The following is a 72,089-nucleotide window of genomic DNA, read 5'->3' on the forward strand; positions in this document are numbered from 1 at the left end:
TTGAAAAACGAAGCGATGCACATCCAAATGCATATAACTATTCAGGCAAATTAGGACTGTTTTTGATAAAGCTAAATTTGTCGTGTTTGGAGAACGAAGGCTTCAACAACTCCAATAATAAACCTTAAATAGAGGCAAAGGTGTTAGCATGTATTTTTTTTTAAAGATATTGAAATTGTCAGTTACAGGGACCTTTGTAACATATTTGCTTGGGAAAATCTTGATTTAAGCTTGATTCACTCAAGTTGTCCTGAAGAACTGGTGTTTACATTGCTTTTATTTTTTAAAGTGATACACTGCCATACTTTAATTTTACTTTACACGTCAATTTAAATGAAGTTATAACATTATAAAGCAAATATTGAGGTTTTACTTTAATGCTGATTACAATTTAAAAATCCAATGTTAAGAAAGCTTTCTGATCCTTATAATTAAGGAATAAGGACAAAGTGTGCACCAGAATCAAAAGGGATTTTCTGCTAAATGTACTTTAATTATACATTACAGTTGACCAAAATATAAAAAATGAGCATACTGATGTGTAAGTAAAATGCAGTCACTTGTTTGGAACTAACAGTTTAGTTTTACCCAAACAAGTGCACATCACTCAAAAAAGCTCAGTTCATGCAACATCTACTCATGCTGACATTTGCCAGTTTATACTAAATTCAACTGCTGCCATTCCCCCTATAGAAAATACACTACCAATATTTTCAGTTACTGACATTTGCTCAATTTTAAATTAGCCTTTCAAATTTAGGATTGGGGTTATTTGTGTCTTAATGTCTAGCTACCTCTTATACATTAAGATTAGAAAAGCAATTTCCCAGATTTGGTTGGCTCAGTGGGTAGCACTGTCGCCTCACAGCAAGAAGGAACTGGGTTTGAGTCCCAAATTAAGCAGTCGGGGTCTTTCGTGTGTGTTTGTATGTTCTCCCTGTGCCTGTGTGGGTTTTCTCTGGGTGCTCCAGTTTCCTCCCACAGTTCAAGGTCCTAACATGCAGTCAGGTTAATTAGATCTACTAAAATTGCTCAGGTTGTGTGTGTGTGTTTGCCTTGTTGTGACCTGTCTGGGGTGTGTCCCACCTTTACCCAGTGAATTGTACCCACTGTGATCTTAAGTTGGATAATAAATTATGAAAAGTTGAAATCTAAACAAAGAATCAATGTCTTGGTTTTCTACCAGACTTTGATCATATAGCATCCACTGAAGATTTTAATTGAACCTGACAATTGTTTTATGTATGACATTAGTGTTTTTTGTAACACTTCTGAAGATGCCCTATGTTTGGAGCATTCACTGCATTGGATCAATTTCAGTGCTGTAGGGTGTTTCAGCCCATTAAGAAATTTTAAATCTAATCTTATATTAATCTGCCTTTTTAGTCTGCAATGGGAAAGAAACAGGCCACTAAGTCCAAAAAGGAGGTGGAGGAACCAGAGGAGTTTGTGGTAGAGAAGGTGATGGACCAGCGGGTGGTGAATGGCAAAGTCGAGTTTTTTCTTAAGTGGAAAGGCTTCTCTGAGTGAGTACTCTTGTATGAAGACTAACTATTGTAGCATAAATCGTTCCGTTGCATCAAAAATGGACCTTTAAGCACTGATGCATTGTTACATAGCCTTTAAACTGCCTGATTTGCTGTATAATGTTTGCTGATAATTCAAATTTTATTACAGTATACTTTATTAAATCTACTCTCACATATTACAAAGTGAATACTAGCAGTGGGTTTTCTTAGAGGCCCTGCTATGGACCGTTACTTCTACAACATTGTAAGTTAGCTGAAGGGACAGTGAAGAATTGCCATTCTTGATATCCTGAGAGGGTGACCATTTCTGCTGTCTCTTTCTGCAGACTATGGCTTTTGTGATGTGAGCTACATTTTCCTTAACAATATCAAAAATATCTGTCATCACTCAGTATTTAAAAACTCTCTAGTCATTTAAACAGTATCAGGTAACGGCAGTTTTATCGAACACTAATATTAAAAACCAAACCTAATTAGATTAAAATTGCAAAGTAATTAAGGGGGAATGCAGCTTTAACACATTTAATGTACATTTGTTCTGTATAAACCTTTTGCTGCTTTGTTTACAATGAGAGTAATAAGTCAGTGACTCTTAGAAAATAGAGTATTCCCACAAAGGTGTACATCTGTAAAGGTTAGGCAGTATGGCTTAGACATTTTAAACCCATGTCTGTTTGAAATGATTTTTTGATTGAAGGATATTTCACAGTACAACCCAAAAAGACATCCACAGTTAATCTAGGTGCCAGAATGTGATAAACATTGGTATATTTTACTTGTGGTCTACAGTTCAACCAGTCTGATAATGTTGTGGGTGGGGTATACAGACTACCTACTTACATAATTTATTTTGTAATTAATTCACTGGGATTGTGACTGATTCTTCTGTTTATTTGTGTGTGCAACTGATTCATAATGGCTTTTATATGTTGTCTTTAGTTCTGATAACACGTGGGAGCCAGAAGAAAATCTTGATTGTCCGGAGTTAATCTCTGCCTTTCTGGAGTCACAGAAAGGTGTGGTTGAAAAGCCAGACTGCAACAAGAGAAAGTCCTCCACAGATGAACCAGAGACAGAGGAAAGTGCAGCTAAGAGGAAAAAGGAAATGGTAAGTGAATGTCCAAAACGAGTTAATCTCCTTTAACTTTGTTCACTATTTCAGTTGATCTTGACATATGGTCTGTTTTGCAGAGTGACAAACCAAGAGGGTTTGCCCGGAACCTGGAGCCAGAACGAATTATTGGTGCCACAGACAGCAGTGGGGAACTAATGTTTCTAATGAAGTGGTAAGTATTCAGAGTTTGAGTGAATAAATTCAGAAAAAAAACTTTTTCTTTTATAGGAAGTAAAAGTGTCTGAGCCTGAAAAATAAACTGCTGTCAGATTCAAACAGTCCACTAGTGAATAAGTGACAGTGCCATGTAAAACACTAAACATGTAAAAATATAAACAGGCTTTCTGACATTCCGTCAAAGAGCATTTAATTACACAGTCAGAACATTTGAGTAAACATGACCCACTTAATGTAGATACTTTATCAGATATCTTTTATTGCTTTGCATTAGTAAAATTGCCATTAGCCAGCTATCAAAAAAAATCACACTACACAAAGTACCCAGTAATGTTATTTTATACAGTAAAGCAGTCCAGCTTAGATATTCGCTGCATCACTTCATTTTTTTTAAATTCACACACAGGCTGTATTTCATTTATCCATATGCTGTGTGTTTTAAATTAGGAATTTAAAAAAATTAATAAATTAAGAATATGAACTATATATTAAATAGTTTCAAATTTAGGTTTCTGGCAGCTTTGTTGCAGTGACTCTCGTTCAGTTTCTTTAAAGCACTCTCTGGTTGCCTAATGAAGAAACCTTGCACATAACTTGAATATGCATGCACATCTGTTTGTTTCAGAAAGAGAATACCCACAATACTACAAGTTCAATAGACATGCTGTAAATGTTCTACATGTTCAGCAGGGGGCAGCCAGCATTCAGCAGCTTACAGTTTGTGATTCACTTAGAACACTGGTTGTTGCATGTACTGGTGGAAGCTTGTTCACCTGCACTTGCGCAACAGTGGGATAAATCCTGATGTATAATCCCAAATTAAAAAGAAATGTTTCATATTGTTTGCCAATCCTAAATACAGTGAATATAAAAAGTCTACGCACCCATGTTTAAATGTCAGGTTTTTTTATGTAAAAAAATCAGACAATTCCTTCTTTAATGTGAGCTATAATCCTGTGCAATTTAATTGAAAAGCAAACTTAAATCATTTGGAAGGGCAAAATTAAAAAAAATTTAATATTGTACTTGCATATGTGTGCACACCCTCTTAGAACTGGAGGATGTGGCTGTGTTTACTTAAAAGGGCTGATGTAAGAATAAAGTACCCTTCCTGCCTTAAAACAGATAAATAAGTAAATGTGGCTGTGTTTAGAATGAACCAGTAACATTAAAACTCATACATAGAAGTCAGTTCCTGCCATTAACTAAAGTGACTGATTACTTTTAAATTCAACTGTTCTAGTAGAATCTTCCTACTAGTAGGACATTTAGTTGCATCTTTTAGCAAAAACCATGGTCTGCAAATAGCTTACAAAATATCAACGAGATCTCATAGTTGAAAGGTATCAACAGTGGTACAAAATGGTATACCATGGAACACAGCAAAAGTCATCAACAATTGGATAAAATATGGACATTACAGTAACATTACCAAGGACTGGACATCCCTTTAAATTGATAAAAGAAGAATGAAAACGGGTCTCGGAGGCTGCCAAGAGGCCTACAGCAACATTAAAGAATTTGCAGGAATTTCTGGCAGTTACTGGTGGTGTACTACATGTGACAATCTCCTGTATTCTTTGTTTGTCTGTGCTGTGGGGTAGGGTGGCAAGATGGAAGCGTTTTTCTACAAAGACAAGAATCTAAACTCGGCTACATTTTGCAAAAATTTAATACGTTTGTGGGAAAGTGTATTATGGTCTATTAAGACCATGGTTGAACTTTTTGGTTATAATTCCAAAAGGTATGTTTGACACAAAACAACATTGCAAATCAACAAAAGAACACCATACCCACAGTGAAGCGTAGTGTTGGCAGCATTATGCTTTGGGTCTGTTTTTCCCGTCACGGTGGAGTGAATTATGAACAGTTTTAGTCAGTTTTGGCACAAAACCTTCAGACCTTGGCTAAAAAGCTAAAGATGATGAGGAATTTCAACTTTCAGCATGACAACCCAAATCATACCTCCCTATCAACAAGATAATGACTCCACCAGTAGAACATTAAAGTTTTGGAATCCAGAGCTCAGACCTGAATCCAATTTAAAATTCTGTGGAGTGACCTAAAGAGGGCTGTGCACAGATTCCACTCTCACAACCTGACATTTGGAGCACTTGTGTACCATGCTGATAGACTCCTACTTAGAAAGACTTAATGCTGTCAAAATTAAAAGGTGCTACAACAAAGTAGTAGTTTGTGTGTGCATATTTAAGTAACCAGGTTTATTTTATTCCAACCAATTGGTTTCATTTTTTTTACATTACAAAAAATTGGCATTTTACCATGGGTGTATAGACTTTATATTTACTTTTAATTCACAGGAAAATGTGCTTAATTTTCAAAATTCGCACAAAAATCCAAACTCAGTTACTTTTGTAGTGTTTTTAGCTGCTTTTGACTTCAACATCTTGTCTAACCGATTGCTAATGTAACTGAGCACAGCACAGAGAGATGATCACATGTTTAGAGAAGCACACTTTTCCATGGATTATGGAATCCCCTAAAGCATTCAAAATGCACTTAATATGTAAACACTTACATCAAACATTGTCAGCACACTACACCACAGAAAAGTTTGTTACACTACACCTAAATGTTAAAATGCTAAACACTAACCTTTAATTTTAAACTTCACTGCAAAGTCCACATTTCACAGGAAATGACTTATTTCATGGTCTAATAAGCTTTCCTGTGGGCATTTTTGGGTGGGTGGTAGTCCTAATGTTTTGGCTCATCAGTGTAAGAAAATTGAATGTTTACATAGCTTACTTCTTGCCAGAGTTTTACCTTGACTTATCTTGGTTTAAACACAAATCAGAGTTTTTCTTTTATCTTGTAGGAAAGATTCAGATGAGGCAGACCTGGTGCCAGCACGTGAGGCCAACACTCGATGCCCACAAGTGGTAATTGCTTTTTATGAGGAAAGACTCACTTGGCACTCATGCCCAGAGGATGAGCAGCAATAGTGTTCAACAACACAGCATCCCACTGTTCTGACCCTTAAGCTCTTTCCCATGCCAAGCTACCCTGTTCATCTCAGGGCCTGAATGCTTCCCTACTTTTGTCTTGCCTTATGTACAACCTGATCTATGTATTAGTGGCTGAATTGGGTTGAAAGGCCAGTGAAAAGAGTTTTTGGTTTTTAAAATGAAAATGTAAACCTTTGTCGTGCTTTTTCACTGCATTTGTGTCTTTAGTCTTTTACCAACCCCTATCCTTTGTCCAGCGTCCTGGTTTTAGTCCATTGTTTGGTTCACACTAGGTGTTGAACAGCTTTGCTGTATTTTTTTTTTTTTTTTTTTTTGTAAATATTTTTTCAAAAAATGAAAAACAAAAGGTTCAATAAAAGTTATGTGCCTTTCTCTTATTTTGCTGTTACTGGTGATTGATCTTATGTGAGATGACTCAATGTGACTCAACTTTTCTCTGACTGCTGATTAAATAAATGCTGGTTTTTAGGTTTTTGTGTTTAATCAGAGTTGTAGCCGTAGCATTAAAACCCATTGCATAGTCATCACAATATAGTCTTATACTGTTGATGCAAAATTTGATATTCTACACTAAGTTAATTATTAGAATCTGTGCTCTTAATCTTTTGGCCTTGTAATTGCATCTGATCAAATCACATTGTTTTCCATTAATTTCAAGCCTAATAGGCATTTTCTCCAATATTGTTAGTGTTGACAGTTGACTGCATGGGTAACAACGTGTCTTCTTTCATGTTTTATTCTCAGATTTTATTTTCTAATTCCTCTCTTCAAGGGTGTAAGAAAGGGTATGAGGAAAGAAAATGAGGGCAGGAAATACGACCAAGGCTTGTCCTTTCTACAGCATCACTTTTGTAATTTCACTTATTGACATGGCTGTCGCTGGTAATTTTGGTGTTGTATAACATAAAGAGTTTCGTAAAACATTGCATTGAAATTGCAAAAATTGCCTAAAAGCACTTGATTTGGTTCTGCTATTGATTGCAACTTGCTCTAGATTGTGGGGTGAGGAGGTTTTACTACCTCCGTGAAGCTGGCCCCCCATGTGGTCAAAAATGAAATATAAATATTATTATTCGTTTGTGCTGGTTTGTGCCGTAGGAATCATCGTTTGTGCTGGCACCGTTTTAGAGAAATTAAGCATTATATTTTATTACCTGTGACGTCACTCAGCCCCCCATCAGAGCTCAAATTGCACCAAAAGCATCTCGTTCGTTTGTGCTGGTTTGTGCTGCTAAAAGAAATATTTGTGCTTTTTTAATTTTAAAGTTAGAAAGCTATAAATATTACACCCGTGACGTCACCAGCCCCCCATTAACGTCCAAATTGCACCAAAAGCATCTCGTTCGTTTGTGCTGGTTTGTGCTGCTAAAAGAAACATTTGTGCTTTTTTAATTCTAAAGTTATTACGCTATAAATATTACACCTGTGACGTCACCAGCCCCCCATTAACACCCAAATTGCACCAAAAGCATCTCATTCGTTTGTGCTGGTTTGTGCTGCTAAAAGAAATATTTGTGCTGTTTTAATTCTTAAGTTATAGGCTAAATAATTTTTTTTTTTTATAAATTGAGGACATGTAGCCCATTAAAGTGTTCAAATTGCATCAAAACCCTCTCATTTGTTTGACATCATTTTGTTTGACGTCATCTCATCTGGGTGGCATCATTGGATGTGGATTCCACTTTGCACAGATATGTCAAAGCACTCAGCCATACTGCGTATCCTCTTCAATATCCTCTTGAAACTGAACACGCAGTTTTAATTGGTTTTCATGTTTTAATTGATATTCCTGCAATATACACAACTTCTGGTGATCAGCAAATGGTTCGCTAGACTGGGAATTTATCAGGTTTTCATGGTTGGGGCAATGGATTCCATTATGTGTATCACTGTAATCACACTGTAAAGAAGTAACCCCAAAGCATCCTCGCTCATAAACATTGTTTGCAAGAATCTACTGCAGCATCCACTTACAAAACACAAAAATTTGTAACCCTCACCATATAACGTCTTATTAGTCATTAAGGTTATACTTGTTTATCCATCTCCCTGTGCAACTTGTTGTCAGTTCTGTTAGGTCTTCACACATCTGCATACTTTACACATTTATACTTTCCATCATGCTGCCCTGCATATTTATTGTATTAAGATGCACTGTCTTGTCTAATTACACTGCACTCATTCATTTTGTTTGTATTTTCCCTTTCACTATAGCATGCTGCACCAAAACCTTAGCAGAATGTCATTCTGCTCCACTATACACCACATTACCACGTTATTATGAAGACCTACCTTTTAATTACGCTCACTGGCCAGTAAATTGGGCTACAACAACCCAAGGCATGAAGGCATGGCATGATAAAACATTATTTTTATGCAAGCTTTATTTAAAAAAAACACACATGAGAAAGACCATTGTCCTAGCAACAAAAAGTTGATAGTCACGTTTGACTAAGGTCTGAGCATACTTTTCTTTTGTCCTCTCATCAGGCGACTGTTGGAAGAGACATTCCAGGAAATACTTTTTATAGTGCATAAACACATAATTCTCATTTTAAGGTAATTTATTGCTTCTAATAAAACCCTGTGATAGTCCTCTGAGAATTTCAATCATATCAATGACATTTAAAACAAGATTGGACAGTTCTGTGAAAAATCTAAAACAAACATATGCTGTACATACACAATAAAAGACAAATCAACTGAAATTGAAAATGATTGCATCAAAAATATAGATGAAGGTAAAGGCAGATGAAGACAGTGACAGCTCTGATTCTGGCACATGGTCTCATATCCTAAATGAAGAGATCTGGAACATGACCAGATTAGCCTGCACACTTAGTTTCAAGAGAGCAAAAGTGTACCCACACAGTGCATCTAAGTGCATTGACATCACTGGCCACTGTACTGAGTGCAACGCAAAATTGTGCATTTCCAGTGAGAGTCTACCAGAGGTGAACACACCAGCAGTGCTAAAATGCAGAATTGATTACATTGATGACAGTCTTCATACTGGAAAGGCAAAGCACATGCTATCTGGAGAGAAAAGACTGCCGGTCTCTGAAAAACTCTGGCAGGGTAAAAAACTGTGGCAAGCCACAGAGGCTTACAAGATAATGCCACTCGGTAACCCAGATCCTACCCACCTACCAAGCCTGAGTACATTAAGAAAAGCCAAACAAGAGAGAGGGGATAGGGAGGTAGGACACAAACACCCCATCCTTTCCCCCTCATCTAATAAAATACAGTGTTCTTCATAGGGGCAGTATTCATGACATCGGCCTTGACCATTTTTTTATGCCAACATTGGACCCCCTCTCAACTACTAGTCTACAAAATACTAGTAAAGACTCAAGTGTAAGTTTTGATGCTACAGGTACAGTAGTCAAAAGGCTCACTAGACCAACATAAACATCAGGACATATATTTCCATATCAAGGAGTTCTGTCCTCTTCTATTCACATCCCAGTGGTGCAAATGCTGTCTGAGTGGCATGACATGAACGCCATATCAAGCTGGGTCTCAGAATGGCTTAGAGGAGGAGCATCTGTACCAAAAGAAGTTGTTTCTGATTTCTCTCTTGCCTCTGGGTGGTCTTGTTAAGGCCTTTACTCCTTACTCTGGTTTGAAGACCTATATAAATAGAATAACAAAGACATTAGAACTATAAAACAAAGCATGAAATTTTGCTGTGACAAAACTTTTTTAAGCTATGTTACATTTTGATTATTCACACTACACACTCCTGTGGTGAGTCTGTAGGTAGAATATACTTGTTGAAGGCCCACAAGCATTTAAAACCTTTGAAATAACATTAACATTTGGAATTCACAAATCAATTTAGCTGTGTAACATGTGTATGGATAATGTTATGGATAACATTTTAACATTTAAAAGGTTAAAGGTTTTTAAAGGTAATTTGATTATAATAAATTTTACTCTGTGATGCAATTTTAACATTGTTAGGGGCTAAGTGTCCTCACTTAATAAAAAAATAAAGAGAGAATTTAGCCTATAACTTTAGAATTAAAAAAGCACAAATGTTTCTTTTAGCAGCACAAACCAGCACAAACGGAGCACAAACGAACGAGATGCTTTTGATGCAATTTGGACGTTAATGGGGGGCTGGTGACGTCACAGGTGTAATATTTATAGCGTAATAACTTTAAAATTAAAAAAGCACAAATGTTTCTTTTAGCAGCACAAACCAGCACAAACGGAGCACAAACGAACGAGATGCTTTTGGTGCAATTTGGACGTCACGGGTGTAATATTCATAGCTTTATAACTTTAAAATAAAAAAAGCACAAATATTTCTTTTAGCAGCACAAACCAGCACAAACCAGCACAAACGAACGAGATGCTTTTGGTGCAATTTGGGCTCTGATGGGGGGCTGAGTGACGTCACAGGCAATAAAATATAATGCTTAATGGCTCTAATAATGGCTCTAAACGGTGCCAGCACAAACGATGATTCCTACGGCACAAACCAGCACAAACGCAGCACAAACGAATAATAATATTTATATTCCATTTTTGACCACATGGGGGGCCAGCTGCACGGAGGTGGTTTACCTACATCATAGGCTATGCAATGTACCACAATGAAAAATACTTCAACGTGTGATGCATTAATGTTTTGCACCAGTGTGACTGATGCCCCTATTCTGAGGGCTATACCAAAAGCAACTGGATTTAGTTTAGCTTTAACTTTATCATAAGGATGGTGTTTCATCATTAAATCAGCTTGATCTCTTTGATCTTACCAGCTAGGCATCTTCACAGACATAATTGGCTGTCGGCAGGGGATGGCCCAAACCCTGCAATGAATTGGTGCCTTGTACAGGGTATTCCTGCCTTGTGCTTGGTGTTTTGCAGTGTAACAAGACCTGCTGCAATGCTGACTAGGACAAGGTTGTTAATGGTAGTTAGATTAAAAAATAACATAACATTTAGTCTTATGTCTGAAGGGCAGTGGTGGCTTCTGCCAGATCTCTCAGGGGAAGCTCTCCCCATGTTCGTGTGGGTTTTCTCTGGGTGCTCCGGTTTCCTCCCACAGTCCAAAGACATGCAAGTGAGGTGAATTGAAGACACTAAATTGTCCATGACTGTGTTTGATATAAACTTGTGAACTGATGAATCTTATGTAATGGGTAACTACTGTTCCTGTCATGTTACATTCATTTCACAAAGTGTAAAACATGACGTTAAAATCCTAACAAACAAACAAACTCAGGGGAAGCAGTGGTTGTGATGATGGGCAAGGTGACCTATTCAAAAGGTAAATTAACAACTAGTTAATTAGACAATAGTTAATTTGCATTGTGCTAATTAATCAACTAGCTAACCTGACATTGTCTCCTTGCATTGAACAAATAGTATTTTTCTGGTCACCTCATGTAGCATTACCTCCAGTAACCACTAGACCGCAATATTTCTCTTTTAGCTACTTACTGTACAGTACAATGAACAGTCAGCTCTGGTCATCAACAGAAATGGTCATCTATCGGTTTGCCTACGGTGGCCCGCTGAGTCAAAACACGATAACATTTACAAAACAAACAAAAGCTGACAACACAACAACATTAAGGAAAAACGCAAATACAAAAAGCACAACACAACAACATTAAGGAAAAACACGAATACAAAAAGGACAACACAACGAAATTAAGGAAACACGAATTCAAAAGGACAACACAACGAAATTAAGGAAACACGAATACAAAAGGACAACACAACGAAATTAAGGAAACACGAATACAAAAGGACAACACAACGAAATTAAGGAAACACGAATACAAAAGGACAACACAACGAAATTAAGGAAACACGAATACAAAAGGACAACACAACGAAATTAAGGAAACACGAATACAAAATGACAACACAACGAAATTAAGGAAACACGAATACAAAAGGACAACACAACGAAATTAAGGAAACGAATACAAAAGGACAACACAACGAAATTAAGGAAACACGAATACAAAATGACAACACAACGAAATTAAGGAAACACAAATTCAAATCCTACAACGGAAATGCTTCCGGTCACTAGAGGGCACCTCTATCATTTTTTATCTGTATGAACATTGCAGCAAAGAAAGCAAGAAGCAGAGCAGCGTAGTGCAGAGAATCTGGATTCGGTTTAACTTTAATGTTCAGTGATATAATTCTTAATAAAATTGAGCTTTTTAGTGTCGGTGGTTTGATTGTATAGCACCTTTTTGTTTTTTAAACATCAGGCAGCAATTAGCTTGCCAAATGTTTTAATATAATTGCAAAATCAACTAACTTGAGCTTTAACCAGACTGTGCCACGCTTTTACAGTTTAACATGTTTTAATGTCATAAACCTTTTAACAGTATATTTACAATGTATTAGTTAGTTATCAGTAAGCATTTTAAGCGTATGTATTCATGCCCATTAGTTTAATATTTAACATTCTTTTGACATTCGGCATTCTGGTTTAAATAAGTGCTTGAAAAAACACTTAAGACTTATTTTATGAATTCTTACACATGAAAATAGGTAACATACTTAAAAAGTTATTTCATTTTAATTTTAAGATTACGTCTATTTACTTAAAAAAAAACTAATGGAAAAACTGAGTCGTGTTCATAACATTTTGTGCATTTTTTTCAGAAAAAGGAATCCATTAAAGTGTCATATAATTTGATGTATTAATGTCAAACAAATTTTTATATACACATCGGTTTCTTTCACCTATTACAAACCTTGTACAAAGCATTACAAAAATTTATTTCTTTTATAAAAAAAATAAATAAATACATCTAAATCTTGTATTATTTAATTAGATTAATGTCAAACCATTTTTAGACACAAATGGACACACCTGTAAAATATAATTATCATACAATTATTGATCTTAACTAGAAATTAAAATAAATGATTTAATAATGTAAAGAAGTTTGTAGGTGAGGGGTATGTACTGTATGTGTATATATAAAATAGTTTACATTAATAAATGTAATCATGTCAAATAATTCTATAATTTACAATTATCCTATATGAAATAAGGTAATATATCCGTTATTTGTCATGTATACATATACAGATGTACAGTACAATGAGCATAAATTTTTTTATCTTAACTATAAATTTAAAAGAAAATATAACTAAAAATGTAACTAAAAAAAGTTTGTAGTAAATGGGAAACACTGAGGTTTATACTAATAAATAAAATTACGAGACCTGCATAGATTAATTCATCTCCAAAATAAAATGATCAGATTTATTGATCTTTATTTAAAATTAATATAAAATAGTTTGTAGTAGGTGAGAAACATTAATGTGTTTGTATGAAAATGGTTTGAAATAAATTGATCAAAAGCTCAATTTTATTAAGAATTATATCACTGAACATTAAAGTTAAACCGAATCCAGATTCTCTGCACTACGCTGCTCTGCTTCTTGCTTTCTTTGCTGCAATGTTCATACAGATAAAAAATGATAGAGGTGCCCTCTAGTGACCGGGAGCATTTCCGTTGTAGGATTTGAATTTGTGTTTCCTTAATTTCGTTGTGTTGTCATTTTGTATTCGTGTTTCCTTAATTTCGTTGTGTTGTCATTTTGTACTCGTGTTTCCTTAATTTCGTTGTGTTGTCCTTTTGTATTCGTGTTTCCTTAATTTCGTTGTGTTGTCCTTTTGTATTCGTGTTTCCTTAATTTCGTTGTGTTGTCATTTTGTATTCGTGTTTCCTTAATTTCGTTGTGTTGTCCTTTTGTATTCGTGTTTCCTTAATTTCGTTGTGTTGTCCTTTTGAATTCGTGTTTCCTTAATTTCGTTGTGTTGTCCTTTTTGTATTCGTGTTTTTCCTTAATGTTGTTGTGTTGTGCTTTTTGTATTTGCGTTTTTCCTTAATGTTGTTGTGTTGTCAGCTTTTGTTTGTTTTGTAAATGTTATCGTGTTTTGACTCAGCGGGCCACCGTACTACGCGCTCACAAATAAGTTTGAACATGGAGAGAGACCAGCTTTACCATAAATCAAATAAAATTAAGTACAGCCTTCACACTCACAATAATTTAATTCAGTCTTCATCAGATAACATTTTATTTTTGAGGCAGCAGATCCAGATTAAAGAGTGGCATTGGCGATGTGCAATGAGTAAAAGACTTACTGAATGGCACTTCTCTTAAAGACACAATTGAGTTGGTCTGAGTTGATGGAGTCCGACCCAAATAATTAGACTCCGATATTCAGAGGCAAGACAAATTGTCTAGAACAGTCACAGCTAGTTAAACACTGGTAGAATGTGACAGAAAAAAATCTTTGCCTTCGGCCTTTTGGTGATGCATCGCCGATCGCCATAAGGAACGAGCCGTCACTGCTGAACGGTACTAAAAGGTGCTATAAAGTATTTCATCTAGCCTCAGGATTACTGCAAGGCACCCTGATAACAATTCTTTAAACCTATTTTTAATGTTTATGTTACTAAAAAAGAAAACATCAACTATTATTCTATGAACATACATAAGCTGTATATTCCACATGATGACTTTGGTCCGCTACCAGTTTTTCTGTGTATGTCTTGTACTGGACTAATTACTAAACAGCAGTGCCTTAAGTAATGTCATTATATTTTTGACCTCTGGGAAGGCTGGGTCTGTCTCAGGCTGACCCTCAATAATCCCAATCACTCTTGTGGTTTAGCAAGGAATTGATATACTTCATGTTTCCCATTTGAATTTTAACCAAAACTAAAAAAGGCAACGTTTGTGAATAAACTTTATGTTGACCTGACAAAGCAGCTAAAATGCATATTAAAAAGCAGACATTTTGGCTGCTTTAACATTGATAAACCAATAAATAATGTGGAATTATGTAAAGTACAATAATATTCTTAAATACTGTTGAAATCCTAAAAACTGTACAATTATAGGTGATTGTGTGTACAAGCATGTATTTGGTGGGGGTGTGAATACATTTGCTTAGACAGGTGATTGACTGGGTGCATGCACACAAGCATTGTTGGCATGCTAGTTTGGTTGCTGACAAGTTACCAAGGTGTATTCATTGGTTATTAAGGTTTTGCTAAGATATAGCTAGGCAGTTGCTATGGTAACAGGTTGTTAAAAAGTTGCTGGGCAGTTATGAAGATGCTGCCAAGTGGTTGCCAAGGTGTTGCTAGGCGGTTGCTACGGTAGCGAGATAATTGCTAACGTGTTATGTTTTGCTGGATGGTTGCTCAGGTATATAGAAGTTGCTAAGCTGTTGCGAGGTGGTTATAAATGTGTTGCTAGGCGGTTGCCAAGGTGCATCAAGTGGTTATAAAGCTGTTACCAGGTGGTTGCTAAGGTGTTGCTAGGTGCTAGGTAGAATACAGGGGGTGGTTATGGTAATGGGTTGATTCTTAAGGTGTAGTTTTGTGGTTGCTAAGGTTATGCTAGGTGTACTGGGTTTTACAGCTGTTGATAGCTGGTTGCTAAGATGTTTGATGTGGTGGCTAGGGTGCTGGTGGGTGGTTGCTATGGTGTTCTAGGTGGTTACTAGGGTGTATGCAAGTATGCATGTGTGGGAGAGGTGTGAATACTATTGCTCAGGTATGTGATGTGTGTGCAAGCAGTTATTTGGTGTAGGTGCTATTAGGCTACTGAGATAATTGTTGTTGAGAAGTTATATATCTGTGGAGGTAGTTGTCTAGGGCAATTTGGCTGATGGGGTAGTTATGGTTGAGGGGTATTTGAGGCTGAAGGGGTATTTAGCTGTTGGGGTAGTTTTGGTTGAAGGCTATTAGGCCAGTGGGGTAGCTGTTGTGGTCAATGTAACTGATGGGCTAGTTGTTGAGAGGCTGTGGGGGTTATTTTTGTTGATGCATAATACACTCTGGGGTAGTTGAGGCTGAGGGATTATTTAGCTGTTGGGGTGATTATGATTGAGGGATAATTGGCTGTGGGGTAGTTATGTAGTTGTGGTTGGGGGGATGAGGGAGAGAAGATGGTCTGTGCATGTGTTCTGTGAAAGTGACAATATTGCATTTACAAACATTCTGCCATTCAGTTCCTGTTGGAAAATGTCGAATTTGCCAGGCTGTCACTCAAAAACCTGAAGGTCTTACTTAGAACGTGTAGCTATATTTAAAGCATGATTGCCAGTAGTCATTTAAGCAATAGAACACGAGAGGGAGTGTGTTATCGCGAATTATACAACAGGTAGTTCCGACCTTACAATCTGATTGGTTGAGAAGCGTTCTAACTGCTGATATTCGTGATAACAGCACGGTCTTTTCACACCACAACTGTATTACTCCGCTGAAGCTTTGCCAGTAACGACAAGCTTCATGCACACAAACGCGCATGCAGGCGACACAGCCTTTTTTCCCGATCGCGTTTTAAATCCGTTATCTGATATACAATCTAGCGCACTGTGTAGGGAACATAAATCAATTGTGTAATATATTGTCTAGTGCACTATGTAGTGAACATTAATGCGTTATACGATACACAATCTAGTGCACTATGTAGGGAACATTAATGTGTTCGTAACGCGAACAGTTAGCTTAATAGCCCAGTTAGCAGCTCCTAGAAGTTCTGTTCTCACCTATATCCTTTGGTGTGTGCAAGATGTTTTTTGTTTCTTTTTTTTCCCTTCGGAGGTTCTTGCCTTTTTCTTCTTGTTGTTCTTACCTCCCTGAAATGAGTTTTTGCAACTTGGGATGTCTGCTTTGTAGTGTTAAACTTTATATTCGTTGTGGAACTACTTTTTGGCGGAAGGTATTGTCAATATTAAAGCATATTTATTATGAAATTCAGGGCTTCTTTGATTTATTTTTTTTCTTTATTTTGTAAAAACTGTTGTATAAAAGCAATAGAACACTTGAGGTCGTGTGTTATCGCGATATCACCATGATGTTATTCGCGATAACACACTCCCTCTCGTGTTCTATTGCTTAATAACATCACGGCTGTAATTCGGTCGCAGGCACGAGCCGAAGTTCCACAACAAATATAAAGTTTAACACTACAAAGCAGACATCCCAAGTTTCAAAAACTCATTTCAGGGAGGTAAGAACAACAAGAAGAAAAAGGCAAGAACCTCCGAAGGGAAAAAAAAAAAGAAATGAAAAACCTCTCGCACACACCAAAGGATATGGGTGATAACAGAACTTTTAGGAGACGTTAACTGGGCTATTAAGCTAACTGTTCGCGTTACAAACACATTAATGTTCCCTACATAGTGCACTAGATTGTGTATGAGATAACGCATTCATGTTCACTACATAGTGCACTAGACAATATAATAGACAATTGATTTATGTTCCCTACACAGTGCGCTAGATTGTATATCGGATAACGGATTTAAAACGCGATCGGGAAAAAAGTCTGTGTCGCCTGCGTGCGCGTTTGTGTGCATGAAGCTTGTCGTTACTGGCAACGCGTCAGCGGAGTAATACAGTTGTGGTGTGAAAAGTCCGTGCTGTTATCACGAATATCAGCACGGTTAGAACACTTCTCAACCAATCAGATTGTAAGGAACTAACTATTGTATAAATTCCAATATTCCAATAATTCTGCTACTGGAAAGTGGTGTATGTGACAAGAAGTGTGTCAATTGCATTGTATGACCTTCAAAACCCAGTTCTAGCTGGTTTAGACCAGTTCCTACGTTCTAGCTAAGAAATCTATGTTAACTGTGGAAGATATTTCTCCCACTCTAGTCATTGTGATTGCACTTCGCTTCGTGATTAACACGCCCCCTCCGACAAGTGTGCAGGAGATGATTGCATTTTTTTGCCTGCGTAAGGTGAGTTTACACGGGCTCAGTCTCTCGCAGAGAGTCAAGCACTGAGCCTCATTATCCCCCACCCCTGTGCAGGCGCCATCGATCAGCCAGCAGAGGTCGTAACTGCATCAGTTATTATGAGGAATCACCTCCGGCATCCAACATGACAGACGACCCAATCATTGTCTGTATAGGTGCCCAGCCTGCCGGTAGCAGAGCAGAGAAGTGTACATTTTTAACATTAATACAACACAATAATTTTTTTTTTTTTTTTTTTTTTTTTTACAGAAAAACACTGCATTTTATCTCTGTCAGTCTGGGGAACTCACAAGACTAATTAGTTCTATTCACTGTTGACTTCCTCTGGGTCTGTGGCAGTACAGTATATTGATTAGTGTAGTTTAAAAAATCACTAGTATGTCTTGGGCAAGACTACTTAAACACAATGTGTAAATAACAATGCAGTATTACTCTGCAATAAGCCAACTGTCTATATCAGTCATTCATGCTTTTTGCACTTATTCTGTAAGCTATTATTTAGTTTGAATTGTGATGAATTTAGTGAAGGTTAAAACTCTGCTAGAAGTCTGAATTCTGCAGTCTGAATTCCTCGAAACAACCCTAATTCCCAGATATACTTTGTCAACAGTACGTCATGCGTAGCAGTTTTCTCCTCAGTAAATATGTCAGATGTCAACGCAATGCCACAAACTTCTCTGTTTTAAATGGAAGATGTGTGTATGATACATTTTCAAATTAAGCTATAGAGGTTTATTGTAGGAGTCCTTCTAACTATATGAGGCGAATTGGTCTTCTAAAAGGATGCTTTGTGTGTTGAATGTGATTATATGTACGTATGTCATAGGTGATATTTTACAAGCCAGCACAGCATAATTGGTATAACTGGAGAGAAGGTAAGTGAAACATTGTAATTGATTTACTACATAACTATGTAATGATTATTGGTGTACAAAGTATACAGTTTATTGCACATATCATATTTCCAGAAAAGTCCTGACATTTGTACAACCCTAAATCAGTGTTTCTTACATTTACTTCTATCTGAATAAGTGGATGCAAGATTCATGATTACAATCACCTGTTGACATCACCTGTTGGAAATCACATCACTACTTTTTTTTATACCTCATCACTAGCCTAAAATGAAATTGATCAGAGAAAACATGAAATATCTTGGGTTCATACTATCTTTTATTAGCATTTTCCATAATGTCCCAACTTTTTCTGATTTGGTATTGTAAAATGCGGTAAAACAGCAATCCAAATTTTTTTTAAATGCTTGAATCTTTATTTAAAAAGTAGAAAAAAAGACTTTTAATGTTTTGGCTGACCAACTGGATTGCATTTTGTAAATATAAATAAATCTTGAATTTTATGCTTGTAACACACTGGATAGAACAGGGGCAAAATAAGAGCAAAGATGGGTTGTTGCTCATCAGTGTTGCTCATGGTAAATTTCATGAGAGAATCGTCAGTTAGTTCAAAAAGAATATTTTCAATGCAAATAATTCAGGTATTTTGCCATCTGCCATATATTATATTGAGAAAAGATTTGGGAAATCCAGAAATATTACACCACTGCGATACAAATCTGGATCTCAGTGGTGGTGGGCTAGCATAATACACTGCTGTGCCATTTGAGTTCTGCCTCTGATAGGCCTAATTAATGAATTAGGATTTACAGTAAATTAAAATAATAATAATAAGGTGAAAGGATAAACATGAAATATTTCTTTAGTGTTGTTAATTGAACTACCTGTAAATAAGTGTTTAAGATGTTGATATTAGTTATAAAGAAAATGTGAAGAATAGAATGTTGCATGTGTATCTTCTTTGTTTAATAATGTTTGTTTTAGTTATGTAAAAATGTAAGAAATAGACAGTTACATCTGTATCTCATTTGTTTAAGAATGTTGGTATTAGTAACATGAAGGATTAAGAACATGAAATTAAATCTGTTTATCCTTATTGTTTAATAATAGTTATGTAAAAAGTTGAAGGCTAGTGGGATTTTTTTTTAAGATAGTTTGTATTAGGTATGTAAAAAGGTGAAGGATGAAGGCTGAATGTGTTTATCCTGATTTTTGATTTGTTATAATGGGTCATTCTATAATTTGGGGTACATTTCACATCACCAAAAAAGTACAAAAACAATGTTCTCTCTCAATAAAACAATCAGTGGTTCAAGTTAATATATTCTTTAGTATAACATATCCACTATTTGCAAAGCTTAAACATTATTTATTTTAATTTTAATTTTAAAGGGACAGTAGATGTAGACTACTAGGTAACTTAGTTGACAGGTAACATAGTTGACAATTTCCCTATTTTGACCCATAACTTCAGTGGTAGACCTTGCCTGGCTGACCACATGTCATTTCTTGAACAGAATAATGTCTAATTTGAACATACGTTTGAATTAAAATTATAAAAAAAATTGTAACCATAACAATGTATGTAACATAGTTGACGGTCAATTAATATACTCATTGACAATGTTCTATTATAGATAAAATATTTTAAAAAATAAGAGAACATTCACCACAGTTTGTTCAATATACCCTCCACAGAGATAAATTATATCATGTAATGCTGGTCACATAGTTTTAGAACAAACCATTTTTGAGTTGCTGAGTGGAGTTCTGTTAGTAACATAGTTGACAGAACTTTTGCGGACATTAATAAATAAAGATATTTAAATGATTTAAAAGAGAAACTCAATTTAAAAAATATTATTTTTCTTTGGTATTTAAACTTTTAAAATAAATAAAAAAATAGATGTTGTTGCCCTTAATGATTTTATTCATTATTTTGAAACCAAGGCACCCTCAACTTAAAAAACAGACACAGCAAAAACTCTTCATTTAGGAACATCATGACAAATTTCAAGCTAAATGAAGCATAGGATGCACATAATGTTTTTGTGATATTACAACATGTTTTCCATTAATAGGTAAAACATTTTTAAAGAAAATAGTTAGAATAAATATAATTATTATCATTGGACATGGAATGTACCCCAAATTATAGAATGACTCATATACAAGCTTAGTTATATACAAGGCAGGGCTGGACTGGGAACAAAATTCAGCCCTGGACTTTTTTCTTCACCAGCCCACACATCGCGCCACACATATCACCCCCTACTCAGATGTTAGATGATTGATATTAATAGTTTTCATCTATCTTACCACTAAAGTTATTAACTCACTATAATAAAAATTTAAATAATAAAAAAATAACTACAAACAATTATATATATTTCCAACACTTTCCTTTGGGATTAATAGTTCTATCCATCTATCACACACATACAATTTACAATTTCTTAAATGGTTCTATTGGATTTCCCCATCCTGTTTCATTAAACCGCAAGAAATAAAATTAAACCTTTCTTTCATTTAACCTTTAAGACTGGTAAATATGCTTTTTTTCCGCACTTTTATTCACACGTGATTCACGTTTGTTCCAAATTAGTGCATTGCTCCGATGAGCAAAGAAATAAATCGCATGTGTAAATACTTTACATGTTGACAAAGGAAATTAACCATGTGAGCTATGCACATAATCACTCAAAAAAATGTCCTGAACAGCTGCATTTTCCTTTCTGTATTACAGAGGACAAGATAGTGTTTACTTTTTCTGAAGAGCAGAGACTAATGGTACCATCTCAAATTATATCCACCGACCTATGTAGTGCACTATGACATGACATCAAAGAACTTTTACAAAAATCGTCCTTAAAACGGCTGGTTTAAAGTCCCTGGTATTATTAATAAGTAGTAGATAACTACTTATTAATCATTCAGTGACTGTTAAAAGAAATGTTTTGTACTGTTAGGAAGTACCCTAAGTAGGGCATAGGCGACATTTGAGGTGGGCCCACAGTCTCTTCTTAAACGGCGTTACTAACGAAGCGAGTCACTGAACACTAACTTTTCCTTTTCTGCTCTTTGGCTATGCTGTAGTTCCTCACTGCCAAACAGGTTGTCCAGTTTCCTGCACTTTTCTGCATCTGCTTGCAGCTTTTTCTGTTTTTTATCACGGGCTTCGACCCTTTCTCCATCTCGCACTCATTCATAATTTTTTTTGTACTGGTGGTTGTGATTACGGTTTATCCTGGGGGAGGGACATTTCTGTGATTAGCCAATGGACATGCAGTGAGGATACTGTGGTGGGCCAATGCACACTTCAGGATTATTATTCAGGAATATTTAAAACAGAATTTATTTTTCACTCCCTCAGCGGCCCACATACAGAGCGGCCCACCGGGAAAACTCCCGACCCTCCCGATGGCCAGTCCATCCCTGATACAAGGGAACGGTTAGTGAAATTGATTGTTAGAGAACGTTGCTGCAGAGTTAGATAAAGGAGACAGATAAATGGTTCAGTGTATGTATTTGTTTGTATTATATGTATGTGTTTGTATTATAAAACTCGACGATAAACCGTTGGTATTTTATAAGTTTCTACCAACGTTTCTACCAAGCTTATCTCATTTCCTGACGGAAGTGTCTGTCACCTCACGCACGCTTGGTCGGGATCTTCAGCGCGTGACGCCGACTGTTAGCATATGTTTGGAGAAACACTTGATTAAAGGTCAGGATATATGTTTATGTTTTTTACAGACATTTCACTGATACAGAACAATGAGGTGAACCTTTTGGAGATCAATAGTATTTTTTGTTTATTTGGCGAGTCCGCCGGATTTGGAAAGCGTGCACTTGTTTGGTCCTTCAGTCATGCTGCTACACTAATCTGGTGTTTCATTTACTGTATGTGTCGAAAACTTAGTGTCTCTTACACGTTTTAATATTTACAGTCGATATTTTCCTAAAACGCTATTACCAGTTTCTCGCGTGATGTTCACGTGGCTTGGACATGGTAAGTAGTGTAAACAAACCCAACAAAGTGTTTTATTATTCTGTAAGCACGACTGCGAAGATGTCCCTCTTCATTTGCTTCAAAAGGGGTTCAAATAACATCAAGCGTCAACTTGTCTCATAAAAAAAAAAAAGTTGTTTTCCTCATGTCTTTATAGACGTTGTTCACGGGGCACAGTCATGTTTAACAAGAAATGGGCTTCCCTAAAGTATTGCCGCAAAGTTACACTCATTGGTGTGTGTATTGCTGTGGCTAAAACACATACATTCTATACTTAAAAGGGGTGTCCCAATACATTTGTAAATATAGTGTATAATTTAGATGTTGGTATTATCTGGCAGTTTTTTTGAACACTTCTTTGAAGTAGAGGATTAAAATGCCCAGCCAGAATTAAATTTGTCAGATAGTCACATTAGTGTATGGGCATCATTTTTACTGTATTTAAAAATAGTAAATACTCAACATATATAAATACCTGTATAACATTACAAAATAAAGGAAATCAGGAAGAGTGAATACTTTTCATTGCATAACAAACAGATAGTGGCATAAAATTCTGTATATTTCACATTTTTCCAATACAGTAAAATATCTTATAAGTATCATCAGAATCATAAAATCTTATTAGAATCATTATTTTAGCTGTCTACTATAAAATGCTTTTACATGACAGTGATGGCTAAGTGTGTGATGCCCTGCAATAGACTGAAACAGTCATGTGCATGATATATTTCGACCTTGCTCCCACTGTTTCTATGGCAGGATTTGGAACCACAATGAATAATTAAAATGAAGCTTTTAGTGAGAACAAGTAGATTAATTCTACTTTAAGTTTATTTATTACTACCCAGACCCAATCCTGGTGTGGATCAAGTTCCCCTATGTCAGGAAGCAAATCATCAAAGAAAGCCTGTTTCATTTGGCAATCCTTAGTAGGAAAATGCTGTATAGTTTTCACACTTTATTAAATCACTTTATTTTTCCTTCAAAACCATTAAAAAAAAAATCCAGTTACAAGAGTAAATTATTGGGTTTGTCAGGAAGAGCTCAAGACATTGCTGTGTAAACAAGTAGTTATGTCATCTAGCCCCACCTTTACTTTCCTGCCTCAGTACAGACACTATATAGATGAAAGTATTGGGACACATACACATTACACCGTGAGGAGCTTTTATGATATTCCATTATACATCCATACACATTAATTTGACAATATGGTCCCTTTGCATCTATAACAGCTACCACTCTTTTGGGAGTGTCCACTCATCCAAAAAAGCATTTGTGAGGTCAGACATGGATGTGGGATGAGTCGGCCTTGTTCTCATCTCCCTTCTAGCTTATGCCAAAAGTTTTTGATGGGGTTGAGGCTTTGTGTGGGCCAGCCAAGTTCTTTTACACCAAACTCACACAACCATGCCTATATGGACCTTGTTTTGTACACTGGTATACAGTTCTGCTGAAACAATAAAGGGCCTTCCCCAAACTGTTCCCACAAAGTTGTCCAAAATGTCCTGGTTTGCTAAAACATTAAGATTTACATTCACTGGAACTGAGGGGCCTAGGCCAACCCCTGAAAAACAACCTCATATCAGTATTCCTCTTCACCAAACTTTACGTTTGGCACAATGCAGTGAGACAGGTTATGTGTCCACTGCAACAAAGTTCAGTGGCAGTGTGCTTTACACCATCTGCCGCTTGGCATTGTGCTTGGTGATGAAAGGCTGCCATGGAATACAGCTGCACAGTTTTGTGCTGATGTTAATGCCACAGGAGGTTTAAAATTGTGCAGTCATTGAGTCATCAAAGTGTTTGTAACTTTTATGCATTGTGCACCTCAGCACTTGGTGACCTGGCCCTTTAACCTTAAGTGGTCCACCATTTCTTGTCTGAGTTACTGTGGTTCTTAAATGCTTCCACTCTTCCATAATACCACTCACAGTTGATTAGAGGGATTAGAGGATTGATTTTACATACAGACTTGTTGCAAGAATGGCATCCTGGGAAGAACTTTGATTTGTCCTGGGAGTTTGTAAAGCAGTAATGGAATAGATAGACCAGGTGGACAGGCTTTGGCTGACCAGGTTAAGCCAAACAGTGTAAAAGCCACTGTGCCACCAAAATATTTACTTCTTATAATTCGGGGATGCACGTGTGTGTTCTCAGATTTTTTAGTTGTTGTTGTCTTTATGGTAAGCTGCTGATTTTGAAATTAGAAATTTAGAAATCCAATAGATTAAACAACCATCATCTAGATAGTATAGGTACACTAATTAATGCATCAACTACTAATTCCAGTACTAAATCACATAAATAAATATATGCATTGTGCCTACATTGTAATCTCCATTCTAATAACAGGTCTACAATGGATATTGGTATTTTAATGATAACATGAATCTGGCTATGAAAGAGTCAGACTAGTTATGTTTAGTTAGTTAGTTATGTTTCCTATAAAGCTTTTATTTAATAAGCCAAAGTTAGCATTTTGTTTGTTTTTCCTGTGTTTTTATTGTTTGGAAATGTATGTTTTCCATCTTCTCTTTTTAATGATCCACAGCACGTTATAATATTAAACAGTAGATTGGAGGTAGCCTGTTAGTCATATGATGTTGAAAAGATGCCAAAGTAGCATTTGCATGGCATACAAAAGGAATTTAGCATTAAAAGTTGGAGGCAAATGCAAATAAATAAGCTCACTAATAGCCTTGTGTAATCACACACAGAGGTCATCTGGTTTGTTAGATTTGGTTACCAGAATAATTGTGGTGTGTTGATTATGGAAAACAAGACTAGTCCTCTAAAAATATTAAATAAAATACATTACTAGTCATTTATATCATTAAAATACAAAAATACATCATTAATTCTAGTTTGCAAAAGTATAAAAACATCACTTACTACTTGTGAAATGTACCAATGTAATTATTCTGTATATTTATATTTAAGTATTTTTTTTCCAATTGTAATATATTAAATTATTGCATTATTATCTTCACTTTACCAGAAAATGCTAAATTACCAAATTTGGTCATCAGTCTATAAGCTAAAGCTCAAGGGTAGTTTGGTTATGCAGTAAGAAGAGCCAGAGCACAATGGTAGAGTCCTCCTCTGAATGGCTTGAAAACCAAATAAACATATATCTGTGGCTTATTCCAAACCTGGGTGGCACGGTGGCTCAGTGGGTAGCATTATCGCCTCACAGCAAGGTGGTCCTCTGTTTGATTCCCAGGTGGAGCGGCTGTGTTGAGCTTGCATGTTCTCCCTGTATCTGCGTGGGTTTCCTTCGGGAGCTCCGGTTTCCTCCCACAGTCCAAAGACATACAAGTGAGGTGAACTGGAGATACGAAATTGTCCATGACTGTTTGACATTAAAGACTTGAACTAATGAATCTTGTGTAACGAGTAACTGCCTGTCCTGTCATAAATGTAACCAAAGTGTAAAACATGACGTTAGAATTCCAAACCTTGATATAAACCACATTAGGACTGGTGGATTTAAAAGGATTCTGCAAAGACGAAATTAGGAACTTATTATTAATTTGATGAAGTTTGGGGAGGAATTACTTTTCACATGGGTTATATAGATATTGCATACATTTCTTCCTTTGTTAAATGATGGTTTTAAGCATGTTTTTGGGTCTCGTATTTGTGTTATATGTTATATGCAGATCTGAAATTCTTTAGTTTGCCAAATATGCAAAAATAATTTAGAAAATTAAGATAAAAGTGGCCAAAACTTTTTTAAATGGATTTTTACATACGTTTTATTTGTTCCTACCTGCAACTTATACTACTGATACTTGTTATTTTATTTGCATTATTTGAATGACAATTTGGTTAAAGATAAGTGAAAGAAATATTCAGCTCATCCTGAGCAACCACATACTCAAATTAAGATGATCTAAACACTGTTTCTACACAGGCCTAATCATCTCAGGTCCAGATGCCCTCTTAAATCCAGTACTGCATTAACATGTTTTTCCTGCTTACTCTCTCTCATATTAAAAGCTTACTTATCCTAATCTTTTAATGTTTCCCATTGCTCATTACAACCACAGAGTTTGTTGCACAATAATAGTGATCTAAACCAGATGCTTTACCTTATTTGGAGAAATACTCAATTTCTGTTTTTTTTTAAATTTTATTTTAGTGAAGTTTGTGAGATGGATGACATGATCGACAGCCTTAACAAGAAGGTACCTTTAAATATTTTTACAAAATTCCCAACATCATATTTTCCTGTCATATTTAATTGTGAAAATGAAACTTCCCCTATCACAGTAAGGAAAGCTAAACCTAAAAATATGATTTATGTATTATTTTATAATTATATAAATGTCTTTAGTTGTAGCCTTGCTCTGGAATAGTAGCAGTCGTAAAGCTAATGACTAGTTACTGGAATCTGTAGAAGTTAAACACAAATGGATTTAGGCATTCTGTTTGTAGAATTCAAGAAAAATGTGTACTGTTTACCTGTTTTTTTAGATTTCCACACAAATGGAAGTCTAAGAAAAATGTACATTATATAAATATTTTTATGTACACACCAATCTATATGTGGCAAACATTTGAATTGACATTATTAATAATTCACAGCTGTACTAAAATCATTATTCATAAAGATGCTTAACAAGTCAAATTCTAAGTTATTTATATAGTGACACTGAATTTTTGTTTGTAAATGAATTATAGGTTTCCCTACATTTAGTAAAACCTTATGCTAATTTTGCTAATATGCTAAAATCCTGTGGTGTTAAATATTCTGTATTTAAGAATAAGGATGATATTATTTGGCATCTGCATAAATACATAACCAGTACAATGGGATGCTTTTATTTTCATATCCTAGCTAGACCCTATTGCCCTTGGAGCTGAGGGTTAAGTGCCTACATTGACTGCTTGGCAAAGCTGGGATTTAAACCTTCAACATTTAAATTTAGCTACCACTGCAGATATTTTGTTGAGTTTTAAAGTTTAAAACAGGCAAACACATCTGCAGCAAAATGTTTTTTTTAATCTGTAAATGTTAAGGCAAAGTTATTTTATTAATTTTTTATTATTAACAAAAATAGTTGTGGTGTGTCAAATATCCTACTCAGTCAAAAAGTCAAAATCAAAACCATCCTCTTTAACAGATATCAAATGGCTTTGGTAAGGCAGATGTGTTTTTCTTTTTGAAATAACTTAAAATGTTTTGTAAATAGGCCACACATTTAGAGTTTGATGCTTAAAACACATTTAAAATAGTTTGGACAGAGGTGATTTTAGCACCATTTTCCATCATATTTGCCATAAATGAGACTTTTCAATTCTTCTTTGTTCTTGTTTGATGTGAAACTTTAGCTGCTCTACACTTCATGGTCAACATTGTCTGATTCTTCTCTTCAGGCAGGCAGGCTAGTCAAGCACATGCACTCTGTGCCTGTCAGGTCCTTCTGTTGTAGTGTGTGCAGAATGAGGCCTGGCATTGTCTTGCTGAAGTAACCATGGACTTCCAGCATGTGTTTCTCTCACCCAAGTTCATGAGCTGGAGCTGAGGTGGAATTTGGCTATTCCGTACTATCTTCTTCTTCTTCTTCTTTCGGCTTTTTCCCTTTTTTCAGGAGTCGCCACAGCGAGTCATCCTCATGATCGCTCATTGATTTGGCACAATTTTTACGTCGGATGCCCTTCCTGACACAACCCTCCCTAATTTATCCGGGCTTGGGACCGGCACTACAATGCACTAGTGCATCTAGCAACTGGGTATCTGTAGGACAATTCAGTGTTTCCAATTAACCTGGTGGCATGTTTTTGGACTGTGGGAGGAAACCGGAGTACCCGGAGGAAACCCACGCGGACACGGGGAGAACATGCAAACTCCGCACAGAAAGGACCCGGACCGCCCCACCTGGGGATTGAACCCAGGACCTTCTTGTTGTGAGGCGACAGTGCTACCCACTAAGCCACCGTGCCGCCCTTGGCTGTTCCGTACTGTAATGGGTCAAAATGCTATGTGTGAACACAATAGATATGTTAGTTAAAGAGCTGAAACTTGATTTAAAAATCATTTCATGTCTGAAACCAAGTTGTGTAGTAAAAAAAAAAAATTGCGCAAAAACATTCATTACAGCAATTAGAAAAACTTTAATGAAATCAGTCATTGAACTAAAGACAAATATAAAGTAACAAAGGCAATAATAAAAGGGCCAATTACATTTTCACCACCATGAATAAACACAAAGTGCTAAACTTTTTAATGGACCTTGAACTTGGTATTTGTATGTTCTTACTCTCCTTTGTTGTACTTTGTTGTGAGCATTATAAATTCTCCAACTTATCTTAATGTTATTCTGTGTGTCTATTTCAGTGGAATTTTGTAATCCCATAAAAGAAAGTTAACAGAATCTTACTAGCATATACAACCCCTGGCAAAAATTATGGAATCACCACTCTTGGAAGATGTTCTTTCAATTGTTTAATTTTGTAGAAAAAAAAGAAATCACAGACATGCCACAAAACTATCATTTCTCAAACTGTCAACCCTCTGGCATTAAGAAACAATAAAAAAAAGAAACAAATATAATAGTTGTGGTCAGTCACAATTGCTTTTTTTTTTAGATCAAGTAGAGGAAAAAAATATGGAATCACTCAAATCTGAGGAAAAAATTATGGAATCATTAGAAAACACTGCACCATTATTACTTTGTTGCACCACCTCTGGCTTTTATAATGGTTTAAACTCTATGAGGCATGGAGTTAACTAATGACAAACAGTATTCTTCATCAATCTGCCTTCAACTGTCTCTTGCTGTTGCCAGATCAGCTTTGCAGGTTGGAACCTTGTCATTGACCATTTTCTTCAATTTCCACCAGAGATTTTCAAATGGATTGAGATCCGGACTATTTGCAGGCCATGCCATTGACATTATATGTTTTCTTGAAGGAAAGTTTTCACGTCCTTTGCCCTATGGCAAGATGCATTATCATCTTGAAAAATGAAGTCATCATCACCAAACATCCTTTCAACTGATGGAATAAGAAAAGCATCCAAAATTTCAATGTGGACTTTGGCATTTATTGAAGACCATCTCCCCTGTGCCTTTACCCGACATGCAGGCCCATATCATCAACAACTGTGGAAATGAACATGTTTTCTTTAGGCAGTTATCTTCATAAATTTCATTGGACAGACACCAAACAAAAGTTCCAGCATCATCACCTTGCCCAATGCAGATTCGCGATTCATTACTGAAGATCACTTTTATCCAGTCACCCACAGTCCACGATTGCTTTTCTTTAGCCTACTTTAACCTTGTTCTTTTCTTTTTAGGTGTTAATGATGGCTTTTGTTTGGCTTTTCTGTATGTAAATCCCATTTCTTTTAGGTGATTTCTTACAGTTCAGTCACAGACATTGACTCCACTTTCCGGCCACTTGTTTCTCATTTGTTTTGTTGTGCATTTTCTGTTTTCAAGACATATTGCTTTAAGTTTTCTATCTTGATGCTTTGATGTCTTACTTGGTCTACCAGTATGCTTCCCTTTTACAACCTTCCCATTTTGTTTGTACTTGGTCCAGATTTTAAACACAGCTTACTGGGAACAACCAACATCTTTTGCGACATTCCACAATGATTTATCTTCTTGAAGGAGTTTTATAATCCTCTCATTTGTTTCAACTGACATATCTTGTGTTGGAACCATGATTCATGACAATCTGCTTTGTGCAACAGCTCTCCGAGGTGTGAGCACTCTTTTTAAACTGAAGAATAATTAGCAAATCTAATCTGCTGCAGATGTTTTGTTTTTAAACTGCAAATTACAGAGTGATTCCATAATTTTTTCCTCAGATTTGAGTGATTCCATATTTTTTTTCCTCTACTTGATCTAAAAAAAGCAATTGTGACTGACCACAACTATTATATTTGTTTCTTTTTTTTATTGTTTCTTAATGCCAGAAGGTTGACATTTTGAAAAATGATAGTTTTGTGGCATGTCTGTGATTTTTTTTTTTTTTCTACAAAATTAAACAATTGACAGAACATCTTCCAAGAGTGGTGATTCCATAATTTTTGCCAGGGGTTGTATATATGATTCAGTTACCCCCCAAATAAATGTATGTACTGCTGTCTTGCTGTTGTGTTGCAGGAGTTTGTAACTGTGTGGGTACGTGATCCTCGCCTTCACAAAGAGGATTTTTGGCACACGCACACAGATTATGAGATCTGTCTTCACGTGAGTATCAGCAATAGCCAGTCTTAATAAATTACAGATCATTTTTCCTTAAATTGCACCCACTTCATGTACAGAATATAAGCAGTAAAAAATATTTACTAGGGATGCAAAATTTTCCAATTTCTTTTAACCGATAACTGACCCTAACCTTAGTCAGTGATGAACTGCTCACTAAAAAGCATCTAACATTTTATTACAATAAAAAATACATCACAAAGTTTCAAATGCATTGAATGGAGTAGTAACGTAGAACAGTAAGATGAATATAATCTCCGTAAACAGAATTAGCTCTGCACTCATAATGTAGGTCTTAAACAGTAGCTGGTTGTGAACAATTTGTTATAAGTGCTAACTAAACATGCTAAACATAATTAAAAAGCAGTCTGTATATTATATTAAAGCTCTTTCTGACAGGATTATTGTAATTTTTATAAGATGATAAATGCATACATTTTGTAAACAACGTTTTCTGTTTGGATTGTAAGTGCAGCACTTTATGTAAATTGTTTGAACACCTTGCTGGCGCATGTGCACTGAGGGTGGGTGGGGTGAGTCTCAAATCAACAGTCTGAACTCTCACTATAGTTCTGCTCTCAATTCAAATCAAGCTTCAGCTGGTGGAATTTAAATGTCATTTTTATCCTAAAGTGGTTATCAGTTAAATGACTAATCATTAACATCCCTGATTATTACTGTCGTTTATGCAACTTTAGTGTGGTTAATTAGTGTTAGTGAATTGGAGATACAAAACTGTCCATGACTGTGTTTGACATTAAACTTGTGAACTGATGAATCTTGTATAATGAGTAACTATAGTTTCTGTCATAAATGTAACCAAAGTGTGTAAAACATGACGTTAAAACCCTAATAAATAAATATATCATGAAGACAAGTCACAGCTTATTTCAAAAGCTTAATCAGTCTATCATTTCTGATGTTTAGACCAATAGCATGTGTTTTCGTAAGAAGACATCCTGTGTGAGAAGGCGATATAGTGAGTTTGTGTGGCTTCGACAGAGGTTGCAGGACAATGCTCTGCTCATGTAAGTTCATTTTGCGAATCTACTTTGTTACGCAATGTACGCAACACTCATTGCGCCTAATTTCATTTTGGTATCTAAGAGTGAAATAAAAACACTTCCATTCATTTGTATGCTGTTTCTTTGTGTGTTCCCAGCCATGTGCCTAAACTGCCCCCCGCCAATCCTTTCTTTAGCCTCAACAACACATTGCAGGTGACCCAGCGAATGGAGGGACTGCAAAAGTTTCTGGAAGAGTACGCTCATCCCAATCTCTTATGTCTCCACTACTCTGCTGTACCTGGTCATCTTAATCCTATTTTAGATCCATTCTTTTTGGTCATTTGTTTAGCTTTTTTCACCTTTGTGCACTCTCATTTTCATTTTTTGACCTCTTGTTTCAGTGGTTTGATTCCTTTGAAGCTATAAGCTACTTTTTAGAACTAATACCTATTGCAACCCTTTCGGTCTATTCCAGACAATTACAAAAGATTGCTTCAAAAATAACTCACAGTGTGTTCTATTTGGCTGCTGCAAGCGCTGTGTCTTTCCTGTAAATAAAAAAACATGATAATATATTGGAAGATTTTAATTTAAGTTTATTCAAAGCAAAATAATTTGACTTGAACTGTCCCATATTAAAATTTCAGTTGGAGTCTACAGATACTGTGTTATAAAAATATCTTGCACCAGATGATAAACCATAATACACCATGATTAATGGTAACCTAATTAATGATAATAATGGTAACCTAATGCACAAAATAAGATCCAAAAAGGCTTGTTTTGATGAGTGTGGCATGGAGGAACTCCAATGCACAGACCCCTACCCTCAATTAAATAATGTGTGATGAATTGGAACTTTGATAGCGAGCCAGGTCTACTAATCCAACATCAGTACCTGACCTTACAATAAACTTTTGACTAGATTTTTGGGGGAATGTGTAATATTTTCAGTTTTTGTGAAAAATGCAAATCTAAGACATCGATTTGGTATTTACAATTGAAACTGTAATTTTTTTGTTGTAGGTGGTTTATGTTTGGTATCAGTAGTAGTTTATTGACTCTGTGTTTGTATAGGGTGCTGCACATGCCCCTGCTGTTATCAGACAGTCATCTGCACCTATTCCTTCAGTCCCAGCTGAGTATCACCAAAATGGAGGCATGTGTACAAGGCCAGACACGTTATACTGTGGCGGAGGCCATCCAGCGCAGTGTGTGTGACACGCGGTTCCCTCTGGAGGATGAGAGCAAAAGTTTCTCTGACTCCGACTCTGAAAGGTGTGTGTGTTTTGCAATAAATTCAGTATAACTAGGGCCTTACTGAATTCACTGGGAAATTTGTTTGATTTCACGGACCTCGTTTTTCAAAAATCATAGATTTTACTGATTTTTTGAGAAAAGTGCCACATTTTACGGCAGTCATTAAATAACACTCATAAATTGAATGATGTTCGTCTTTTCATACACCCCCCGCGTCCACAGAATTGATTGGGAGTTTTCTAAACTCAGTTACCTGAGTAGTGTTTTTAGCTGCTTTAGACTTTGACATCTTGGACATTTTGTCTAACTGATTGCTAGTGTAACCGAGCTTCTTTAGAGTTTATAAAGAAAGAAATAAACTGTACACAGACAAACTATTGGGAGAATAATACTTTACTGGCTTGTTCCTTTGAGCACAGACTACAGAAATGTGTGTAGAGAAGCACTTTAACAATGACAATGGCACAAAATGCACTTAATAAGTTAACACATGCATCAACCATTTGCTTCACAAATGAAAAATGTTAAATCACTAAACACAAACGTTACAATTTGAATTCCACAAATTGCATATTTTACCAAAATGGCTTATTTCTCGGGAAACTGCCCGTTTCACGGTTCATGACACTATTCTAATGGGAATAGTGATTTAGGTAGGGCCTTAAGTATAACTCATTAAGCCAATTATTTGCACATATTACCTAAGAAACAGCAACGATCCGGGAGAAAGCACATGCCTCACAATTTGGATTTAATTTTTTTTCTTGAAATCAGCATTGTAAATTTCTGTTTTTCCAGTGAAAGTTGGGGTGGATTTGGGTGAATGAGCAGGTTTCTTGAAGAAAGGCATCTTATAGTGGCGGGATTACCTGGATCCTGTGCTCTTGGTCTTAATTTTGCATAGCATGAGAAACAGAAACTGCACATCAATTTTCACAAATGTTTGTCTTATTGTGGAGAGATAACTTAGAAACTCTTATGCTTTATCAGCTATATTCATATCTGTAATCAACACGTCTTTTAGGACACACTTTTAGTCACATTAAACATTTAAACAGTTAAAATTAATGCATACATAACATGCAATGAATTAAGACATAACTTGTGTGTGTGTTTTACAGCTCCTCTTCGGTTCTCGCCTTTAGGGTTGACCCAGCCACTCCTATAGAAATGTCCTCTCAAGATGGTAGACTTGCCCACCATGTCTTGGCCATGGAATCACAGCCTGAACTTTTTAAATGTTTATCTACAGCTTCTAACAGCCAACAGGACCTGCAATTGTAAAATGCACTCAGTTACAAACAAACCCAGCTACAGAACACATACAAGGAAGTTTTTTACTGCACACATCCTCCAGTATAATGTTTACGACAGAAAGAAAAGTAATCCTGTTATTGTTATGTAGTCTGTTAAATGTTTCTTGTTTTGTTTTAGAAAAATGTTCTTTCCTGATGGCTGTTGCAAGCTGTCGAAGACATTTTATGTTTAGGTTTAGCTTCAAGTGCAATATGAACTGAGAAAAAAATGAATGTAATGGCAGAATTAATAACTAACCCTGTAAAGCATTGCTCTGGTCAGCAATGTTCTAGTTCTCAGAAGACTTCCTAGTGTTTGCTTGTTTTTACATTGTTCATAGTTACCAGAGATGTAAAGGAAACTAAAGGCACTGATTTTAAAAAGAATTATTTAAGCATTTACTTTTTTATTGTGATTTAAATTTATAAATTCTAAATAAATAAATGTTAGTTTTGAGCAAATTTTCTCCTGTAAAGTATTTTCTTGTACATTAACATGGTTAAGTCCTGATAAAATGTCATCCATAATTTTATAAATAGATACTTGATTAAAAAAAAATCAATATAATCAATATTTTTAAAAAATCTTGTAAAATGTATCTAAAAATACTGCATTTTCCCCGAAGTCTGCACCATACATAAGATTTATCATTATTTTCAGTAAATTGCTCTTTTAGTTTTCTTCAGGCTTTGAAGAACAATGCATACTTTTAAAATGGGTACAGTGAGGGCGGCACGGTGGATAAGTGGGTAGCACTGTTGCCTCACAGCAGCCTCACAGCAACTCGATCCCCAGGTGGGGGCGGGCCGGGTCCTTTCTGTGTGGAGTTTGCATGTTCTCCCCGTGTCTGTGTGGGTTTCCTCCGGTTCCTCCCACAGTCCAAAGACATGCAAGTAAGGTGAATTGGAGATACAAAATTGTCCATGACTGTGTTCGATATAACCTTGTGTAAATTGAGGAATATTGTGTAATGAGTAACTACTGTTCCTGTCATGAATGTAACCAAAGTGTAAAACATGATGTTAAAATCCTAATAAACAAACAAATAAACAAACAAAATGGGTACAGTGAAAATCTGAGTAGTTGTATAGTACAGTGGTGTTAAAAAAAATAGCAGTCCAACACCATTAACTTGATAAATCAATGTTTTTAGTAGAAATGCTATTTCTACATAGCAAAAAATTTACTTGAAAGTGTAGTAGAGTATTGAAAACAAAACAAACCCAACAATTAGGACATGCATGCCGCTCATTCTGAGTAATCGAAGCATTGATTGAAAGGGGGTTGTTCAAAATAATAGCAGTGAGGAGTTCAATTGGTGAAGTCATTCATTCTGCAGAAGAACGGATGTCAATTTTGGCCCTTATTTAAGGTAGGAGGGTGGCAAATGTTGCACAGGTTGGTCATAGCACATTTCCTTCTGAAATACTGGGTAAAATGGGTTGTTCCAGACATTGTTCTGATGAACAGCGTACTTTGATTAAAAAGTTGATTTTAGAGGGAAAAAACATACAGAGAAGTGCAGCAGATTCTAGGCTGCTCAGCTAAAATGATCTCAAATGCCTTAAAGTGACAACCAAAACCTGAAAGATGCAGAAGGAAGCGTGGAACTACTGTTTGAATGGATCAAAGAATAGCCAGAATGGCAAAGGTTCAGCCAGTGATCACCTCCAGAAAGATCAAGAAACATCTGAAGTTCCCAGTGAGTACAGAAGATGATTAAGTGAAGCCAATTTACCAGCAAGAACTCCTTGCAAAGTCCCATTGTTAAGAAAAAGACATGTCCTGAATGGGTTCAAATTTCCCAAAGAACACATTGACTGGTCCAAAGAGAAATGGCTCAACATTTTGTGGACTGGTGAAAGCGGCCATAGACAGTATATCAGATGACCCTCGAGCACTGAATTCGAGCCAAAGTACACTGTGAAGACAGTAAAGCATGGTGGTACAAAACTATGATATGGGGATGTTTTTCATACCATGGTGTTACGTCTATTTATCACATACAAGGGATCATGGATCAGTTTAAATATATCAGAATACTTGAGGAGATCATGTTGCCCTATGTCGAAGAAGAAATGCCCTTAAAATAAATGTTTTAACATGACAATGACCCAAAACATCTTGGTTACAGACAAACAAGATTGAGGTAATAGAGTGGCCAGCCCAATCCCCTGACTTCAATCCCATAGAGAACTTGTGGGCTGATATCTGAAACTGAATTGCAGAAGAACTGTGGAATGTAGTCTAATCATCCTGGACTGGAATACCTGTTCAGAGGTGCCAGAAGTTGGTGGACTCCATGCAACACAGATCTCGGAAACAATTGTTATGCCACTAAATATTAGTTCAGTAATTTAAAGTAAAGTGAAACCTCAAACATTTTCAGTTTATAGATAAATTTTTTGAGTTTTTAAAGAAAAATGCTGGCACTGCTATTTTTTTGAACAGCCTAATATTCATTTTCTTAACTTTCTGTAAAGGATTAACACAAACTGGCTAAATGTTGTTAATGTTTTGATTTAGAATTAAAAGTGTAGTATTTTCAGTGCATTTGCATTTATGGAAATAAAAGTTATTATAATGATTTTGTGCTTTATTCACTTTTTTTAAATCACTGCTATTTTTTTTAACACTACTGTATGTACAGTGTGTGAGCCTTTTGTGCCCATGTTTCTTTCTGGTTCGACCTGGAAACAGTGTGCAAGGCAGGAACACCCTGGAGAGGGCGCCAATCCATTGAAGGGTTTCGTCAATCCCACCCCTCTCCCCAGACATGGTGCCAATCCATTGAAGGGTTTTGTCAATCCCACCCCTCTCCCCAGACATGGTGCCAATCCATTGAAGGGTTTTGTCAATCCCACCCCTCTACCCCAGACATGGTGCCAATCCATCGAAGGGTTTCGTCAATCCCACCCCTCTCCCCAGACATGGTGCCAATCCATCGAAGGGTTTCGTCAATCCCACCCCTCTCCCCAGACATGGTGCCAATTCATTGAAGGGTTTTGTTAATCCCACCTCTACCCCAGACATAGCCAATCATGTCTGTGTAGATGGCCGCTCAGCCAATAGTACTGCTGAGATTCTTTGAACAATGATCTCAGTGGTAGTGGGCTAGTGTAATACATCGCTTTGCCACCAGAGCGACTTTGCTTGACGATGAACTGATGAATCGTGTGTAACATGACTACCTGTCCTGTCATGAATATAACAAAAAGTATTAAACAGCTTTTTTTCAGAATAAAGGAAATTATCATTTAAAGCACTTTGTGTTTACCTGGGATATCTTTGTCTAAAATGAAAAGTAGTTCAATGATATGAAACAAAGAAGAGTGTGTTTGTATTTTTACTTCCATAAACATGGCACTAGAAAAATTTTCTGCTCTGAATATAGTATGTACACTGATCAGCCATAACATTAAAACCACCTCCTTGTTTCTACACTCACTGTCCATTTTATCGGCTCCACTTATCATATTAAAGCACTTTGTAGTTCTACAATAACTGACTGTAATCCATCTGTTTCTCTGCATGCTTTGATAGCCCCCTTTCATGCTGTTCTTCAATGGTCAGGACTCTCCCAGGACCACAATAGAGCAGGTATTATTTAGGTGGTGGATCATTCTCAGCACTCCATTGACACTGACATGGTGGTGGTGTGTTAGTGTGTGTTGTGCTGGTATGAGTGGATCAGACACAGCAGTGCTGATGGAGTTTTTAAAACACCTCACTGTCACTGCTGGACTGAGAATAGTCCACCAACCAAAAATATCCAGTCAACAGCGCCCAGTAGGCAGCGTCCTGTGACCACTGATGAAGGTCTAGAAGATGACCAACTCAACAGCAGCAATAGATGAGCGATCATCTCTGACTTTACATCTACAAGGTAGACCAACTAGGTAGAAGTGTCTAATAGAGTGGACAGTGAGTGGACACGGTATTTAAAAACTCCAGCAGCGCTGCTGTGTCTGATCCACTATTACCAGCACCATGTCAGTGTCACTGCAGTGCTGAGAATGATCCACCACCTAAATAATACCTGCTCTGTGGTGGTCCTGACCATTGAAGAACAGGGTAAAAGCAGGCTTTAAAAAATTATGTAGAGAAATAGATGGACTACAGTCAGTAATTGTCGAACTGCAAAGTGGAGCTGATAAAATGGACAGTGAGTGTAGGAACAAGGAGGTGGCTTTAATGTTATGGCTGATCGGTGTATGTATGAGTGATGGAATGATGCCTTGTACAGGGTGTATTTCCATTAGACACTTGAGTCTGATTAGAATGAAGCCGCCACTAAAAATGAACAAATTATGGAATTACCTAAAAACCCTTAATTTAGCACAACAAAAAAGTAAAGAAATGATTTTTCTTCTGTATAGTTTCAGGTCCTTATGCAGCTTCATGCTTTAACAATACCTTTTCTCCTCTCTCTCACTCTCTAACCCCCCCTTCCCCCTCTCTCTCTCTGTCTTGCACGCTCTCTCTTTCTCTCACACACACACACTTACTCTCACTCAATGTGCTCTCTGAATTTTGAAATTGTCCCTCTAATCCCAGCATTTAATCACTACAAGAAGACCAAGGACCTTCTAAACGGGGCATGACAGGGGACTTGCCACAGAGTATTGGTTAAGACAAAACTGAAAAATGTTGTCGTTTGCCTTAGTGGTAGTGGTCTGATTGGGCGAGTGTTCGATCTGTGTGACTGCCAATTCATCACTGTCTGAGAAAAGCCAATAAGGGTTTTCAGGATTGTTGGAACCATCATTACATCCATAAGCCTTTGCCAATCTCTGCCACTTAACATTTCACATTTTAACTGAGACATCTAACCTGCAGATTGTCCCCTGTGTTATTTAGGGAACATAAATATACACAGTCAAACTTTGCAAAATGTTATCTAGGCTTGCCTCAGATTAATAATCTCAAGTAATATTATCTTTTTCAATGTTCAGTATGTTTCTTTGTTAGAACTTGGTTAACAAATCCTCTATGCATGTTAATGATTTAATAAAAATTATACAACAATTGCCAGAATGAAATGTATTATTTTTAAACATAAAAATATCTGCCCAATTTGTTTTACACTGTCTAGCAGTATCAGCTCCAAATTTTAAGTCAGGGGTCACCAATCAGAAGTACTTAGGTGAACAGAGGTTGCTTTGGTGGAGGTGGAAGGAAAATGGTCATTTATCACTGACTGCTTCTGAGTGAAGTGAGGGAATGAGATGACCCCTGCCCTGCAGACAAATGACCGACCATAAAGAGAATTAATCATTCTCACTATAGCCAATGAGAGACAAACAGAGCAGGAAGTGTGGGCCAGAGACAGCCAAACAAAAACACCTTTAGATCTAGTTCAATTGAATATACATTTAAAATTTAATTTAATGTTAAAACTTGGATCAGTCGTGAACCCCTTTGAGAAGTGGTCGGCCTACCAACAGTGAATGTAAGAATCCATGGACAACTCTTTCAGGAGGTCACAAAAGAGCCCTGATGTACATCTAAAGAACTTGCCTCAGTATAGTACACAGTATATGTACATGACTTATAAGAACAATAAGAAAGACACTGGGTAAAAATGACATCCATATGAGGTTTGCAAGGGTTTTGACATAATGTTCTGTGGACTGATGAATCAAAGATGGAACTTTTTGGAAGACTTGTTACATCTGGAGTAAGGCTAACACTGCATTCCAAAATAAGCACATCATACCAACAGTCAAACATGGTGGTAGTGTGACGATGCGGGGCAGCTTTGCTTCCTCAGCAAGAGGATGACCCATCATAATTGAAGAAACCTTCAATTATATGACATTAGGCTCAAAAACCCTCCAGTGAAGCCAAATTAAAATAAATTTGGCAGAGAAGAGTGGGCCAGAATTCTTACACTGCAATTCAGTTATCACAAACACTTACAGTTGTGTTCAAAATAATAGTAGTGTGTTTAAAAAAGTAAATAAAGCTCAGAATTCTTATAATCGCTTTAATTTTTCATACACACAAATGCATTGAGAACACTGCACATTCTTTTCCAAATCAAAACATGAATTAAAATTTATCAAATTAGTTATTACTTTACAGAAAGAGAAGAAAAGGGAATATTAGGCTGTTCAAAAAAATAGCAGTGTCTGCATTTTTCTTTACAAACTCAAACATTTACTGTGTAAACTGAAAATCACTAAACTAATATTTGGTTGTATAAGCATTGTTTCTGAGAATTGCTTCTCATATGTGTTTTATGGAGTCAACCAACTTCTGGCACCTGTGAACAGGTATTCCAGCCCAGGACAATTGGACCACATCCCACAATTCCTCTGCATTTCTTGGTTTTGCCTCAGAAACAGCATTTTTGATGTCACCCCACAAGTTCTGTATTGGATTAAGGTCCGAAGATTGGGCTGGCCACTCCGTAACGTTAATCATGTTGGTCTGGAACCAACGCTTGCACGCTTACTTGCACGCTTACTGGTGTGTTTGGGGTCATTGTCTTGTTGACACATCAATTTCAAGGGCATTTCCTCTTCGGCATGAGGCAACATGACCTCTTCAAGTATTTTGATGTATTCAAACTGATCCATGATCCCTGGCATGCGATAAATAGGCCTGACACCATAGTATGAGAAACATCCCCATATCATGATGCTTTCACCACCATGCTTCACTGTCTTCACAGTGTACTGTGGCTTGAATTCAGTGTTCGGGGGTCGTTTGACAAACTGTCTGCGGCCCCTAGACCCAAAAAGAACAATCTTGCTTTCATCAGTCCACAAAATGTTGCGCCATTTCTCTTTAGGCCAGTCAATGTGTTCTTTGGCAAATTGTAACCTCTTCAGCACATGTCGTTTTTGCAACAATGGGACTTTGCGGGGGCTTCTTGCTGATAGCTTGGCTTCACATAGGCGTCTTCTAACTGTCACAGTACTCACAGGTAACTTTAGACCTTCTTTGATCAGCCTGGAGCTGATCATTGGCTGAGTCTTTGCCATTTTGGCTATTCTTCGATCCATTCGAATGGTAGTTTTCCATTTTCTTCCACATCTTTCTGGTTTTGGTTGCCATTTTAAAGCATTTGAAATCGTTTTAGCTGAGCAGCCTATAATTTTCTGCACTTCTTTATATGTTTTTCCCTCTCCAATCAACTTTTTAATCAAAGTAAGCTGTTCTTCTGAACAATGTCTGGAACGACCCATTTTACTCTGTTTTTTAGAGAGAAATGCACTATAACCAGCATGTACAACATCTGCTGCTTTTATACTTTAATAAGGGTCACCTGTTTGACACCCATTTTTTCACAGAATGAATGACCTCACTAATTATTGAACTTCACACTGCTATTATTTTGAACATGCCCCTTTTAGTTAATTATTTAATTACACAGAATCAGCAGCATGCATGTCATGATTGTTGGGTCTGTTGGTTTTTTATTACTCTACTACACCTAATAGTAAATTTTTTGCCATGTATAAATATAATTGTTACCAAAAATAGTGATTGATCTGGTTAGTGATGTAGGTCTGCTATTATTTTGAACACAGCTGTAATTGCCGGTGTTGCTGGGAAGATTTGGTAGAACCAGTTATTAGGTTCAGGAGGGGCAATTACTTTTTCTAATAGGTAATATAGGCTTTGAATACATCTTCATCTTTAGTACATGGAATAATCATTTAAAAGCTGCATTTTGTGTTTAGATGTGTTGTCTTTACCTTATATTAAAATAAGATGGAAGATCTGTAACATTTTAATGTGACAAATTAGCAAAGTGAAAACATGTTTTATAGGTTTTTTTCAATTAAAAATTAAAAACTGAAATCTTTCATTCACAAAAGTATTAAGTGTGAACTGGTGGTCAGGCACAGCCACAATCCACTCTTTGCTGGCTGGCAAATTAAAAGAATTATAATTTTAAAAGGTTGTCACACCTAACTGTAATGCCAGTGCATCATAAGGATTCTGCTCAGATTGGATATAATATAACTTTTTGGAAGCTTTATTAAAGAATTACATCAAAATGCAGGTAGAACATGAGATTACTGATAACAGTGATGCTATGTAGTGAGGGTTTTCATATTCAGCACCTGTAACAGCAGCTAGGATAAGGTTCATAGTTTTGTTGGTAACTTCACTGCTGAGCAGTTATTGCTTGCTGGGCTTTTTCTTTTAGTCCCACTGTACCTGTGTGTGTATTCATTTGAATTGTGTTGCTTCACACATGGCAGTCCTGCACAGAAATGGGAGAACCTAATGGATTTACAACAATATTTCCATAAATCAGGCCTTTATAACAGTAAAGGCATATGGCACCCTGCATGGATTTTGCTAAACGGAATGCAGAGGAATTTGGCAACATGATGAGATGAAAACCAAACGCTTTTGGCAGAACAACAACAACTGTGTGGTGAACAACGGGCATTACACATCACCTGGATAATACCATCCCCACCCCATGATGGTAGCAGCACCATGCTATTAGGGTGTTTCACCATAGCAGGGACAGAAAGAAGTGTGGGACAGACAAATGCAGCCAACTAGAATGAACCTTGTATTATAAAATGTCTTCGTTAACATTACAGTATTAAGCAATTTAATATTACATGTTACATTTTAAACTTTTATAATTTTTATTTTTATTTAAACTCCTTCAAAAAAAACACAGAGGGAACTATTTACCGGTGTTTCACAAACACAAACACACACACACACACACACAGACACACACACGTGATAATGAGAAAACTATGCTAATGAGAAAATGAGGCATGATGCCTTAGTCCTTATTCAGAGCAGTTTACTGCTAGCCAGCACTGTATGAGCAACTTGGCAATGAAAACAACCACTAAATGTGTTACCATGTATTTAAAAATGTACCGTACCATAGGGTATGTTTAATTGGAAGATGGCATTGGTCCCTAGTCAAAAAAGGTAATCAATTTTAGCAAGGGTAATGAAGTACAGTACATATCAATTGGCAGTGGTGGCATGGTAACTCAGTGGGAAGCACTATAGCCTCACAGCAAGAAGGTCCTGGGTTCGATCCAGGTCCTTTCTATGTGGAGCTTGCATGCTCGCCTCGTGTCTGCATGGGTTTCCTTTGGGAGCGCCGGTTTCCTCCCAGTCCCAAGACATACAAGTGAGGTGAATTGGAGATACGAAATTGTCCATGACTGTGTTTGACATTAAAGACTTAAACCAATGAACCTTGTGTAACCTGTCATGTCATGTATGTAACCAAAATGTGTAAACCATGACATTAAAATTCTAATGAATAAATAAATAAATAACCCTAAGTGTTAGGTAAGGGTGTCTTTAGATTGAAGTTGTGTTTACAATTGTATTTTTATGAATGTATATAAAGTTTTTATATGGTACCACAAACAAAAGTTCTAAAAAAGCACCACTTAGTGGTATTGATTGATTGATAGAGTTGCAACACTGATTATTGGGCTTGTTGCCTCCTTTGGATTTGTCCTGTTAGTCTACAAAGCAACTCATAAACTTTGCCATCAATTATTAGGCCCTACACAAATGACTGAGCATCCCATGTATGCTGCACAGTATTTTAGCAATTGCAGTTTTTATGGTTGTATCGCAGTATTTACTTTATAGCAGTAATATTTTGCTTAAACCACCTCAAGCTATTCATATAGCTATGCCATTGACATCAGTCTACTTTATTAGATTGCACTGTACCTTAATCTTCACCAAGTGCATTAAAAATAAAAATGAATGGTTTTCAGCGTGGACAAAAATCCATAAAGAATGTTTCCTGCTTCTTGATAAAACCGTACTGCCATGAACTTGACTGTTTTAAAGGTATTTTTTCTTGCCCAATGTTAAATGTAGCAAACAGAGTGGGTGTTAAATGTATTTGTTAATACTTTTAGAATTTTACTGGATTAGGGTTAAATGCAATAAAAACCTTTTAAGAACTCCAAGCTTTTTTTAAAAGAAATGTTTAACCATTTCACCTGAGATTTCATTCTTCTGCAGAATGACTTTCAAAAAAAACTACAAGAGAAATTCTTTAAACTCTAAAATGTGAACAAGCAGATATGAAAACACAACCTAAACACCACAAAACAATCCAAACAATCCCCTTTCACCTTTCAGTCTGTTGTAGTCAATCAATACTTTGATCAGAGCGCCGCTCTCTCTGATGGATTAAGCAGCGGAATGAGCCTGACTGTTTGTGCCCAATAATGCCATCTACTCATTCCTCATATAGGTTTGTTCTCAATATTCAGCTACTTCAACAACACCTTATGCTAGTTCTTCCCATTCAACTTATCCATCACTGTCTGATCCTGTTAGAATTATGGTTTCAGACCTGTGCACTTCACACTAAATCATTAAAAATGGTAATTAGCAAAAACCATCTGGGAATTGTAAAATGTTTACTAACCAAATTAGACCCTGATTTATATACATTATCTATCTGACATCATGTACAAGCTAACTGTACCTACACCAGAGTGCATTCGTGTGGAAAATATCTACAACCCCAAATTAGAAAAAGTTGGGACAGTATGGAAAATGCAAATAATAAAAAACACAGAGTTTCTTAAATTTACTTTGACTTTAATTTGATTGCAGACAGGATGAACCTGAGATATTTCATGTTTTGTCTGCTCAACTTAATTTCATTTATTAATAAACATCCATTCCTGCATTTCAGGCCTGCAACACATTCCAAAAAAAGTTGGGACAGTAAAGCATTTACCACTTTGTAATGTGGCCATTTCTTTTCACCACACTTAAAAGACGTTTTGGCACTGAGGATACCAAGTGATTTAGTGTTTCAGCTTTTATTTTGTCCCATTCTTCCTTCAAACACTCTTAAGATGTGCAACAGTACGGGGTCATCGTTGTTGCATTTTTCGTTTAAAAATTTCAAATGTTGCCCTAAGATCTCAATGTACTTTTCTGCCTTAATGCTGCCATCACAGAAGTGTAAATTACCTTTGCCAAGGGCACTGACACAGCCCCATACCATGACAGACCCTGGCTTTTGGACTTGTTGCTAATAACAGTCTGGATGGTCCTTTTCGTCTTTGGTCTGGAGCACACAGCGTCTATTTTTCCCCAAAAAAGACCTGGAATGCTGATTCATCTGACCACAATACACTTTTCCTTTGTGTGGTGGTCCATCCTAGATGCCTCTGAGCTCAGAGAAGTTGACGCCGCTTCTGGACATGGTTAACATAAGGCTTCTACAGTATTTTGCACAGTAAAGTTTTAAGTGGCATTTGTGCTTGTAACTCTGTATTGTAGTGCTTGACAAAGGTTTACCAAAGTAATCCCTTGTCCATGTGGTTATATCAGCTTAAGTTGAGTGGCGGTTCTTGATGCAGTGCCGTCTGAGGGATCGAAGATCACGGGCATTCAGCTTAAGCTTGCTTAAACTGTCCTGGGTTTAAACTGTCTGCAATCTAATAAAAGTCAAAGTAAATGTAAGGAACACTGCATTTTTATTTTACAGTGGACTCTTGAGTTACGAACGGTTTGCCTTACGAACATTTCGGGTTACGAACGATCTTTTTCAACTTAACGTACGAAAAAATTTCGGATTGCTAACAGAAATTCGCGAAACACGTGACGTCACGAACAAGTTCACTCCAACCGTCTCTCTCTCTCTATATATACAGTGAGCGAACATTCGGACAGCGGACGGTGTTTTTCCAGTGTTTTCTTTATATTTTGTAAAATTCAATATTAAAATGGTCTCAAAGAATGTGCAGAGGAAGCGTAGTGGTGAGAAAATGAACAAATCTATTACATTTGTTGTGTTGTATAATTACTCCTGCCAGTAGCTGTCACTGTGTATCAGACAGAGGGGACAGTGAGTGAGAGAGAAGAAGGCAATCGTAAAGTATTCTTTCTTTCATGCAGTTACACCTACAAAATACAACACTATCGAAATAAAGAAGGAAATAATAGAGAAATATGAGAGTTATTGTTGTTTCTGGTAGACACATTTATATAAAAAGAAGGAAATGCATTATGGTGTATAGTACAGCATTTACATTTACATTTTCGTCATTTAGAAGACGCCTTTATCCAAAGCGACTGACAGTAATGACAGTATACAGTGTAAGCAATTGAGGGTTGAGGGCCTTGCTCAAGGGCCCAACAGCTGCAACCTGGCAGTGGTGGGGCTTGAACCAGTGACCTTCTGATTACTAGTCCAGTACCTTAACCGCTGGGTTAAAACTGCCCTACACACATGTACTGCACACCGTACTGCACACTGTACTTTACTGAATGTGTGTTTTTTATGTACAGTACTACTGTGAATGGTTGTTTATTATTGTTTATTACAGTAATGTCTATTCTATAATTTAAGATTTAAATGAAAATATACTTGTATTTATAACAAAAAAGACCATTTAAGACATTTGATTAAGGTTATGTAAGGGGTGGTTTGGGAGGTCTGGCACGGATTAATTCTGTTTACATGATTTCTTATGGAAAGAATAGGTTTAACTAACGGATATTTTGACTTAAGAACAGCCCTTCGGAACCAATTCAATTCGTAAGTCAAGGGTCCACTGTATTTGCATTTTCCATACTGTCCCAACTTTTTCTGATTTGGGGTTGTACATTTTTAAAAAATAAATATTTAACTTCTCCTGCAACAAGACATTAACCCAAAACAGGGCAAATAAAAACCCAACAAAAACAAAATTACCCCAACAATTTTTTATCTCTAACACTGTCTTGACGAAGACATAAGCCAATACAGTTAAATCAGTACAGTTAAATATTTAAAATGTATTTAGACCCCTGAAGTTGTGTGTATTTATTTAATTTCATTTGTTGATATTAATAGAAATTATTTGCACATTTTAACCTTTATTCCAATATAAACAGTCCAAAGAAGACATTTCATGTTTGTAGTAATTAAGTCTTGTTTTAGCCAATCTGCTGCTGGGGACCCAGATGGTGTATATTCACCTGACACATGCATCCTCAGACACGTGCACAGTTCACCAATCCCTTCTTGTTCTCCCATACTTTGGTGGATTTGTGCGTGAGGTTGGCAACACACTCAAAAAAGTTGGTACGAAGGCATGCTTACCACTGCAAGAGACTACTAAGTACAATTTTCATGTCATTAGACCATAAAATAGTTTTCCTCATGTTGAATTGTTCACATGTCATTTTCAGCATTTAGCAGACACCTTTATCCAGAGCGACTTTACATTACAGTTACAGTATACAGTCTGAGCAATTGAGGGTTAAGGGCCTTGCTCTTGGGCCCAGCAGCAGCAACCTGGCAGTTGTGAGGCTTGAACCAGTGACCTTCTGATTACTAGTCCAGTTTCTTAACCACTAGGCTAAAGCTTGCCATATCATGCAAATACAAACATCCAGTAGGTTGTTGTAAATCTTTTACTCAACAGTGGTCACTCTTGCCACTCTGCCATTAAGCCCTTATTTATTTAGTGCTAATGTCAAACTCCCATCTCTGCACAGCTCTTTTATAGCCATTTTTGACCAACCAGGAATGGGTTCCGGTCAGTGCATTTTCATCAAAAATAAATTAATTTCAAACCGGGAACATTTGTTCCCAGCTAGAACCAAAAAATAGAAGGTTTTTTATCATGAACCATGATGACGTAAAGGAAGCAAAAACAACAATGGCGACACCCTGAAAGAGCATGCAGTGGCTGATGAAGAAACACAGCATTTGTTATGCGTTTGGTGTTCTCTGTAGTTTCAAGAGAAACTGAAAAACAGCACCAGAAAGAAAAGGCTCTATGCAGAACTGATGGAAGATTTGTTACTATTGTGTACTTCTGTTGTGCTTTGTGCAATGCCTCCTGTTGTTGACAAATCCTTGGTTTGGGCTGGTTTTTTGAATAGCACCAAGGTTCTATAAAGCCTAAATGAAACCAATTTAAGATCAGGAGTTATTTTGGTTGATAAAAGCTCTTACGTTCTTTCTTACTTCCATACTGAAAGACCTCACTAAGAAACTACCTAATTATCTGAATTTATTGAAAATAACTGATACAAACCTTTATTATTAAGAGATTAATTGGCAAAGTATTGTGTTTAACCTTCACAATACTACACAATAATGGTGTTAAACCTACAAAAGCATGTGAATACTTGTAATTTTGCCTTTTAATTTTTGTTTCCTTTAAACAGCGTGCCATAATGCACAATGATATAAAGGTGTGTATGTGCGGGTTTGCGCGTGTGCACACGTGTGCGTGTGTGTGTGTATGGTAATTGGTGTATTACACTGTTTTATTGGCTTTTTAACCTTGGCATGAAAGCTACTGAGCAGATGGGGGTTTTGTTGCTATGACAACTGGCCTGCAATGAGGGAACAGAGGTTGCACTGGCAGGTAGGATAAACCAGACTGCACTTTCTCCAGAATTTCCAATGAAGTGCTGGAGAGAGATAAATAAAAAGAGATGTCAAACATTATAATGAAACATAATTTAATATCTTTAGCTGTCTTGTGAAAAAAGCAGTTGGGTCTCATATTTTCTAAGCATTTAAGGATGACTAAGAAGTCTGAGACATGACTTGGTTTCAGTTTGCTAATCTTAACCATAATTTTTGCCTGCCTCTATTTTGTTTCCAAAGAATGAGCACAAACACATGTTTAGATTGTCTCTTGTTGTTTACTTATATGTTCTGTCACCAGACATTTTGGGCATTGCACTTGTTCTGCTTGTCTAGTGTCTGAGGAAAAGTAAATGTGCTTAAATCCCCAGGTCATGCAGTCAGGGTCCTTTCTGTGTGGAGTTTGCATGTTCTCCCCATGTCTGTGTGGGTTTCCTCCCACAGTCCAAAGACATGCAAGTGAAGTGAACTGGAGATACAAAATTGTCCATGACTGTGTTTGGCGTTAAACTTGTGAACTGATGAATCTTGTGTAACAAAATAACTACCATTTCTGTCATAAATGTAACCAAAGTGTGTAAAACATGATGTTACAATCCTAACAAATAAATAAATAAATAAATAAAATAAATGTGCATGATCGTTGAGCCCTCCGATGGTATTCCATGAGACTTCCACCTGGACTTGGGGGTACATTGTTAAAGTCAGTCTCTGCATCAAAAATGCAACCTAGGCGCCCAGGTGGCGCAGCGGGATATTCCGCTAGCAGATTCTGAACTCCTCGGTTCGAAACTGCCATCGGTCGGCTGGGCGCCATCTGGTGGGCATAATTGCCAGTGCCTGCAGCAGATACTGCACCGTATTTGCGGGGTGGGGGTCGGACTATGTGTGGGTGGGATCTTCATACACTGTGTAAGTGTCACGTGGGGATAAGACGGGACAAAGGGGCGGACACACATGCAGGGATGTACAAATAGACTAAGATTTTATTAACTACACAGCACGAGACAAACGGAGCAAACAAGACTGACGAAACTAAACAAAACCTAATAAGACTTAACAAGACTAAACAAGGACTAACATGGACTAAACAGGCTAACAAGGACTAACAAGGACTAAACAGACTAACAGGGACTAAACAGACTAACAGGGACTAAACAGGCTAACGGGGACTAAACAGAACGAACTAGGCTAAACAGGGCAAACTAGACTAAACAAGGTGAACAAGGCAAACTAGACTAAACAGGGCAAACTAGGCTAAACAAGTCAAACTAGGCTAAACAAGACTAACAAGAGATACAAGACAAAACAAGAGAAACAAGACAAGAACAAACCAGGTCAGACTCCAAACCACACCAAGACAAGTTTCCTTTAGAATTACAGCCGCTTTTGTCCGAACGAAGCACGTTTGTGTTGGTTTGGTTGGTGGTTTTTGTATTCCAGCTCATCATCGCCTGTTTCATCCGGAATTAAAGCCGTTCTTCTGTGACTACCAGCAGAAGCGCCGGTGAATCCAACATAAACATCATCTCCAACTCATCTTGTAAAGCTAAGTATATTTCTTTGTTGTTATGGCCCCAGCAGGAGCGCTGTATCCATGTTCCGAGTGTAATATGTTCAGTTATTCCTTCTCCGTGTTTAGTGATAACTTTACATGTGATAAGTGTAGATTAGTGGTTAGTCTAACGGAGAAGATCTCAGTGTTAGAAGGGCGCATTCGGGCGTTAGAACAGACTACTACTAGTGAGGGCTTAGATTCAGCTGTAGCAGTCCCGAATGCCAGCAGTTCAGGTACAGAACCCCAGACTCCGGCATTAGAGCCCTCACAGCGGGGCGACTGGGTGACGTCTCGGCGACATAGTCGTAGGGAAAAGCACCGACCATCTCAGTTGCACGTGTCCAACAGGTTTTCCCCACTCAGTGAGCCACCCGCTGAGAAGCCTGTTAATGTAAGTGCTCTGGTTATAGGAGATTCTCAGCTCCGACACGTGCGTATTGCAACCCCCATAGAGACACCAGCAACCATAGTCACTTGTATTCCGGGGGCCAGGGCGCCTGACATCAGAGCAAACCTGAAAGTGCTGGCTAATGCTAATCGTAGATTTTCGAAGATTGTTATCCACGTCGGCACTAATGATGTTCGTTTACGGCAGTCTGAGGTTACTAAGAGTAATGTTAAAGAGGTGTGTGAGTTAGCTAGGTCGATGTCTGAGGCAGTAGTGTGCTCTGGCCCCTTACCGATTCGACCCAGTGGCGAAACCTACAGCAGGTTGTTGTCGCTGAACCGCTGGATGTCTAAATGGTGCTCAGAAAACTGCATCGATTTTGTAGATAACTGGTCCACCTTTGAGGGAAGGCCTGGTCTTTTGAAGCGGGATGGTGTCCACCCCACGTGGGAGGGTGCTGCTCGCATTTCTTGCAGCATAGGTGACAGGCTTTACCACCGCGTTAGTGTAGCGGCAGATAGTGTTAAATGACTATCCAGAGCCAAGACCAGGCAGCAGACTAACAGGCCTAACCGACTGTCTGCGAGTCGCCATCGGACGTCACCCGGAATCCTTAGGTCACAAACCATTGAGACTGTGTCTGTTTACCGTGGCAGGTGTAAGCCAAAACAAAATCAAAAAGTATGTCATAATAACTTAATTAAAATTAATCTAAATGAGCATCATGAAAACCCTAGTAAAGTTAAACTAAAGTTAGGACTTCTAAACATCAGGTCACTTGCATGCAAAACAGTAATTGTAAATGAAATAATTACAGATAATTGTCTTAGTGCCCTGTGTTTAACCGAGACCTGGGCTAGACCTGATGAGTATCTAAGTTTAAATGAAGCATCTCCTCCGGGTTACAGTTATGAACATAAGCCACGTCTTAGCGGTCGTGGTGGAGGAATAGCCGCAATTTATGATAAAGACATAGGTCTTACTGTAAAATCATCTCCCATAACAAACTCGTTTGAAGTTCTTATCTCTGACATAACCAATAAATGTTCATCTGATAAAAATAGTATGTTTAAACTGGTTACTGTTTATCGACCCCCTGGTCCTTACTCAGAATTTCTTAACGAATTTGCCGATTTTCTTTCTAAATTAGTCTTATCAACTAAGAAAGCTTTAATTGTTGGTGACTTTAATATTCATTATGAGGATAAGTGTAATCCACTCAAAATTGCGTTTGATTCTATTTTAGAATCCTTAGGCATCACCCAAAATGTAACAGGACCCACTCACCGCTGTAAACATACCTTAGATTTAATACTTACTTATGGTATAAACATAGACAACCTGGAAATTATACCACAGAATGACTTAATCTCTGATCACTCCCTACTAATATATGAAGTGTCCCTGTCCAATAATATACAGCAACCAAATCGTTTTAAATGTAAGCGCACTATTACATCTGCAACTGCAGCAGCGTTCATAAACTGCCTACCAGAATTACCAAATATATCAGCATCAGAACCTAAAGAACTAGATCAGGCAACTCAAAACCTAGAGACCGTACTGCGCACAACCTTAGATAACGTAGCCCCACTCAAAACTAAACTGATTAGGGAGAAAAAACTTGCTCCTTGGTACAATGACCACACATGCGCACTTAAACAAGCAGCACGGAAATTAGAACGTAAGTGGCGTCACACTACACTGGAGGTGTATAAGATTGCTTGGAAAGATGCTCTAACTGAGTATAAACATGCACTTATAAAAGCTAAATCTTTATATTATTCATCCCTAATAGAGAAAAATAAAAACAATCCTAGATTCCTTTTTGAGACAGTGTCCAAATTAACTAAAAACGTCAATGAAACTGAATCTAATATACCGCCCGACTGTACCAGTGATGATTTTTTAAAATTCTTTAATGACAAGATAGAAAAAATACGACTTCAGAGTCAGAGTGTGTCACTTGCCAATGTTAAGTATGGACTCACTCCGAGCAGCATTGGTGATAATAGTAACGAGTTAATCCAACTAAATTCCTTTAATCCAATCTCCCAAAATGAACTAACTGTGTTGATTAAATCATCGAAGTCATCATCGTGTATACTCGATCCTGTTCCAACTCGTTTACTTAAAGATTTACTCCCAGCTATTGTAGAGCCCCTGCTTACATTAATCAATGCATCCCTTAGCCTTGGGTATGTACCTAAATTGTTTAAAAGTGCTGTTATTAAACCCCTGATTAAAAAACCTAATCTTGATCCACATGTTTTATCTAATTATAGGCCAATTTCAAACCTTCCTTTTGTCTCAAAGATATTAGAAAAAGTCGTTTCCAAACAGCTATGTTCTTATTTGAATGAAAATTGTATTCATGAAAAATTTCAATCAGGATTTAGACCCAACCATAGTACCGAAACCGCATTAATTAGAGTAGTTAACGAGTTGTTAATGTCTTCTGATAATGGATGTGTCTCTTTTCTTGTTCTATTAGATCTTAGTGCAGCGTTTGATACGGTCGATCATAACATTTTACTGGAGAGGCTAGAAAATACAGTAGGTGTTAAAGGACTCGCACTCTCTTGGTTTCAATCATATTTGACTGACCGCTCTCAATTCGTTTATGTAAATAATAAATGCTCAGAAACTACAAAAGTAAAGTGTGGTGTTCCACAGGGGTCGGTACTTGGACCGCTATTATTTACACTCTATATGCTTCCACTAGGTGAAATTATTCATAAACATGGCATAAACTTTCACTGCTATGCAGATGACACACAGCTGTATATATCAGCCAAACCAAATGATACTGACACAATCAGTAAGATAGAAGATTGTGTAAACGACATAAAAAACTGGATGTCGTGTAATTTTCTTTTACTTAATTCAGATAAAACTGAGGTTTTACTTGTTGGCTCTAAAGCTGCAAGAGACAAGTTGTCTAACCTGGTGCTAAACTTAAACACGTTCTCTGTTACTCCCAGCCCAGATGTAAAAAACTTAGGTGTCACAATAGATTCAGATCTCTCCTTTGATACACACATTAATAATATTACTAGAGTTGCTTTCTATCATTTGCGTAATATCTCTAAAATAAGAAATATACTATCTGTTAATGACGCCGAAAAACTGATCCATGCGTTTATAACTTCTCGGTTAGATTATTGTAATGCTCTTCTAACTGGATGCTCTGGTAGATCCTTAAACAAACTCCAGTTAGTTCAAAATGCAGCAGCTCGAGTGCTAACTAGAACTAAAAAATTTGATCATATCACTCCTGTTCTATCATCTCTACACTGGCTGCCAGTTAAATTTCGCATTGATTACAAAATACTTTTACTAACCTATAAAGCGCTACATGGTCTGGCTCCACAGTATCTGAGTGAGCTTATTAATTACTACAACCCAGCACGTCCACTTCGTTCACAAGATGCAGGGTTACTTATAGTTCCTAAAATTAAAAAGACCAAAGCTGGTGGAAGAGCATTTTCTTACAAAGCTCCACAACTCTGGAATAATCTTCCTGCCTCTGTTCGGTATTCGGACACAGTCTCAATGTTTAAGTCTAAACTGAAAACATATTTATTTTCTCAGGCTTTTGATTAGTATAGACAAAGGCGCAGAGCTTGGGGGTTCTTGGTCATAGAAACTTGTGGTGATCAGGGATGTTGGGTCGCTGTCGTTCTGCCTCTCTTGTCCAATCACTCTGGTTTGGGTAGGAGAGGTGGGCGCTGATGTCCTGTGAAAGCCTTCATGACCTTGTTACCTGCTCGCTCTCCCTTTTAGTTATGCTGTAATAATTAGGGCTGCCGGAGTCTAAAACTCTCTGTAAAACTGTTTGTCAACTAGCATTGTACATTATTAACTACATTCTCTGTTGTTTTACCCCGAGGGCATTCTGATGGAAACCTGTTTACCCGCCGAGGTTAAGGATTAAAGTCGAGACTGCCGGGACAACGATGCTGCTCCTGTCAGATGTGACGGGTCTGGAGTAATTGCAACGACAAGAAATCACTACAGACTTTATTGAAGACTAGAGCGGATAACAACTCTATTATTATTTAATTGTTTATTTATCTATTTATTACCACTGTATGACTTTTAGATCATTCAATTCTGTGTTTGTATGATTTGTGTAAATCGTGTATTTATTTAAAGTATCCTCCAGACCACCCAAGAAGGATGGGCCCTGTTGAGTCTGGTTCCTCTCAAGGTTTCTTCCTGTAATTTTCAGGGAGTTTTTCCTTGCCACAGTCGCCCTCGGCTTGCTCAACAGGGGTTTTTGTATCTGTTGGTCCTGGATTTTGTAAAGTTGCTTTGAGACAATGTATATTGTAAAAAGCGCTATATAAATAAAGTTGACTTGACTTGACTTGACCAAGAGTCACAGAGGAAAATAGCTTCCAAAGTCTGTTCCCCGGCTCACCTCTTATATAGAGGGCAGCTGGAGCTAATCAGTCCAAATGAACCAATCAGTGAAGGGGTGTGGCAGGAGACAGTGTGTGCTCATGGAAAGGGGGCATGACACACAGGAGCTCATTGTGACAGTAAGGACCCCGATTGGCGGAGGAGACGCCTGTGCAGAATGCAGGGGCGAGAAGAGAAAGGCTGTGCACGTGTCGGAAGAGGTGGGTGCAGCGACGTGCTCTCCTTAGATGCAATCGGGTATCCCTCAGCAGTGGAAGACAAAATTGAGTGAGCTAAATCGGGAGGAAAATGGGGAGAAAATGCATTTAAAAAAAATGCAACCTAAAACTTATTTGGGTGTGTATATTTACAAAACACAATGAAGTTGATTAGTGAAAACAGCAGAAATTTTGCCTTCTACTCAGTAAAAATAAAGATTCAAGAGAATGAATAATTAACAGATTCTTCTTTTTATTGCATTTTACAAAATGTCCCAACTTTTCCGAAAATGGGGTTTGTTTTTAAACAAAGATGAAGAGAAAAGAAATGGAAGTGAAAGTATTCAATTACAGTATTTATTTATTACAGGCAGTTTAATGCAGTTGTGGTTACAGTTGTGGTTAATTCTATAAATTACTTACTTTTGTATGTTATTGTATAGATTGTAACTCTGTGAACTAATTAAGCTCTAAAAAGACATGGTTTACCACATTTGGTGCAAAAGGAACTCAAGTCCCAGTCTGGGCTTTAGGACCTTTAATAAAGCTTTAATATGGTTCAAATGTAGTGGTTTATGAGGCCATCAAAATACTTGACTTCATCCTGGTGTATATTAAACAATTGAATAGAGGCTTTGTTATTATTAGACTTTATTATTAGTGTTTGAACCATATGGTGCACTGTTACATAAAATTGCAGCCCATACCATTATGGCTGCACTGTGGGAATTGTCTACCTAAAAATATGAATTTCTTTAGATGTAGACAATGTGATTAAAATAACATATTAGACCAAATTAGATTTTTTATTGGTCCTTGGTTACATGTGTCGCTATGCACATAGGCTTTTCACAATATTCATTACTGTATAGACTCCATCTTTCAATTCTGCAGGAATATTTGGTTTGAAAATGCTGTCTGTTACTGTTAAAAAGGTTTGACTTGTTTATTATGATTTGTTCCTTTTTACTAATGATGCTTGTCCATTCCTGATGTATCATGTTATGACTCTCCTAAAACAGTAAATTATCTTTCAGTTTGGGCACTTAAATTTCAGGTACAGGCCATTTGCCCTCTTTTATACTGTGATACATGAGATTTTGTAGCAACATAAAGTAGCTCACAGAGTGTTAATTGTTAGCACTATTTTGTAGATGAGATTATGTTAATCAACGTAACTGACCTTTGCAGCTGTGTTTGTAACTGTTATTTACCCATTTCAAAGAAAAGCTCAATTTTCATGTCTTGTTTCTGTTCATTACATACAGTAATCACATGAACATGAGAGGATTGAATCCAGGACCCTGGAATTGTGAGTCACATTGCTTGCTGAGCCACCTTGCCACCCCTAAGGTTACACATACACCAATCAGCTATAACATTAAAACCACCTCCTTGTTTCTACACTCACTGTCCATTTTATCAGCTCATCTTACCATATAGAAGCACTTTGTAGTTCTACAATTGCTGACTGTAGTCCATCTATTTGTCTGCATGCTTTGTTACCCTGCTTTCACCCTGTTCTTCAATGGTCAGGACCACCACAGAGTAGGTATTATTTGGATGTTATTATTATTTGGATCATTCTCAGCACTGCAGTGACAATGACATGGTGAGGGTGTGTTAGTGTGAGTTGTGCTGGTATGAGTGGATAAGACACAGCAGCGCTGATGGAGTTTTGAAACACCTCAATATCACTGCTGGACTGAGAATAGTCCACCACCCAAAAACATCCAGCCAACAGCTCCCCGTGGGAAGTGTCCTGTGACCACTGATGAAGGTCTAAAAGATGACCAACTTAAACAGCAGTAATAGATAATCGATCGTCTATGAATTTACATCTACAAGGTGGACCAACTAGGTAGGAGTGTCTAATAGAATGGACAGTGAGTGGGCAAGGTATTTAAAAACTCCAGTAGCATTGCTGTGTCTGATCCACTCATACCAGCACAACACACACTAACACACCACCACCATGTCATTTTCACTGCAGTGCTGAGAATGATCCACCACCCAAATAATACCTACTCTGTGGTGGCCCTGTGGGAGTCCTGACCATTGAAGAACAGGGTGAAAGCAGGCTAAAACAGTATGTAGAGAAGCAGATGAACTACAGTCAGTAATTGTAGAAGTACAAAGTGCTTTTATATGGTAAGTGGAGCAGATAAAATGGACAGTGAGTGTAGAAACAAGGAGGTGGTTTTAATGTTATGGCTGATCAGTGTAAACACATAACAGTAATATTTAAGGTCTGTAATTAACAATAGTGTATAGTAGATGTGTTTTATATTACACAAAACAGGTGGGTTTGCTAAAATCTTTATTAATTGCTCTTTATTAACAATGGAATTAAGTATTAAGCCATTGTTTCATTTCCACTTTGCGTCAGTGTTTCTGGGTAGTCACCAGACCAGATGCAACCCTATAAGAATTAAGAGGTTACTAAAGATAAATGAATAAATGTATAAACATGACAAGAGTAGATGAAAATGATAAAAAGTACAGGCGAAGAAAACAGAAGTGAGCCAAACAGACAATAAAAAAAGAAAGAAGATGATGGAGTGAAAAATTAACCAGATGAGAAAGGCCAAGACATCCAATTTATTACTGAATAGCTGAAACTGAGGCTGGCTTCCACAGAAACCTTATTAAATTCTCCAATTAGCTGGAAGACATAAATAACTGCTTCCAATTTCAACTTGTCACTCAAGGGCCAGCTTCCAGCTCCAGGGAAACAAAACAATTTAAATCACGTCCCTTCCGCTTTGTAACCAGACTTCCTTTGAACACCGTAATTATCCCGCCATTCTTTTTTCTTGCTGTTACGGCGATACATCACCCCTTTGACCTCAGTGATAAACGCTTCTCTCAAGAAGACTATGACCTAATACTGCTCACTATTTTTCTCTCCCTCTTCTGTTCTCTGCAAATGCTGAGTGACACTATTTCACTTCCTGCTTGGCCGCATCTATAATTCACTACTTGGCCGCTGATGGTAAAAATAGGAAATTCATCATGGAGACAAATGGATGTTAAATGAAGGCCCAGTGTGCCATAGGCACAGATAGCAGAGGCAGCAGATGACTTTTAATTGTCTCCTTAAGCTCATGCAAAATTTATCAATCCATGGCTGTTGCCTTTTGACCTGCTGGGGAGTTGGGACATGCACTACTACATGCATAATAAAGCCATTAAATAAAATCTATTTTAATAGTGTTTTATTGTAACATTGGGCCAAGAAGTGGCAGAGATTTTACACAGAATCTACAGTGACATTTACATAAACACAATAAATTCAAAACCACAGCATGCATTTAAAAGATGATAGAAGGCCCACCTCTTTACTAAGCACTTAAGTTAATAACTAACATGTACTTATTTTCTGTACCATCTGAAAAACAAAATATCTACCTATGCTGATCAGCCATAACATAAAAACCACCTCATTGTTTCTAGACTCACTGTCCATTTTATCAGCTCCACTTACCATATAGGAGCAATTACTGACTATAGTTCATCTGCTTCTCTGCATGCTTTGTTAGCTCCCTTTCATGCTGATCTTCAATGGTCAGGACTCCCCCAGGACCACTACAGAGCAGGTATTATTTGGGTGGTGGATCATTCTCAGCACTGCAGTGACACTGACAGTCAAAGAAGGTGGTGTGTTAGTGTGTATTGTGCTGGTATGAGTGGATCAGACACAGCAGCACTGATGGAGTTTTTAAACACCTCACTGTCACCGCTGGACTGAGAATAGTCCACCAACCAAAAATATCCAGCCAACAGCGCCCTGTAGGCAGTGTTCTCTGACCACTGATGAAGGTCTAGAACAGGGGTGTCAAACTCATTTTCACCGAGGGCCACATCGGCATTATGGTGGCCCTCAAAGGGCCGATTGTAACGTATCCTGCTGTGATTGCAGTCTGTTGTTTTTCTTGGAGGCTGATTTCTGCATTTATATTGTTCTACTTTACCACAGACACGGCCTCATAACACAAGAGACACACCGTTTTTTCTTCCTGAAGCACAAGCTTGTTTTCACTTTCATTACATTTCCTCCTTATGCTTAATTTTCTTACTTATCTTCTTGTACATTTTGGGATCATGTGTAAATATTTCTTAACATCATCTACTGGTGGAATGTGTCACTTTGATCGTATAATTAGCATGCATTTTGAGAACTGCAGGTTATGTAGTGTATTTTAAGACAATCATTCTGCCCTCACCGATAGTTTATCCCCCTTTCTCAGCTAGACAGACAGACAGACAGACAGACAGCTCTCTTCAGAATACAGTCGGTTTTATTTGCTCCCCAGCTGTGTGATACACTGTGTGCATCAAAATAGAATAAAAATACAAACAATAAAAACAATAAAGAACTTAATACAGTAAAAGTACACAGCTGTATTCAAGTGTTACATCTGGTACAATATGAGATTTAACCAAAAGTAAAATAACGAGTTAAAATTTTGTGTAAAGATACTAATTTATATAGTAACGGTAACAGTTGTATTTAATGACGGTAAATTTGTAACTAAAACGCTGTGATATACTCACTAAACATTTACTAACAAATGAGAATATAAACGCCACTACTTACAGACGATGCTTCTGTATTATATTGCAATATAATTATCTGTATTTATTTATTATTGTTTACATTACTGACTACGCTACCCCGCGTTCTTTTGCAGTAAAAGTCACATGGCTTCTGAGGAAAGGTTAAAGTTAGTTGCCATGACTACGATGTCAGCACTTGTCTCTTAAAGGCGCAGGAGCGCATTAAATTATTTGCGCGTCTCTGTAACGACTCGAACCATTACAACAATCATACAGTCGTTTAAGCTCTCGCGGGCCGGATCAAATGACGCGGCGGGCCGGATGAGCGATCGTCTCTGCCTTTACATCTACAAGGTGGACCAACTAGGTAGGAGTGTCTAATAGAATGGACAGTCAGTGGACACGGTATTTAAAAAACTCCAGCAGCGCTGCTGTGTGTCTGATCCACTCATACCAGCACAACACACACTAACACACCACCACCATGTCATTGTCACTGCAGTGCTGAGAATGATTCACCACCCAAATAATACCTGCTCTGTGGTGGTCCTGTGGGAGTCCTGAGAAACAGATGGACCACAGTCAGTAATTGTAGAACTACAAAGTTTTTCTATATGGTAAGTAGAGCTGATAAAATGGACAGTAAGTGTAGAAGCAAGGAGGTGGTTTTAATGTTATAGTTGATCGGTGTATATATATAAATATATTATTGTTTACTGTTGTGTTAATATTAATTATTGTACAGTTTGCCAATCAAAGCTATAGCACATATAAACAAAAGTGCTTAGGTCTCCCTAAGGGTTAGGACCAACCTAAAACATTGTCTATGCTCTGTCTTAGCTAAAGTATGTATTGGCTAATTGGGATTGTTCATGATTTAGCTATATGCTTAATGTATTTTGCATGTTCAGCAAAACTAGTGTGGTGGTTCTGGCAAACACTGCAAAGACTAGTTGAATGTACATATGGACTGGGGCAGCACGGTGGCTAAGTGGGTAGCACTGTTGCCTCACAGCAAGAAGGTCCTGGGTTTAATCCCCAGGTGGGGCGATCCGGGTCCTTTCTGTGTGGAGTTTGCATGTTCTGCCTGTGTCTGTGTGGGTTTACTTCGGGTGCTCCGGTTTTCTACCACAGTCCAAAAACATGCAAGTGAGGTAAATTGGAGATACAAAATTGTCCATGACTGTGTTTGACATAACCTTGTGTGTACTAATGAACCTTGTGTAATTAGTAACTACCGTTCCTGTCATGAATGTAACCAAAGTGTAAAACATGACATTAAAACCCTAATAAACAAACAAACAAACAAACAAACAAACACATAGACTGCTGCAGGTTTTCCATTACTGGATTTTTTTTGACTTATTAAAATGATAAAATAGGAAAGAATGTATTAAAAAAATACTTTAATCTTGAAAAAAAGTAATAAAAAAATACCCCATATTTTTGTGTGTTCCATATGTCAGATGAAGAAAAAATAGAAAATATAGTGAAATTGTTTTAAAAATATTTAAAATATAATTAAATACAAATTCAACATATACAGACTAGTGGCAGATTAAAAAAAAAGTGCAGTGCAAAAATTGTTCATAAAAAAATATGGAGAAATGCAAGAAACCATAGCACCTAGGGGTAACCCACATGGACACAGGGAAACCCAGGAAGGTCCCTTGCCATCCAGCCTTCTTGCTTGGAGGCTGCAGCGATACCCACCCTACTGTGCTGCTTTGTGTGAATACTAATGGAAAAAATGTCTCATATTACATCGAGAAAGCTTTCAAATTGATTTACAGCATTAATAAAGGAGAGAGAGGAGAGAGAGAGAGAGATCAGGCGTGACGTGTCTTGTCACGTGGTTGCAGTTTCTGTAGCAACCCTATTACATCTTCCTTTGTCATTTAGGAGGGAATGACCTGCCTTTAGCTCGATCCATCTGTCACACATACATACACACACACACACACACACACACACACACACACACACACACACACACACACACACACACACACTTATTAGCATGGCATCATTATATACAGTGTGTTGAAAACAGTATTCACCACCTTTCTCATACAGTTGTATGTCTGTATATATGTGTGTGAGTGTGTGTCATCAGTTCTAATACATAATTGTTAATCGCGATAGTTTAGCACAGATATGTTTAAGTGTAACAACAGTTTGAGTGTAGTGAAGTCACACAAGGATTGCTAGTTATGGCTGTTCTTGTATTTAGTGAAGATATATTAGGTAAGCAAAGACAATCGCTCTAACTGTCTATTCTGTTTCTTTAAAAGTATAAGAGAATAGAACAACATATGAAGTGTTGTACATTTTATTCCAGCTCTATTTACACATTATAACCCCTACAATAAAAGTTCTGATAAAAAAAAATCTGATAAACTGTTATCATTTCATTTGTAAAATGCCTGGCTTGTCTAAGTAACAGGCTTCTTAAAATAACTATTATACCTGTACTTGCTCAGGTACAACCAGTCACCTTCCATATAACACACCAGGCTATTTAGTTGGCCCACACCTGACATCAATTGTAGTGATTTTGATTTCTTTAAAATTACTTCCTTGAGTATTCCCCTACTAGTAGTGCATGATAACGCAAATATTCACCATGATAGAAAAGGTACTTTCAGAAGGCTTAGTGATACATTTGTGGAAAGGCACAAGTTAGGAGAAGGATACAAAAACATTTTAGTGGCTTTAACTATTTCTCTGAATACTGTCCAGGGCATTATCAAGAAGTGGAAAGTGTATGGCACCACCAACAACTTGGGCTGTCCCTCCAAACATAATATTTTCATAGAGGTTTCATGCACAATAAAAGAATAACACTTTACTTTGTTTTTTTAACCACTTTAGTTAGTGCTGCTGAAAAGCATTCCTATAACATGATGCTACCACCTCCATGTTTTAATGTGGGGATGGTGTTACCAGGCTGATGTGTATTGCTAGATGTATTTTGCAAATGTTTCTTAGCTAAAATTGTCCAATCCAAGCAACAAAGGTATTTAAAAACCCATTGTCCTTGCATTTCCTTGCAGAAGTTACATCGATGTTAAAGCTTTCTTAGCAGAACTACATATGCCATTTACTCAATGGCTGTCTCAACCTTGCAGTTTTCCATGCTGACTAAGCAATCCTATATAGGTTTACATCAAAGAGGTGTTAAAATTTTCTATTTTTCTATCAGCTTTTTTCTATTTGCCATATCAGTTACATTAGTTCAATTTTTAAACCCTTATTACTTGATAAAACGACAGCTGCTGGTGCTTTAGCTGTACAGGCTAAAAATGTTAACGTACCAATGTAAATGTAATACAATTAATTAACAGGGTAACATGATAGCTGTTACCTTATGTTTTTAGGTAACGCAGACACGGGGAGAACATGCAAACTCCACATAACAAGGACCCAGACCGCCCCACCTCGGGATAGAACCCAGGACCTTCTTGCTGTGAGGCAACAGTGCTACCCACTGAGCCACCATGCAATTTATGAGGTATAACTAATACCCCATAAATACTATAAAATCGGGGTATCCTGTGGGATAGTGGTAAAACTGTGGGTTACCAGTTGGAAGGTTGTGGGTTTGAATCCCAGCTCTGCCATGCAGCCACAGTTGGGCACTTGAGCAAGTCCCTTAATCTTCTTGGCTCCAGGTGCTGTACAATGGTTGACCATGCACTCTTTCCCCAGCTTTCAAAATAAGAAACAAAGAATTTCATTGTACTGTACACATGTGTATATATTTATGACAAAGGAGGTTTAAACCTTGCCTTTCATTAATATTTGTGTGGAGTTTCACATGTTTACTGTGTTTGTGTGAGTGTCCTCCCACTTTCCAAAAACATGCATAAGATAAATTGACTTTCACTGTTTCTTGGCAAGATTTAAAGAAAGTGTGACTGTGTTTTTTCAAGAACCTTGCATTGTGTGTTTGTGAGTGGTAGTACCCACCATGAGCCTGACCAGGATTAAGCACTTTACCATCAGTAACCAATATTCCTTTTAGCAACAGCAGATGTGTCAAAATTCTGATAGGGAGACAAAGGGGCTTTTTTAAATTTAAACATTCACATTCAACACAGATTGAATAGGAAGGATTTATTTGTATAGATTTGTATTTGTGTTAATGTTGATTAACTGTTGATAACGTCATAATGTCAAATTATGAGCAGATAAAGAACAATTATAACTGCTCACTTTTAAAATATTGCTTTAGAATATCTTAGGCCCTGTATGAGAGCCATGACAATTCCCCTCTTCCCCCAGTGCAACAGCCTATAGAAGCCCCAGAGGGACAAAATTCATTTAGTAGGCATGTACACCTAGGGAACCTTTTAAGTGTACAACATTTTGGAGAAGTCTGTTACATTAGCTATACATTTGAATAGTTTTTATTAGACTAACTTAAATGACCATATATGTTTTAAAAAAAAGCAATTAAAAAAAAAGTATACCCTAATTGTTTATGGTATTATTCCCCATAAATTGATAGCCTAATGTGAATTCAGTGTGAGCCATTTAGTGCTCACACACACACACACACGCACACGCACACACACACATGCATATTGGTAAAGTTGAGTGTTTCCAAAATTTTTTATTTTGTTTGTCAAATACTAACAAAGGGTGGGTTAGTATGTGATGCCCTGCAATGGACTTGTACCTTGTTCTGTATGTAATACTATTTTGCATCTAATATTGATGGTTTCAGACCCACTGTTTCAGACCCCTGATCAGAATAAAGATGCCTTACAACCCTTACAAACTCAATATCAGATCTTACTTATTTAAACCTCATAAAGCAGATATCACATCAACTGTTTCTATGCTTAAAGGTACTAGTTTACTGTAATGGAACAGTGACTTTTTAAGATGGATTGGTGGGTAATGGGCACTGGATTATGCCGGAAGGCCATTTTGATGAGCAGAATGTAATGCAGAATGTTGCCGCCAAGACCAGCTGGTCTCTGCTGTTTGTTTTGCAGCACGGATTTGAGCTATAAGAAGAACTATTACACTAATGTAGGTAATTAAACCGTTAAGTCTAAATTGTTATACAGTAGCTTTAGTTGCTTGCAGTGCATATTTGCCAGTTTATTCAGCATAAAACAAACTCTGCCCAATCCTAAACAAAATACAGACCAGTAGTGGGCCATATAAATTAACTTTAGCAGCTAATGCTAGTCTGTGCCTTTCATAGTATGACTCTTGTTTGTTTTTGTAAAAAAAAAATTCATTTGCACTAGATAATTTGAATAAGTGAAGGAGTATCTATAAGCGTAAAAATACAGCAGAGGAGATAAATTAAAATCGCCATAATCTGGGTACGTAGGCCAGCAGCAGCCAGATGAGGAAACAGCCTGACAGCACTACTGAATTATCTCAATTGTTTGCCTGAAATATAATTTAACAAAGCTTTATTTATTCATTTGTCTTTAGCAATTTATTTATCTTTATTAGGGTTGCAGTGGGTCCAGCATCACCAAGGAAACACTGGACAAAAGGCAGAGATGACAAACTTAACCATTCAATTACTTACTCATACCCAGGGGCACTGTAGAGCAGCCAGCCAATCTCTGTGTGCATTTGGATGGTGGTTACAGTGGAGAGTCTTATGTGGACATTGGGAGAACATATCAAATCCTCAGAGTGACTGAAGGCAAGGTTTGAATGCTATGCACCACCAGTACCTCATTCATACACATTATTAAACATGTTTAGTGTGTTTGAATGTTGGGAATGCTCACTTTTAAAATATTGTTTTTAGAATATCTTAGGCCCTGTATGAGAGCCATGACAATTCCCCTCTTCCCCCAGTGCAACAGCCTATAGAAGCCCCAGAGGGACAAAATTCATTTAGTAGGCATGTACACCTAGGGAACCTTTTAAGTGTACAACATTTTGGAGAAGTCTGTTACATTAGCTATACATTTGAATAGTTTTTATTAGACTAACTTAAATGACCATATATGTTTAAAAAAAAGAGAGATAGAGAGGGGCAGGGAAACGTCACATGGAGTGAGAATTGCATAGAGAGGACACAAACTGAAAAATAATTTAATTGATTTGAATGCCTTTATTTATCATATATACATATACAGGTGAACAGTACAATGAAATTCTTTCTTCACATATCCCAGCTTGTTTGGAAGCTGGGGTCAAAGCGCAGGGTCAGCCATCATACGGCACCCCTGGAGCAGAGAGGGTTAAGGGTCTTGCTCAAGGACCCAACAACCCCTCAGATTAAAAGTCAGATGTTCTACCGAGTGAGATATCTGGGCTTCAAAAAAAGCAGCCACCGGGAAAAAAGTAAACAAGAAGTCAAGATAAAATGGTAAACAATGCCTGTAAGTATTTGAAAACAACCACCACCTGTGTTGCTTTCAAATAAAGAATATTTGGAGAATACTGATTTTTTTGTTCACCCATGCACTGCATTGCTTAGATTTCCATGTATATTGTTTATTCAGTTTGTGTGCCTTTGAGGAAAACTTTGGTGGTTTTACAGTTTGGCGTCATAATGAATCAACCACAATAATAAAACCTTTGACGGAGTTGCAGTGCATGGTAGCGCTGTTTCCTCACAGCAAGAAGATAGTAAGTGTACTGTACACATGTATATGTATACGACAAATAAAAGCATTCTTTTACTTTTTCTTTTTCTTCTGATAGAAGGAAAACTTACAGTTTTCAACATAAAATTCTGAAATGAAATTTTATTAAACATGAAAATGGGACTATTTCACTGACCAAAATGGGGGTCAGTAAAACTAAAGAATCCAGTGTTTAAAATAGATAATACATTATTATTAAAGAATTGATATAAATAATTACTTTATATTAACTTTTTATTGCATAATGCATGGTGGTTTTAGACTTTTTTTCTGATTGTGGAGATGAATTGCTCTGTTTGGGATTTTGAAACAAATAAACAACACACAATTATTTTACATTAAGCTGTATATACGTTAATTTCCTTATTCTTAGGGTTACTCTTACACCTTTGTTTCTCCTAAAAATTTATATATATATAGTATATACACGTCAACATACATATGCTTATACAATACGCAAAAACATTTTCCAACATTCAGGCAATTTTAGGAGAAACATATACAGGTCCTTCTCAAAAAATTAGCATATTGTGATAAAGTTCATTATTTTCCATAATGTAATGATAAAAATTAAACTTTCATATATTTTAGATTCATTGCACACCAACTGAAATATTTCAGGTCTTTTATTGTTTTAATACTGATGATTTTGGCATACAGCTCAGGAAAACCCAAAATTCCTATCTCAAAAAATTAGCATATTTCATCCGACCAATAAAAGAAAAGTGTTTTTAATACAAAAAAAGTCAACCTTCAAATAATTATGTTCAGTTATGCACTCAATACTTGGTCAGGAATCCTTTTGCAGAAATGACTGCTTCAATGCGGCGTGGCATGGAGGCAATCAGCCTGTGGCACTGCTGAGGTGTTATGGAGGCCCAGGATGCTTCGATAGCGGCCTTAAGCTCATCCAGAGTGTTGGGTCTTGTGTCTCTCAACTTTCTCTTCACAATATCCCACAGATTCTCTATGGGGTTCAGGTCAGGAGAGTTGGCAGGCCAATTGAGCACAGTAATACCATGGTCAGTAAACCATTCACCAGTGGTTTTGGCACTGTGAGCAGGTGCCAGGTCGTGCTGAAAAATGAAATCTTCATCTCCATAAAGCTTTTCAGCAGATGGAAGCATGAAGTGCTCCAAAATCTCCTGATAGCTAGCTGCATTGACCCTGCCCTTGATAAAACACAGTGGACCAACACCAGCAGCTGACATGGCACCCCAGACCATCACTGACTGTGGGTACTTGACACTGGACTTCAGGCATTTTGGCATTTCCTTCTCCCCAGTCTTCCTCCAGACTCTGGCACCTTGATTTCCGAATGACATGCAAAATTTGCTTTCATCCGAAAACAGTACTTTGGACCACTGAGCAACAGTCCAGTGCTGCTTCTCTGTAGCCCAGGTCAGGCGCTTCTGCCGCTGTTTCTGGTTCAAAAGTGGCTTGACCTGGGGAATGCGGCACCTGTAGCCCATTTCCTGCACACGCCTGTGCACGGTGGCTCCGGATGTTTCTACTCCAGACTCAGTCCACTGCTTCCGCAGGTCCCCCAAGGTCTGGAATCGGCCCTTCTCCACAATCTTCCTCAGGGTCCGGTCACCTCTTCTCGTTGTGCAGTGTTTTCTGCCACACTTTTTCCTTCCCACAGACTTCCCACTGAGGTGCCTTGATACAGCACTCTGGGAACAGCCTATTCGTTCAGAAATTTCTTTCTGTGTCTTACCCTCTTGCTTGAGGGTGTCAATGATGGCCTTCTGGACAGCAGTCAGGTCGGCAGTCTTACCCATGATTGCAGTTTTGAGTAATGAACCAGGCTGGGAGTTTTTAAAAGCCTCAGGAATCTTTTGCAGGTGTTTAGAGTTAATTCGTTGATTCAGATGATTAGGTTAATAGCTCGTTTAGAGAACCTTTTCAAGATATGCTAATTTTTTGAGATAGGAATTTTGGGTTTTCATGAGCTGTATGCCAAAATCATCAGTATTAAAACAATAAAAGACCTGAAATATTTCAGTTGGTGTGCAATGAATCTAAAATATATGAAAGTTTAATTTTTATCATTACATTATGGAAAATAATGAACTTTATCACAATATGCTAATTTTTTGAGAAGGACCTGTATATTTATCAGTTCTTATCAATGATCAACTAATTGATAGTGGATCGAAGCAAAGGTTCTTTGTTAACCTACAGTATTTTGGTTTTAAAAGTCTATAAGTAATTGCTCACACCAGAAGATCTCTGGCGCCACCTAGTTAGCAATTTAACAAACACCAATAAAACGGGTTTGGCACCGTGACATCTAACATTATACTCATAACTGAGAAGTCTGTTTCTTTTATGTTGAAGCTATAAAATTAGTAAAAGATTACATGCATTATTGCAGAGAAGGTATTGAAGAAAAAAAACTTCTACACTGTAAAAAACAGCTACATTGCAGTACACTTCTGATAAAATAAAGATGCATTATAACAACCCCAAATCAGTTGGGACAGTATAAAATGCTAATAAAAATTAATGCAGTGACTTTTATTTTATTGCAGACATTATGAACCCAAGATATTTCATGTTCTGTCTGGTCAGCTTCATTCCATTTCACACATTAGCAAATGTCTTCTTTGCTTTATTTTTTTATTTGGGTCATTCTATAATTTGGGGTACATTTCACATCACCAAAAAAGTACAAAAACAATGTTCTTTCTCAACAGAACAATCAGTGGTTCAAGTTCATATATTCCTTTAGTGTAACATATCCACTAGTTGCAAAGCTTAAACATAATTATTTTTTATTTTATTTAAAAGGGCAAGTAGATGTAGACTACTAGGTAACTTAGTTGACAGGTAACATAGTTGACAGTTTCCCTATTTTGACCCATAACTTCAGTGGTAGACCTTGCCTGGCTGACCACATGTCATTTCTTGAACAGAATAATGTCTAATTTGAACATATATTTGAATTAAAATTATTTAAAAAATTGTAACCATAACAAGGTATGTAACATAGTTGACGGTCAATTAATATACTCATTGACAATGTTCTATTATAGATAAAATATTTTAAAAAATAAGAGCACACTTACCACAGTTTGTTCAATATGCCCTCCACAGAGAAAAATGATATCATGTAATGCTGGTCACATAGTTTTAGAACAAACCATTTTAAAGTTGCTGAGTGGAGTTCTGTTAGTAACATAGTTGACAGAACTTTTGCGGACATTAATAAATAAATATATTTAAATTATTTAAAAGAGGAACTCAATTTAAAAAATATTATTTTTCTTTAGTATTTAAAGTTTTGAAATAAATAAAAAAATAGATGTTGTTGCCCTTAATGATTTTATTCATTATTTTAAAACCAAGTCATCCTCAACTTAAAAAATTGACACAGCAAAAACTCTTCATTTAGGAACATCATGACAAATTTCAAGCTAAATGAAGCATAGGATGCACATAATGTTTTTGTGATATTACAACATGTTTTCCATTAATAGGTAAAATATGACATTTTTAAAGAACATAGTTTAAAAATAAATATAAATATAATTATTATCATTGGACATGGAATGTACCCCAAATTATAGAATGACTCATTTAATGCAGTTTGTAAATTCAGCAAATAAACCGCAAATTTTCATTAAAATATGCAGAAGTGTGTTCCCTGTATGGGATGTGTAAACTTTTTACTTTATTCACTTCACCTGACTTTCACAAAACAAAAATGTACCAGGAATGTTTTGGATAAGACTGCAGCTATATACTTTTCTAGTATAGAATTAAATCAACTTTTTCTGTTTGACTAAAATCCTGATTGTTTATATTTTTATGTGAAAAAGCCATTTGAAATGTTCCCATTAGAAACTTTCATGAATTAAAAACCTATGGAATACACGTAAAATGATTTAAAAATGCATGTTTACAGCTTAATGCATCTTTAGAGCGATTACGTGGAAATTATTGTAAGGGGAAGTGCTTAAGAAATGCAAACTAATTAATCATACTGGGGTCATTTCAAACACTACTGTATGACTTTTAAAGTGTATTGCATTCATATAATATGTTTGCATGTATTTTCGTTAAGACATGTGACATTTTCTTATTTAATGAGGTTTCACCTTTAATATACACCAATCAGCCATAACATTAAAACCACCTCCTTGTTTCTACACTCACTGTCTTCTTATCAGCTCCACTTACCATATAGAAGCACTTTGTAGTTCTACAATTACTGACTGTAGTCCATCTGTTTCTCTGCATGCTTTTTAAACCTGCTTTTACTCTGTTTTACTCTTTACTCTTCAATGGTCAGGACCCCCACAGGACCACCACAGAGCAGGTATTATTTAGGTGGTGGAGAATTCTCAGCACTGCAGTGACAATGATATGGTGGTGATATGTTAGTGTGTGTTGTGCTGGTATGAGTGGATCAGACACAGCAGTGCTGCTGGAGTTTTTAAATACCATGTCCACTCACTGTCCACTCTATTAGACACTCCTACTTAGTTGGTCCACCTTGTAGATGTAAAGTCAGGGATGATCGCTCATCTATTGCTGCTGTTGGTCATCTTCTAGACCTTCATCAGTGGTCACAGGATGCTGCCCACGGGGCGCAGTTGGCTGGATATTTTTGGTTGGTGGACTATTCTCAGTCCAGCAGTGACAGTGAGGTGTTTAAAAACTCCATCAGCATTGCTGTGTCTTATCCACTCATACCAGCACAACACACACTAACACACCACCACCATGTCAGTGTCACTGCAGTGCTGAGAATGGTCCACCACCCAAATAATACCTGCTCTGTAGTGGTCCTGGAGAGTCCTGACCATTGAAGAACAGCATGAATGGGGGATAATAAAGCATGCAGAGAAATAGATAGACTACAGTCAGTAATTGTAGAACTACAAAGTGCTCCTATATGATAAGTGGAGCTGATAAAATGGACAGTGAGTGTAGAAACAAGGAGGTGGTTTTAATGTTTCTCAAAAGTGAGAAACACAGCGCTTGTTATTTCGGGCCCGATGCCATGATGAAAATGATGGAACAGTGTGAGATATTTAGAACCCTGAAGTAACTGTCAGCTCTTTGTTTACTAGCATTCTGGTTGGAGCTATGCACACGATGACTTATATGACTGGACTGGATTATTATGCATGTTAATCCTCAACGAATTCATGGTAAATGAGTGAATCAAATGCTTTGTGGGTTTTCGTTACTGATCGCTAGATGTCGCGACACCACACAGAACAGATAAACAACACAAAGAGGCTGTCGCCTGAACGCGTCGCGCACTCCCGATACAAGGTCCGAGTGTTGTAAATGGCCTGCCCATATTTATATATCGACCCATAGGCCAAAGCTCTGATATTTTTACACACACACACGGTACACAGGCACAAAAACTAATAAATGATTTACTGTGTTTTCAATGACAAAATTAATTATATTTGTTAAATATAAAAAAATTTTTTTACCACTAAGTCACATCACCTTTTCTTTTAATTATACTTTTTAATCATTTGGAAATTAAAGATACTAATTGTTGCAGTTTTGCAAGTGGATTTTTTTCCATTCTTGCTGTATACAAGACTTGAGCTGCTTAACAGCTTGTGGAGCCATTGTCTTATTCTCCTCTTTATAACTTGCACATAATGTTATTAACAGCAGACATAATATTGCACATAACATTTTTAACAGCAGATGGTTTGTACTGCAGGC

The 72,089-nt window shown here is 37.1% G+C and overlaps 2 protein-coding genes across 4 annotated transcripts in view; both read left to right on the plus strand.

Moving 5' to 3' along the window:
- Positions 1 to 6,187, plus strand: part of cbx3a (chromobox homolog 3a (HP1 gamma homolog, Drosophila)) — a 7,321-nt gene extending 1,134 nt beyond the window's left edge. For all 3 annotated transcript variants that reach the window (XM_062990177.1, XM_062990178.1, XM_062990179.1), the window contains exons 2-5: positions 1,387 to 1,526; positions 2,469 to 2,637; positions 2,721 to 2,815; positions 5,660 to 6,187. In XM_062990177.1, coding sequence (XP_062846247.1) covers positions 1,393 to 1,526; positions 2,469 to 2,637; positions 2,721 to 2,815; positions 5,660 to 5,786 — 525 coding nt within the window. In that variant the 5' untranslated portion in view covers positions 1,387 to 1,392 and the 3' untranslated portion in view covers positions 5,787 to 6,187. The remainder of the gene's footprint in view (positions 1 to 1,386; positions 1,527 to 2,468; positions 2,638 to 2,720; positions 2,816 to 5,659) is intronic.
- Positions 6,188 to 8,545: 2,358 nt separating this feature from the next.
- Positions 8,546 to 34,661, plus strand: snx10a (sorting nexin 10a). Its single transcript, XM_062985690.1, has 6 exons — positions 8,546 to 9,010; positions 30,588 to 30,674; positions 31,617 to 31,717; positions 31,852 to 31,950; positions 32,774 to 32,974; positions 34,078 to 34,661. The coding sequence occupies exons 1-6, from the start codon at positions 8,546 to 8,548 to the stop codon at positions 34,238 to 34,240; spliced, it is 1,116 nt and encodes a 371-aa protein (XP_062841760.1). The 3' UTR covers positions 34,241 to 34,661.
- Positions 34,662 to 72,089: the final 37,428 nt, after the last annotated feature.

The sequence above is a fragment of the Trichomycterus rosablanca genome, chromosome 2, assembly GCF_030014385.1.
Source record: "Trichomycterus rosablanca isolate fTriRos1 chromosome 2, fTriRos1.hap1, whole genome shotgun sequence".
Classification (NCBI taxonomy): domain Eukaryota; kingdom Metazoa; phylum Chordata; class Actinopteri; order Siluriformes; family Trichomycteridae; genus Trichomycterus; species Trichomycterus rosablanca.

Bases quoted from the DNA above. Each gene is read 5' to 3' on its own strand.
- snx10a (XM_062985690.1), top strand. From the start codon at position 8,546: ATGAAGGTAAAGGCAGATGAAGACAGTGACAGCTCTGATTCTGGCACA. The intron at 31,718-31,851 runs GTAAGTTCATTT...GTGTGTTCCCAG, and splicing joins CAGGACAATGCTCTGCTCAT to CCATGTGCCTAAACTGCCCC. The intron at 31,951-32,773 runs GTACGCTCATCC...GTGTTTGTATAG, and splicing joins CTGCAAAAGTTTCTGGAAGA to GGTGCTGCACATGCCCCTGC.